Source organism: Oncorhynchus nerka, linkage group LG28, assembly GCF_034236695.1.
Source record: "Oncorhynchus nerka isolate Pitt River linkage group LG28, Oner_Uvic_2.0, whole genome shotgun sequence".
NCBI lineage: Eukaryota > Metazoa > Chordata > Actinopteri > Salmoniformes > Salmonidae > Oncorhynchus > Oncorhynchus nerka.
In genome coordinates, this window is record NC_088423.1 from 20169642 (window position 1) to 20241730 (window position 72089).

Consider the following 72089-nt stretch of genomic DNA (forward strand, 5'->3'; position numbering starts at 1 on the left):
CCCCTGCCACGTGTGTCGAGCGTCGGAGCAGGTATAATAGGATTCCGATATTGTCCTTTTGCCTGTTTGATGGCTAGGCGGAGGTCGTAGCGATACGTCACAATATTCATTTAAAGTGTATTATGATTTACATTAAATGAAACTTGGAAGTTCCCCATTTGAATGCACTCATATGCTGGCATAATCAATAAACAAAGACATAAGCTATATTTGTAATACATCACTCTAAAATATTGGAAACACAGAAAATGCCCTGGAAGAACTTCGCTTTATTGGATGGTACCACAAGCAACATGAGAATAATAAAAGCTCCTCAAACTTTGTATGATTTTTTAAAATTTCTAAGATAACTAATATTTACTATTATTAATAAAAATAAGTGACAATTAATCTAATCTAAAAATGTTTTTGATAAACTTAGTGTTATTTATTATACAAACTGGCTATATGGATTCAATCCATTTCACTATCAATTTCTAGTACTTTGGTTTGTAGGCCTTGGTATGCTACATGAGAAACAGAATGGCTATAAGCACCTGGACAGGGTGACCATGTCAGATGTGATGAATGGCAAAGACCCCTTGGAGGTAAATGCCTGGCATATAATATCACCAAGAGAAATATTATTTAAAACATAGCTAAGTTTGAAAGACATATTGATCTTGAATAAATACTGTTCAAAATGTTTCTAAAAGCTATCAAACAGATATCGTCTACTATCCATGTATCCCATACACTGCAGACATGATGGGGTGGGTTGGTTCTCCCTTGACATTGCGTATTATGCGATATGAGTGTGGTGCTTTAAGAGGGCAGTGCTTGGCTTACATGGTGTCCACCATACCACTGCATGTACGGAGAGGGATTTCTCCCAAAGTGTGCACTCATGCACTCCTCCACATGCATGAAGGGAAGTGAACAAGTGACCTGAAGGGAAGTGAACAAGTGACCTGAAGGGAAGTGAACAAGTGACCTGAAGGGAAGTGAACAAGTGACCTGAAGGGAAGTGAACAAGTGCACACTCAGAGCAGAAGGATAGAGAATTGGGACGCATAGAAAGAGTGGAGGTGGTCATTTCTTTGTAGCTATGAGGGTCTGGTAGAGCGGCTTCACCACGATGTGTAGATGGAGGGAACCATCGACCAGGTACTCAGATGTCTTACGGTGCAGATCGGCTTCCACCAGGAAATCACCAGTCTCCTCGGTGCTCTGGTGGAAATTATAAACATGTCTCACCACCATCTTTCCCTGCTTCCTCGTCATCACCACCACCGTCTTCTGGAAGCTCACCCCGGCAAACTCTGCACTCGACGTAGCGGGAGTAATAATGATGCGCAGGCGGCCTCCGTCAACACGTGTCGGCTGTGTGGAACCCTGTTCGGAGTACATTGGCCTCATGCTGAGGGGCAACCAACGGGGCGAGAACAGGGAGTTCCAGGTCACCCTCTTGTTGGCATCATGGCCGCTGGGGCCCAGCTGCGTCTGGAAGCTGGTGCTGCGGTCGTCCCTCATGGGGTTGTTAATGACCCAAGGACTCCCCCAGGCAGGGGAGAGGTAGTTCCTGGGCATGAAGAGACTGCAGTTCACATCAAAGTACTTGGCCATGTGGAGGGGGGAGGAGGAGTGGAACTGGTAGGACTGGTAGAGGAGGTCCCGGACCGACTCTTGGTAGCGGGCCAGAACAGGAGACTGGGTCTGCAGGCGAAAGAGCTCCAGAGGGGGCATCATGGCATAACGGACGGCTCTCAGAGCGTTCTCGGCCGTTAGAGCATCCGGTTTGTTCTGGTTGATCCAGGCCTCCAGTGCCGTGAAGAGCTCCATTTCACTCTGCAATTAAAAGTCACATTTTTAAAACATTATTGTTCCCACAGGCCGGGGAAATTAATTTTGCAGACAGTATTACATTAGACACAAATATAATCGGAAAGTATTCAGACCCTTTGCTATGAGACTCAAAATTGAGCTCAGGTGCATCCTGTTTCCATTGTTCATCCTTGATATGTTTCTACAACTAGATTGGAGTCCACCTGTGGTAAAATCAATTGATTGGACACGATTTGGAAAGTCACACACCTCTCTATATAAGGTCACACAGTTTACAGTGCATGTTAGAGCAAAAATCAAGCCATAAGGTCGAAGGAATTGTCCGTAGAGCTCCGAGACAGGATTGTCTCGAGGAACAGATCTGAGGAAGAGTACCAAAAAATGTCTGAAGCATTGAAGGTCCCCAAGAACACAGTGGCCTCCATCATTCTTAAATGGAAGAAGTTTGGAACCTCCTAGAGCTGGCCACCCGGCCAAACTGAGTAATCAGGGGAGAAGGGCCTTGGTCAGGGAGGTGACCAAGAACCTGATTGTCACTCTGACAGAGCTCCAGAGTTCCTCTGTGGAGATGGGAGAATCTTCCAGAAGGACAACCATCTCTGCAGCACTCCACCAATCAGGCCTTTATGGTAGAGTGGCCAGACGGAAACCACTCCTCAGTAAAAGGCACATGACAGCCCACTTGGACCTAAAGACTCTCAGACCATGAGAAACAAGATGAAACAAAGATTGACCTATTTGGCCTGAATGCCAAGCGTCACATCTGGAGGAAACCTTCCACCATCCCTACGGTGAAGCATGGTGGGGGCAGCATCATGCTGTGGGGATGTTTTTCAGCAGCAGGGACTAGGAGTCTAGTCAGGATTAAGAGAAAGTTGAACGGAGCAAAGAACAGGACAAGAACCCTAAGCACATAGCCAAGACAACGCAGGAGTTTCTTTGGGACAAGTCTCTGAATGTCCTTGAGTGTCCCAGCCAGAGCCCAGACTTGAACCCAATTGAACATCTCTGGAGAGACTTGAAAATAGCTGCACTCCCCATCCAACCTGACAGTGCTTCAGAGGATCTGCAGAGAAGAATGGGAGAAACTGCCCAAATACAGGTGTGCCAAGCTTGTAGCATCATACTCAAGAAGACTTGAGCCTGTAATCACTGCCAAAGGTGCTTCAACAAAGTACTGAATACTTATTTATCTCAGATTTGTTTTATATAAATTTGCCATCATTTCTAAAAACCTTTTTTTTCTTGTAATTATTGGGTAGATTAATGAGGAAAACACCAATTTAATACATTTTAGAATAAGGCTGTAACGTAACAAAATGCGGAAAAAGTCAAGGGGTCTGAATACATTCTGAATGGGCTATACTCAGCCTTGTCTCAGGATGGTAAGTTGGTGGTTGAAGATATCCCTCTAGTGGTGTGGGGGCTGTGCTTTGGCAAAGTGGGTGGGGTTATATCCTTCCTGTTTGGCCCTGTCCGGGGGTGTCCTCGGATGGGGCCACAGTGTCTCCTGACCCCTCCTGTCTCAGCCTCCAGTATTTATGCTGCAGTAGTTTATGTGTCGGGGGGCTGGGGTCAGTTTGTTATATCTGGAGTACTTCTCCTGTCCTATTCGGTGTCCTGTGTGAATCTAAGAGTGCGTTCTCTAATTCTCTCCTTCTCTCTTTCTTTCTTTCTCTCTCTCGGAGGACCTGAGCCCTAGGACCATGCCCCAGGACTACCTGACATGATGACTCCTTGCTGTCCCCAGTCCACCTGGCCATGCTGCTGTTCCAGTTTCAACTGACCTGAGCCCTAGGACCATGCCCCAGGACTACCTGACATGATGACTCCTTGCTGTCCCCAGTCCACCTGGCCATGCTGCTGCTCCAGTTTCAACTGTTCTGCCTTATTATTATTCGACCATGCTGGTCATTTATGAACATTTGAACATCTTGGCCATGTTCTGTTATAATCTCCACCCGGCACAGCCAGAAGAGGACTGGCCACCCCACATAGCCTGGTTCCTCTCTAGGTTTCTTCCTAGGTTTTGGCCTTTCTAGGGAGTTTTTCCTAGCCACCGTGCTTCTACACCTGCATTGCTTGCTGTTTGGGGTTTTAGGCTGGGTTTCTGTACAGCACTTTGAGATATCAGCTGATGTACGAAGGGCTATATAAATAAATTTGATTTGATTTGATTTGAATGTACTGTAGACCATTCTCAAGACCAATTCTTTGCCTCAACTCATTGCCTAAAGCTTGCAGATATATTTTCATTATTTTTTATGGAGTCAGATAAACATTTTAATAGGTTAATTGCTTATTCTTATTACGAGTCGTGTGATGTGAGATATTTATAATATAATATAAACTTTATATGCACATGTAAAAAATGACTGCCCACTACATAAGCTAATTTAGCTTTGCACTTATGTTGTCATTTGATGAAAATGAAGCTATTTTCTGCCGAATGTGTTGCACTAATGTATTTTGTGTGAAGGGAAACTATAGTTGCACATCCCTGATCACTCTATTGAAGAAAAATAACACTGTTGACTCAATGGTTAAAACACAGATTTTTTCTTGGCCTGCATTTTGAAAATGCGACCCCGTTTTGCTATTACGGCCCCTGGTCATAACAGAGCAAGCAGTAAAGATTCATATGACAGTAATTTTTGCTTTGTATCATCTACAGATGAAAGGCCAAAATGTCATAAATATGCAGATTTTCATTAATTATTTTTCAAGTATGCGTTAAGAAAGGACTATTCAATGGATTACATTTCGTGAAAATCGCCCAAATGATGGTATTTGTTCTTGTCTGAGTTTTGTGAGGAATGACTCTCAAACAGATCTGAGATCAAGGCGTACCTGCAGGATGAGGTCTGAGCGCTGCAGCAGGGTCATGAGCAGGTCGTTGCTGACATGCGTCCACTCCCCACTCTGCAGCACAGAGGACAGGTTCCAGGACAGATACTGCAGACAGCTGTCCCGCAGGGCCACGTCTCCAGTCTGCAGGGCGTACTGGTACCTGCAATGTTGTCAACAAAAAGTCCAGACCATGTTTCCATGATATCAACCGATGCACTTAGGTAATAGTACCTGCAATGGTGTCAACAAATAGTCCAGTCCATGCTTTCATGTTACCAACTGATGCATTTACGTACTTGTACCTGGAATAGTGAAAACAATTATTTAAGTCAAGTATATGTTTTACAAGTTGAACTAGTTGTTAATAAATGCAATCTTTATTGTAAAGACTAATGTATGGATGTCATAATGAAAATACAGGTCTCCCTTGTGAAAGACGTCTTCTGACCCCAATGGGACTTGGTTAAATAATGGGACCTGGTTAAATAAACATTAAATAAATAAACGGTACAGTACCATTCCACCACGTGTCCAGAAGGGGAGTTGCTGGCCAGGTTCTGGGTCATGTACTGGGTGACCCCCTGCTGAAGGCCCTGGACGCGGTACTTAGTGGCCAGCTTGTGTAGAGAGGTGGCCTGCTCCAGACACAGGGAGATCTCTCCACAATACAGGTACCTGGATAGAGAGAGTGAGAAGGGGGAGATTAATAGATATTCAACAACTCTTAGTTGGACAATGGAACAACAAATATACTGTATACTGAACAAAAATGTAAACACAACATGTAAAGTGTTGGTCTCATGTTTCATGAGTTGAAATAAAAGATCCCAGAAATGTTCCATACGCACAAAAAGCTTATTTCTCTCAAATGCTCTGCACCCATTTGTTTACATCCCTGTTAGTGAGCATTTCTCCTTTGCCAAGATAACCCATCCACCTGACAGGTGTGGCATATCAAGAAGCTGATTAAACAGCATTATCATTACACAGCTGCACTTTATTCTGGGGACAATAAAAGGCTACTCTAAAATGTGCCGTTTTGTCACACAACACAATGTCACAGATGTCTCAAGTTTTTAGGGAGCGTGCATTTGGCATGTTGATTGTAGCAATGTCCACCAGAGCTGTTGCCAAAGAATGCAATGTTAATTTCTCTACCATAAGCCGTCTGCAACGTCGTTGTAGAGAATTTGGCAGTATGTCCAACTGGCCTCAGAACAGCAAATCACGTTTAACCACACGAGCCCAGGACCTCCACATCCGGAGACCAGCCACCCGGACAGCTAATGAAACTGATGAGTATTTCTGTCTCTAATAAAGCCCTTTTGTGAGGAAAAACAAATTCTGAGTGAGTGGGCCTATACCCTCCCAGGCCCATCCATGGCTGCGACCCTGCCCAGTCATTTGAAATGAACAGATTAGGGCCTAATGAATGTATTTCAATTGACTGATTTCCTTTATATATGAAGTGTAACTTAGTAAATCTGTTGAAATTATTGCATGTTGCGTTTTTTATTTTTTTATTTAACCTTTATTTAACCAGGAAGGGCTCATTTAGATTTAAAATCTCTTTTTCAAGAGCGTCCTGGCCAAAATAGGCAGCACCAAGTCATTACAAAAATTACAGACAAACAACCTGAAAAACTACAAGTAATCTAGTAAAAACCATAAAATTCACAAGAGTATAACAAAATCAAAAACAGCAAATTAAAAACATTGACAGGTCAGGGAATCAGTCTCAATCATTCATCAATGATTTAAAAATACCAATCGGGACAAGTTCTTCCAGTTGAAATTTTTGTTCAGTATATTATGTTAAAACCAAGGAGAGGAAAACAACGATAGGGATACACAGGAAAATCCTTCCATAATACTAGCAGAGAAGGATAGAGAGCAAGAAGAGCAGGGGGTCAGAGGTCAGTCTCTCAGAAGAAACTTGGTTAGGGATAAATACTGTTTACGATTGCACTTGATGCTGTCTATATCATAACTGAACTGACAACTGAAACAGTACCTGTAACACACACACACAGGTAACATACACAGTCTTTGATCATCTAACATTCATGTAAAGTTTTACTTGTGTTTGAAGCCAGCACTTTCAGCCAGAGGATTTTGAAAAGGAACTGAAGTCTCAACTCATTGTCACGTCATAGCTAGCGAACTACATTTGTTTATTTATCTAAACTAAAATCTATCTAGCTAGCTTTCATAATACGCTGGCTAGACATTCCGAAGCATATCAATGTAATTAGCAAGCTGCTATCTGGCGATGTGAATTGTAACTTTGCAAGCTAACATTAGCTTCGTTAGGTTACGTTAACTAAGCGCTAGCTTGTTAAATAACTACTGTAGAGGCTAATGTGAGTATATGTGTTATATTTAGAGTCTGATCCCATCAATATCTGCAGCGGCCTCAACATCAAGCTCAGCACCAGGAAATAGTGTGTCACCTTATAAAATCTTACTAAAATCTACTAAATCTTTCAATGACTCCATGATGAGCAAATAAATATACTGGAGCTAGACGTAAACATGGTCCGTGTCTTGTTGTCATAGTTGCTGTGTTTACAAGTAGGCTACAACTTCTACTGTAGTTTTCTCTGTATTATGGAGGCTTAGTTGATTGTTCAGGCGAAGTCTACATTTGAGAAAATTAGGTATTAGTAAGGAGGGGATGGTGTGGGCGACTGAATGGTGTCTGTTGGGTGGTGGGTATTGTGTGTGAAGGTTAATATGCATGATCTATTGACACAAAGAAGAAAAAAATCACCAATACACTAAACTCTCTACCAGACAAGTATTTCTCAACCTTTTCACACCTTTGCAGTCAGTTCGTTGGCATGGGGGAGAGGGGTTGTTAGTATACTCTTCTAGCCTTTTCACTATATTGTTGGCAGTGCTTGTCTACTCAACAGCACAACTGTAGGTGCTCATATACAATAATACACAACTAGACTCTACAAGTCAGGCCCCCCTCAAACTTTTCACATCTTTGCTAAAAGCCGATCTCAATGCTCCATCATTGACTCATTGAGTGTAACAAAACGCATACCAGTCTACTGTGCCCTTTTTTGTTTACAGACTAACATGGTTTATTGTATCCTCATGATCAGTCTTCATGACTTTCCAGGAGACTTGCAGTACAAACAAATATTTTGCAAGTGGTTGAAGCAGAAGATGGTGAAGAATGTGGACAACAGGCTTGTCCACCTGGCTGTGGAGTGCAGAAAGGACCAGGCGGTTGTCTACAAGGAGCCAGAGTCACAGCCCCCGAAACGCAACATCCCTGCCAACATCGCCACAGCGCCAAAGCCGGCTAAACCAGCTGCAATTACCGAACACAAGAAGAGGTTCACCAGTTGAAGAACATTCTGGAACCTGCCTGGAACATTCAACCAACATAACATCCATATTCGGTTAGACTGACGTTATAGTATAATATCCACTGAACAAAAATATAAATGAAACATGCAACAATTTCTAAGATTTCAGTCAATTGAAATAAATTCATAATCTATGGATTTCACATGACTGGGAATACAGATATGCATTTGTTGGTCACGGATACTGTAAAAAGAGGTAGGGGTGTGGATCAGAAAACCAGTCAGTATCTGGTGTGATCACCATTTGCCTCATGCAGCGCAAACATCTCCTTTGCATAGAGTTGATCAGGCTGTTGATTGTGGCCTGTTGCATGTTGTCCCAGTCCTCTACAATGTCGGTGCGAAGTTGTTGGATATTGGCAGAACCTGGAACACGCTGTTGATCCACAGCATCCTAAACATGCTCAATGAGTGACATGTCTGTTGAGTATGCAGGCATGGAAGAACTGGGGCATTTTCAGCTTCAAGGAATTGTGTACAGATCCTTGGGACATGGGGCTGTGCATTATCATGCTGAAACATGAGGTGATGGCGGTGGATGAATGGCATGACAATGGGCCTCAGGTTCTCTTCACGGTATCTCTGTGCATTCAAATTGCAATCGATAAGAAGCATTTGTGTTAATTGTCCGTAGCTTATGCCTACCAATACCATAACCCCTCTGCCTCCATTGGGCACTGTTTACAACGTTGACATCAGCAAACCTCTTGCCCCCATGACGCTATACACGCTGTCAGTCATCTACCTGGTACAGATGAGCACGTTTCTCCAACGTGCCAGTGGCAATCGAAGGTGAGCATTTGCCACTGAAGTCGGTTATGACACTGAACTGCAGTCAGGTCAAGACCCTATTGAGGACGACGAGCACACAGATGAGCTTCCCTGAGACGGTTTCTGACCGTTTGTGCAGAAATTCTTCGTTGTGCAAACCCACAGTTTCATCAGCTGTCTGGGTGGCTGTTCTCAGATGATCCCTTAGGTGAAGAAGTTGGATGTGGAGGTACTGGGCTGGCGTGGTTGGAGGCAGGTTATGGTAGAGAAATTAACATTAAATTCAGCTCTGCAGCTCTGCTGGAGAATGCCTAGTATGCTCAAAACTGCGTTGTGGTATAGATATTGCTAGCTGTTGTACATATCTACAGTGCATTTGGAAAGTATTCAAATCCTGTGACTTTTATCCACATTTTGTTAGGTTACAGTCTTATAAATGTATTAAATCGTTCCCCCCCCCCCTCTCTCATCAATCTACACACAATACCCCATTATGACAAAGCAAAAACAGTTTTTTAGAAATTTGGGGAAATTATTATATTTTTTATACGGAAATATTACATTTACATAAGTATTCAGACCATTTACTCAGTACTTTGTTGAAGCACCTTTGGCAGCGTTTATAGCCTCAAGTCTTCTTCGTTATGATGCTACAAGCTTGGCATACCTGTATTTGGGGAGTTTCTCCATTCTTCTTTGCAGATCCTCTCAAGCTCTGTCAGGATGGATGGGGAGCGTTGCTGCACAGCTATTTTCAGGTCTCTCCAGAGATGTTCGATCGGGTTCACTCAAAGACATTCAGAGACTTGTTCCAAAGCCACTCCTGCATTGTCTTAGCTGTGTGTTTAGGGTCATTGTCCTGTTGGAAGATGACCCCCCCCTTCTAAGGTCCTGTGCACTCTGGAGTAGGTTTTCACCAATTATCTTTCTGTACTCTGCTTCGTTCATCTTTCCCTCGATCCTGACTAGTCTCGCAGTCCCTGCCTCTGAGAAACATCCCCACAGCATGATGCTGCCACCACCATGCTTCACCGTAGGGATGGTGCCAGGTTTCCTCCAGACGTGACGCTTGGCATTCAGGCCAAAGGGTTCAACTTTAGTTTAATCAGACCAGAGAATCTTGTTTCTCAGGGTCTGAAAGTCCTTTGGGTGACTTTTGGAAATCTCCAAGTGGGCTGTCATGTGCCTTTTACTAAAGAGTGGCTTCCGTCTGGCCACTCCACCATAAAGGCCTGATTGATTGAGTGCTGCAGAGAAGGTTGTCCTTCTGGAAGGTTCTTCCATCCCCCCATTTTCCACCTAAGTTTGTGGGATCTTGTTTTTGCACAGTAGCTGTATAGCCCTGCAGAACTTTATGTTCGTTTATCTTTTGTTGTTTTTTAGTGTTTATTTTAAATAAAGAAGATGTACACTTTCCACACTGCGCTTTGGTCTCATTCCGACGATGGACGTAACAGCCACTATGTTCTTGGGGACCTTCAATGCTGCAGAAATGTTTTAAGGTGGACTCCAATCAAGTTGTCGAACCTTTTCAAGGATGATCAATGGGAACAGGAGGCACCTGAGCTCAATTTCGAGTCTCATAGCAAAGGGTCTGAATACTTATGTAAACAAGGTATTTTAGTTTTTATTACTTAGAAATTTGCAAACATTTCTAGAAACCTGTTTTCGATTTGTCATTATGGTGTAGAGTGTGTAGATTGATGAGTAAAATGTTTTAATTTTAACGTAATAAAATGTGGAAAAAGTATACTTTTCGAATGCACTGTATATAATGGTGTTTTCTATTATTTATTTTTTTACAAGTGTACTGACAAGTAGCTAAATATAGTCAACATGTTTTAATAAAACAGTCCATTTGTGTGTCACTATAGGAAATAAGTAAACATTGCTTGTATTCAAGACAGTTAATTTGCTCTGACCAGGTAATCAAATGGATATCCGGACTATTTGCACTGAGCCTGAGTAACCGGTTCCCCAGCACATTGACTCTGTACCATTACCACCTGTATATAGCCTCGCTACTGTTATTTTCACTGTAATTTTACAGTTTTTTTTATTTCTTTACTTATCTATTGTTTACCTAATACCTATTTTCTCTTAAAAATTGCACAGTTGGTTAGGGCTTGTAAGTAAGCATTTCACTGTAACGTCTACACTTGTTGTATTCGGCACACGTGACAAATAAACTTTGATTTGATTAGAAATAAATAGGGCTGTATCTTCCTATTTAAAAAGAACATTTAACTGTCACGTTCTGACCTTAGTTCCTTTGTTTTGTCTTTGTTTTAGTATGGTCAGGATAGGGCGTGAGTTGGGGTGGGCAGTCTATGTTTGTTTTTCTAGGTTGGTTTTTGAGTTTGGCCTGGTATGGTTCTCAATCAGAGGTAGGTGTTGTTAGTTGTCTCTGATTGAGAATCATACTTAGGTAGCCTTTTTACACCTGTGTTTCGTGGGTGTTTATTTTCTGTTTTTATGTGTCATCACTAGACAGGACTGTTTTGTTTGTTCGTTCTTCCTAGTTGTTATTTTGTTTAGTGTTCAGTTTTGATTATATTAAAAATCATGAACACTTACCACGCTGCACCTTGGTCCTCACCTTCTTCCACCGACGACGGCCGTTACAGAAACACCCACCAACTAAGGACCAAGCAGCGTGGTATCAGTCAGCAGCGAGATCTGGACTATATCACAACTTGGGACGAGATAGACAGGTGGTCGGTCGATCCAGGGAGAGTGCCGGAGCCCGCCTGGGATTCTCTGGAACAGTGTGAGGAGGGATACCGGCGAATGGAGTTAGCACGGCAGCGCGGCTGGAAGCCCGAGAGGCAGCCCCAAAAATGTATTGGGGGGTGGCACACGGGGAGTGTGGCGAAGTCAGGTAGGAGACCTGCGCTAACTCACCGTGCTTACCGTGGAGAGAGAGGGAGCTGGCAGGCACCTTGTTATGCCGTGAGGCGCACGGTGTCCCCGGTACGCAGGCATAGCCCGGTGCGTTATCACCGCAGTACCTCATATCGGACGGGCTAGGTTGGGCATCGAGCCAGGTGCCATGAAGCCGGCTCTTCGCATCTGGTCTCCAGATACATAAAGCTGGTACATGGCACCAGCTTTATGCATGGTGTCCCCGGTTCGCCAGCACAGCCCAGTGCGGGCTATTCCACCTTGCCGCATTGGCCTGGCTACGGGGAGCATTCAACCAGGTAAGGTTAGGCAGGCTCGGTGCTCGAGACCTCCAGTGTGCCTTCACGGTCCGGTCTATCCGGTGCCACCTCCACGCACCAGCCCTCCGGTGGCAGCCCCCGCTCCAGGCTGTCTCTCCGTCTCCTCCCTACAGGTGCTCCCACCTGTACAGCACTGCCAGAGCCTTCATCCTGCCCAGCGCTGCCAGAGCCACCAGTCTGTCCTGAGCTGGCAGAGTCTCCCGTCTGTCCTGAGCTGCCAGAGCCGCCAGTTTGTCCTGAGCTGCCAGAGCCGCCAGTCTATCCTGAGCTGCCAGAGCCGCCAGTCTGTCCTGAGCTGCCAGAGCCGCCAGTCAGCCAGGAGCTGCCAGAGCCGTCAGTCAGCCAGGAGCTGCCAGAGCCGTCAGTCAGCCAGGAGCTGCCAGAGCCGTCAGTAAGCCAGGAGCTGCCGGAGTCTCCCGCCTGTCCGGTGCTGCCGGAATCTCCCGCCTGTCCGGTGCTGCCGGAATCTCCCATCCGTCTGGTGCTGCCGGAATCTCCCGTCCGTCTGGTGCTGCCGGAATCTCCCATCCGTCCGGTGCTGCCGGAATCTCTCGTCCATTCGGGACCCGTGGCTTGGGTCTCCAGTCCGAGGTCGGCGGCGAGGGGCGCAGTGTTAAAGAGGCCACGGAGGCGGGTAGAGAGGCGGAGAAGGACTATGGTGGAGTGGGGTCCACGTCCTGCGCAAGAGCCGCCACCGCGGACAGACACCCACCCAGACCCTCCCCGATAGGTTTAGGTTTTGCGGCCGGAGTCCGCACCTTTGGGGGGTGGGTACTGTCACGTTCTGACCTTAGTTCCTTTGTTTTGTCTTTGTTTTAGTATGGTCAGGGCGTGAGTTGGGGTGGGCAGTCTATGTTTGTTTTCTAGGTTGGTTTTTGAGTTTGGCCTGGTATGGTTCTCAATCAGAGGCAGGTGTCGTTAGTTGTCTCTGATTGAGAATCATACTTAGGTAGCCTTTTTCCACCTGTGTTTCGTGGGTGTTTATTTTCAGTTTTGTGTGTCCTCACTAGACAGGACTGTTTAGTTTGTTCGTTCTTCCTAGTTGTTATTTTGTTTAGTGTTCAGTTTTGATTATATTAAAAATCATGAACACTTACCACGCTGCACCTTGGTCCTCACCTTCTTCCACCGACGATGGCCATTACATTAACATTTCGACGTCCAGCTCTTCTTGGTAGGAGGAATCATCAGATTCATAATAATTCTTTAGCAATCTTTGAGGATAGTCAGTGACATCGTGACATCACAGTAACATTGCACCTGTAAACTAGTTCCGTCCCAAAAGACTGCCTTCGAGGGTGGGAACAAGGAAGTTTGGCTCCTGTCAGGTTGTAGTCTTTACAAAGCCGGGGAAAATGAGTCAACCAAGATATCCTGCAATGGCCTGGCAGCAGTGGCGACCGGTCATTCAAGGAAGGTTTTGAGCCTAAACTGTTTAGCTAAAAACCTATCAAAAGATTGGACACACCTACTAATTAATGGGTTTTTCTTTCTTTTTTCAAATGTTCTACATTGTTGAATAATAACGTGAACATCACAACTATGAAATAACACATGGAATCATGTAGTAACCAAAAAAGTGTAAAACAAATCAAAATATATTTTATACAGTTGAAGTCGGAAGTTTGCATACACTTAGGTTGGAGTCATTAAAACTAGTTTTTCAACCACTCCACAAATTTCTTGTTAGCAAACTATAGTTTTGGAAAGTTGGTTAGAACATCTACTTTGTGCATGACACAAGTCATTTTTCCAACACTTGTTTACAGACAGATTATTTCACTGTATCACAATTCCAGTGGGTCAGAAGTTTACATACACTAAGTTGACTGTGCCTTTACAGCTTGCAGTAAATGATGTCATGGCTTTAGAAGCTTCTGGCTAATTGACATCATTTGAGTTAATTGGAGGTGTACCTGTGGATGTACTTCAAGGCCTGCCTTAAAACTCAGTGCCTCTTTGCTTGACAAAAATGGGAAAATCTAAAGAAATCAGCCAAGACCTCAGAAGAAATTGTAGATCTCCACAAGTCTGGTTCATCCTTGGGAGCAATTTCCAAATGTCTGAAGGTACCACGTTCATCTGTACAAACAATAGTAGCAAGTATAAACACCATGGCACCACACAGCCATCATATCTCTCAGGAAGGAGATGCGTTCTGTCTCCTAGAGATTAACGTACTTTGGTGCGAAAAGTGCAAATCAATCCCAGAACAACAGCAAAGGACCTTGTGAAGATGCTGGAGGAAACAGGTACAAAAGTATCTATATCCACAGTAAAACGAGTCCTATATCAACTTAACTTCAAAGGCTGCTCAGCAAGGAAGAAGCCACTGTTCCAAAACCACCATAAAAAAGCCAGACTACAGTTTGCAACTGCACATGGGGACAAAGATCATACTTTTTGGAGAAATGTCCTCTGGTCTGATGAAACAAAAATAGAACATTCAAGCCGAGAACACCATCCCAACCGTGAAGCACGAGGCAGGCAGCATCATGTTGTGGGGGTGCTTTGCTGCAGGAGGGACTGGTGCAATTCACAAAATAGATGGCATCATGAGGCAGGAAAATTATGTGGATATATTGAAGCAACATATCAGGAAGTTAAATATTGGTCGCAAATGGCTCTTCCAAATGGACAATGACCCCAAGCATACTTCTGGAGTCTGGAATTGAACCAGGGTCTGTAGAGACGCCTCTAGCACTGATATGCAGTGCCTTAGACCGCCGTGCCACTCAGTTAACACTTCAAGAAGTAGTCACATGGAAAGAATTTCAATTAACAGGCGAGCCTTTTAAAAGTTAATTTGTGGAATTTCTTTCCTCTTAATGCGTTTGAGCCAATCAGTTGTGTTGTGACATGGTAGGGGTGGTATACAGAAGATTGCCATATTTTCTAAAACGACCAAGTCCATATTATGGCAAGAACAGCTCAAATAAGCAAAGAGACATGACAGTCCATCATTACTTTAAGACATGAAGATCAGTCAATCCAGATAATTTGAAGAACTTTGAAAGTTTCTTCAAGTGCAGTTGCAAAAACCATCAAGCGCTATGATGGAACTGGCTCTCATGAGGACTGCCACAGGAAAGGAAGACCCAATATAACCTCTGCTGCAGAGGATAAGTTCATTAGTTACCAGCCTCAGAAATGGCAGCCTAAATAAATGCTTCACATTGTTCAAGTAACAAACATATCTCAACATCAACTGTTCAGAGGAGATTGTGTGAATCAGGCCTTCAAGGTCTAATTGCTGCAAAGAAATCCCTACTAAAGGACACCAATAATAAGAATAGACTTGCTTGGGCCAAGAAACACGAGCAATGGACATTGGACCAGTGGAAATCTGTCCTTTGGTCTGATGAGTCCAAATTTGAGATTTTTGGTTTCAAACGCTGTGTCTTTGTGAAACGCAGAGTAGGTGAACGGATTATCTCCGCATTATTTAGAATTCAAGGTACACTCAACCAGAATGGCAACCACAGCATTCTGCAGCGATACGCCATCAAATCTGGTTTGCACTTAGTGGGACTATCATTTGTTTTTCAACAAGACAATGACGCAACACATCTCCAGGCTGTGTAAGGGATATTTGACCAAGAAGGAGAGTGATGGAAAGCTGCATCAGATAACCTGGCCTTCACAATCACCCGACCTCAACCCAATTGAGATGGTTTGGGATGAGTTGGACCGCAGAGTGAAGCATCCAACAAGCACTCAGCATATGTGGGAACTCCTTCAAGACTGTTGGAAAAGCATTCCAGGTGAAGCTGGTTGAGAGAATGCCAAGTGTGTGCAAAGCTGTCATCAAGGCAAAGGGTGTTTACTTTGAAGAATCCCAAATATAAAATGTATTTTGATTCATTTAACACTTTTTTTGCTTACTACATGATTCCATGTGTTATTTCATAGTTGTGATGTCTTCACTATTATTCTACAATGTAGAAAATAGTAAAAATAGACAAAAACACTTGAACGACTATGTGTGCCCAAACTTTTGACTTGTACTGTTTATTATTTAAATATATAATTTTTCCTTGTTTTGCATGTTATTTTGGTATTATTAATACGTGTCACATATCAGTTTGAGAATGTAAAAATATAAATAATCATTGAGTTAATAATGCCATGTACAAATTTGGTCTCTTTTTTGCATTCTTGAGTATGGCAGCTCCAAAATGCAGGTGTGATTGATGTGCTGACTCCTCCATAGACCATTAGGTTTTACTACTCATTGATATACTGTATTCTCACACCAACCAACCATGCTGAATTAGTCAAGAGGCTGCAGTTACTTAGTACACCCACAAGATGTCACACAAGCTATATGAAAATACAGAACTGTTGTACACTTTCATAAATACTGTATATAAAGCAGTTGTGACATATACAGTAAAACTCCCTCTCCTCCAATTTTTTTCAATCAACCCTAAACCTTGGTGTGTAATGCTTGTCAGGAGGGGAATTCCTCATTATATAATTCCCTCTGACTTATTACCTACTTCCTCTAGTGGGGAGGGCAGCGGTCCACATGGTTAACCAGGCTACTTCCTCTAGTCTCCCTCAACTGAAGAACCTGATATGGCAACACACACTGTGTGTATATATATATATATATATATATGTGTGTGTGTGTGTGTGTGTGCGCACATGCGAGTGTCTCCCTTTTCACCCAAACTTAGAAGGCAGCACACTCAATGCTCTCCCTCATTTTAGCGCCTTTGATGTGAGAAATGTGCTTTATAAATCAAATGAATCATTGTGGGGCTTGCAAAGCAAATCCCCAGCTTCAATCGCACTTGAGTTGCTTCTTTATAACTTTTGATCACTTTTATGCTTTTTAAAATATTACACTTTTTGTCCTTTTTTGTCCTCCATTTCCTTGTTTGGGATTTCCTCAAGATTCTAAAAAGCCCCATCGTGACATCATCACTTCCATCTTCCATTCACTGTAAATGCAATAATGCAACTTTTGACACAAATCAGCTACTTTGACCATGTTGCAACAACTTAGGGAAGAAGTTAAAGCGTTTACATCTTGATCTACTTCTCTGTTACTCAAATATGGGTTTTGAACCCCAAAAATGATTATACACGTACGTTACGGTCACAAGCCTCCTAATTGTCCCTAGAATTTCTAAGCAAACAGCTGGAGGCAGGGCTTTCTCCTATAGAGCTCCATTTTATGGAATGGTCTGCCTACCCATGCGAGAGACGCAAACTCGGTCTCAACCTTTAAGTCTTTACTGAAGACTCATCTCTTCAGTGGGTCATATGATTGAGTGTAGTCTGGCCCAGGAGTGTGAAGGTGTACGGAAAGGCTCTGGAGCAACGAACCGCCCTTGCTGTCTGCCTGGCCGGTTCCCCTCTTTCCACTGCGATTCTCTGCCTCTAACCCTATTACAGGGAGTCACTGGCTTACTAGGGCTCTTTCATACCGTCCCTAGGAGGGTGGTGTGGGGGCTGTGCTTTGGCAAAGTGGGTGGGGTTATATCCTTCCTGTTTGGCCCTGTCCGGGGGTGTCCTCGGATGGAGCCACAGTGTCTCCTGACCCCTCCTGTCTCAGCCTCCAGTATTTATGCTGCAGTAGTTTATGTGTCGGTGGGCTAGGGTCGGTTTGTTATATCTGGAGTACTTCTCCTGTCCTATCCGGTGTCCTGTGTGAATGTAAGTATGCTCTCTCTAATTCTCTTTCTTTCTCTCTCTCGGAGGACCTGAGCCTCAGGACTACCTGACATGATCCTGGGGACTCCTTGCTGTCCCCAGTCCACCTGGCCGTGCTGCTGCTCCAGTTTCAACTGTTCTGCCTGTGATTATTATTATTTGACCATGCTGGTCATTTATGAACATTTGAACATCTTGGCCATGTTCTGTTACAATCTCCACCCGGCACAGCCAGACTGGCCAGAGCCGGACTGGCCACCCCACATAGCCTGGTTCCTCTCTAGGTTTCTTCCTAGGTTTTGGCCTTTCTAGGGAGTTTTTCCTAGCCACCGTGCTTCTACACCTGCATTGCTTGCTGTTTGGGGTTTTAGGCTGGGTTTCTGTACAGCACTTTGAGAATCAGCTGATGTACGAAGGGTTATATAAATGAATTTGATTTGATAAAAAAATTACAGCTGATTTAGTAACCACATCAACAACATTTTCTGATTTTCTTTTGCAGATAGCTGCCACTTTGACCACTGCCCCAACAAGTTAGACAAAAAGTTAGAGGGTAGGACATATTCGTCTACTTCTCTGCTATTCATATCTGTTTACGGAACAAAAATATTCACTACGGAACTAACGGTACAGCTGTTTTAGTAACTGCATTTTACCACTCTTTTTCCAAACAACTGCCGCTATGACCACTCCCCCAGCAAGTCAGACAAAACATATAAAATATAAAATGTTCATCTACTTATCCGATTTTCAAAACAGAAGAAATATTAGGAATAGCTTGTATCAATCTGTAGATATAGCTTTTTTTACCCATCAACTGCTCTCTTTCTAGATGCAGCAAGTCATGTCAGAAGCTAACAGATGAATTATTTACCAATAACATCTCCAAATTCCAATAAACTACATCGCGTTGAAGTTCACTTTTCTTGCTTTGTCTATAAACACTGTCACGAATCTAGCAAATAAGTTTTGTGGGTCTATGTGCAGTATTTATTTAGTTTTAGCACAAACAAACTGCATTTTAGCATGGGCGGTAGGGTAGCCTAGTGGTTAGAGCGTTGGACTAGTAACCGGAAGGTACAAATCTGTCGTTCTGCCCCTGACCAGGCAGCTAACCAGTGGTTCCTAGGCCGTCATTGAAAATAAGAATTTGTTCTTAACTGACTTGCCTAGTTAAATAAAGGTAAAATAAAAATGTATTAGCTACAGTATAAGGGAGAAGTGTTGGCAAGGCTACTGTTGCCTAGCAACTGAACCATACAGACACTGACCGCAACTACTAACCATAACCACACAACTTCTGACTAGTCTACTGACCATAACTTCTGACCACAACAAATATACTGACTACAATCTTGCCCTTGTGACGAACAACTGTATATGTGTGTTTTTTTTTAAATGACGTTCAAACTTTATTATTTGTTTCAGCTCTATTAAATTAAGTGGTTTCCCAAGAGTTTCATGCGCTAATTACTGTATTGTATGTATCAAAATAGGCTCACGCGAAAAAAAACTTTTATGTCCACAACTAAGAATGGACGGACAAGCACTTTCATTTCCAAACTAAAGGAATGAAAGGACAGGCAATGAAAGACATTGAGGCCTTCGGGGAAATCCTATATTAATCATAAGGGGCAAAAAAAATGGGAAAACTTGTCCAAAGGAGGTATGTGGAATAACCATATATCAACCTTGCTAGCTGGCTAACGACGTTATTTAGTTCTGTTTAACTAGCTGCAGCGAAACATATCAGTTAATAGGCAATACATTAAGAAAGTGGTTGCTAGATTAGTCCGGAGAACGTATCATTTACATCTATCTATCCACCTGATGATTCATGGCTATCGGTAACATTACACTGATTCCTGCATAAGGGCGAGTGTGTGGCTATAATGTTACTTGCATAATTTATTGTGTAAAGTTGACGGAGGAGCGCAGGTTGCAGCTTTGCAGCGGATTCTACACAGTCCCATACGAGAAGCAGCAAGCTTGGATTCTCTCAGGCTTGGAGTGACTGAATATGTATATTATTGTACACTCAATGAACGTGAAGCAGATGATACACCAACAGAAGTTGCAATCCTGCAGCTGCTGGTCTAAAGAGAGAGTGTATGACCATTACTCAAGTAGTGTAAGCTAGACAAGGATATTCAAGCAGATTGTCTATCATCATTGTTACTGTTCGTTTTGGGTTAATGGACCTGTATAGACGCTACTTTGTTTTAGCTTATTTTTCGTTCATATTATTATAATATTATTTATGCTAGGCTTGTTAGGGACATGTAGAATTATACAGGCATCAGTTTATTTTTGTACCTTAATGAGATATTATTGCCTGACATGAACGCAGGTCTTTGTGACTGTCAAGAGTGGGATGGCGCCCTAATGAGACCATCATCAAAACTGTCAAGGCTCTTGGTGTAATGTGTTGATTGACAGACACAGGGACTGAGGTCCTGGTCAGTCAGTAATGATACAATGTTGCAAACCTGGAGAATGTGTGTGTTGTGTAACTAAAAAATACCAATACTAGTAGGAATAGTTAAGTGTGCTTCATATACATTTTAGCTGCAAAACTCCAGATGTGGTTGACAAACAAAAACAATTAGAAATGATTGATTATCTGAAAATGGGGAATGATGCACATATATGGTTCTTTGTCTGCAGGGCTAGATTAAGCTATAAAATCAACTTTAAAACATTCGGGCTATCCTAACTTCAAGTGTTTGAAAGATATTTATCAACTATAACTATATACAGTTGCATAAATAACCCACCAAGAGTAAACTCGAGACACTAAAACAACTTTTACATGTTCAGGCTATCCTAACTTCAAATTCTTAAATTGTTCATTGTCTAAAACAATGGAAATTAGCATAATACAACTCACCAACAGTAACTCTTGCACCTTTCAATCTAGATACAGCAAACCAACTTTTACATGTTCAGGAAATCCTAACTTCAAATTCTTTAATTGTTTATTGTCTAAAACTTCCGGGTTGGAGCGATCTGGTCGCATCCGCGCTTCGGTCTGCAGGTTGTATAACTTTTTCATTACATTTCAATACATTTCATTATAGTACAACGGTCTGATTTGTCTAATCTTAGCAATTTCCTCTTAGCTAGCTACATAGTCGTCGTTGTATCAAAGATAATTGCGTAATTATCGTATTTCGTCGTCTCCTATCTGTCGTCTCCTATCTGTCCAACACGTTCACCGTCTACCGTAGCACTGTAGTAACTATCACACTCAACTGAACGTCTTGATTAGTGTAGTGTTAGCTAGCTACATAGCTAGCTACATAGTTGTCTTTGCTGTCTTCGTATCCAAGATAATTGTGTAGCTTAGAGTGTGGAGTCTTAGAGTGATAATTGCGTTATTATCGTATTTCGTCGCCCTCCTATCTGCCTAGCAGCTAGCCAGCTAGCATACGTTCACCGGCTACCGTAGCACTGTAGTAACTATCACACTCAACTGAACGACTTGATTAGTGTAGTGTTAGCTAGCTACATAGCTAGCTACATAGTTGTCTTTGCTGTCTTCGTATCCAAGATAATTGTGTAGTTTAGAGTGTGGAGTCTTAGAGTGATAATTGCGTTATTATCGTATTTTCGTCGCCCTCCTATCTGCCTAGCAGCTAGCCAGCTAGCATACGTTCACCGGCTACCGTAGCACTGTAGTAACTATCACACTCAACCGAACGACTTGATTAGTGTAGTATTAGATAGCTACATAGTTGTCTTTGCTGTCTTCGTATCCAAGATAATTGTGTAGTTTAGAGTGTGTAGTCTTAGAGTGATTATCTTAATTCACCGAGGTCAGCTAGCCAGCTATTTTGTCGTCCTTAACGTAGGAGACACTCCTAGCTAGCCAATAGCCAGCCAACGTCTACTGAATAGAACTTTCGCATTCGGTCGCATTCGCGTCGCTCCACAGGTAGTATCACTTTTTTTCATTTCATTTCATTACAGTCCCAACGGTGTGATTTGTTTGATCGTAGCTAGCTACATAGCTAGCTACATAGCCGTCTTTGTTTCAAAGATAATTGTGTAGTCTAGAGCGATTTTCTAGGTTAGCTAGCCAGCTATTGTCGTTCTCCTAACGCAACGTAACGTAACCAACACTGCTAGCTAGCCAGCTGGCTCCCGATAAGCAGCACTGTAGAAACTTCACACTCAACGGTACGACTTGATTAGGGTAGTGTCAACAACGCAGCTAGCCTACCCCAGCAGTACTCTATCATTTTAATCATTTTAGTCAATTAGATTCTTGCTACGTAAACTTAACTTTCTGAACATTCGAGACGTGTAGTCCACTTGTCATTCAATCTCCTCTGCATTAGCGTAGCCTCTTCTCTAGCCTGTCAACTATGTGTCTGTCTATCCCTGTTCTCTCCTCTCTGCACAGACCATACAAACGCTCCACACCGCATGGCCGCAGCCACCCTAATCTGGTGGTCCCAGCGCGCGCACGACCCACGTGGAGTTCCAGGTCTCCGGTAGCCTCTGGAACTGCCGATCTGCGGCCAACAAGGCAGAGTTCATCTCAGCCTATGCCTCCCTCCAGTCCCTCGACTTCTTGGCTCTGACGGAAACATGGATCACCACAGACAACACCGCTACTCCTACTGCTCTCTCTTCGTCCGCCCACGTGCTCTCGCACACCCGAGAGCTTCTGGTCAGCGGGGTGGTGGCACCGGGATCCTCATCTCTCCCAAGTGGTCATTCTCTCTTTCTCCCCTTACCCATCTGTCTATCGCCTCCTTTGAATTCCATGCTGTCACAGTTACCAGCCCTTTCAAGCTTAACATCCTTATCATTTATCGCCCTCCAGGTTCCCTCGGAGAGTTCATCAATGAGCTTGATGCCTTGATAAGCTCCTTTCCTGAGGACGGCTCACCTCTCACAGTTCTGGGCGACTTTAACCTCCCCACGTCTACCTTTGACTCATTCCTCTCTGCCTCCTTCTTTCCACTCCTCTCCTCTTTTGACCTCACCCTCTCACCTTCCCCCCTACTCACAAGGCAGGCAATACGCTCGACCTCATCTTTACTAGATGCTGTTCCTCCACTAACCTCATTGCAACTCCCCTCCAAGTCTCCGACCACTACCTTGTATCCTTTTCCCTCTCGCTCTCATCCAACACTTCCCACACTGCCCCTACTCGGATGGTATCGCGCCGTCCCAACCTTCGCTCTCTCTCCCCCGCTACTCTCTCCTCTTCCATCCTATCATCTCTTCCCTCTGCTCAAACCTTCTCCAACCTATCTCCTGATTCTGCCTCCTCAACCCTCCTCTCCTCCCTTTCTGCATCCTTCGACTCTCTATGTCCCCTATCCTCCAGGCCGGCTCGGTCCTCCCCTCCCGCTCCGTGGCTCGACGACTCATTGCGAGCTCACAGAACAGGGCTCCGGGCAGCCGAGCGGAAATGGAGGAAAACTCGCCTCCCTGCGGACCTGGCATCCTTTCACTCCCCTCCTCTCTACATTTTCCTCCTCTGTCTCTGCTGCTAAAGCCACTTTCTACCACTCTAAATTCCAAGCATCTGCCTCTAACCCTAGGAAGCTCTTTGCCACCTTCTCCTCCCTCTTGAATCCTCCTCCCCCTCCCCCCCTCCTCCCTCTCTGCAGATGACTTCGTCAACCATTTTGAAAAGAAGGTCGACGACATCCGATCCTCGTTTGCTAAGTCAAACGACACCGCTGGTTCTGCTCACACTGCCCTACCCTGTGCTCTGACCTCTTTCTCCCCTCTCTCTCCAGATGACATCTCGCGTCTTGTGACGGCCGGCCGCCCAACAACCTGCCCGCTTGACCCTATCCCCTCCTCTCTTCTCCAGACCATCTCCGGTGACCTTCTCCCTTACCTCACCTCGCTCATCAACTCATCCCTGACCGCTGGCTACGTCCCTCCCGTCTTCAAGAGAGCGAGAGTTGCACCCCTTCTGAAAAAACCTACACTCGATCCCTCCGATGTCAACAACTACAGACCAGTATCCCTTCTTTCTTTTCTCTCCAAAACTCTTGAACGTGCCGTCCTTGGCCAGCTCTCCCGCTATCTCTCTCAGAATGACCTTCTTGATCCAAATCAGTCAGGTTTCAAGACTAGTCATTCAACTGAGACTGCTCTTCTCTGTATCACGGAGGCGCTCCCGCACTGCTAAAGCTAACTCTCTCTCCTCTGCTCTCATCCTTCTAGACCTATCGGCTGCCTTCGATACTGTGAACCATCAGATCCTCCTCTCCACCCTCTCCGAGTTGGGCATCTCGGCGCGGCCCACGCTTGGATTGCGTCCTACCTGACAGGTCGCTCCTACCAGGTGGCGTGGCGAGAATCCGTCTCCTCACCACGTGCTCTCACCACTGGTGTCCCCCAGGGCTCTGTTCTAGGCCCTCTCCTATTCTCGCTATACACCAAGTCACTTGGCTCTGTCATAACCTCACATGGTCTCTCCTATCATTGCTATGCAGACGACACACAATTAATCTTCTCCTTTCCCCTTCTGACGACCAGGTGGCGAATCGCATCTCTGCATGTCTGGCAGACATATCAGTGTGGATGACGGATCATCACCTCAAGCTGAACCTCGGCAAGACGGAGCTACTCTTCCTCCCGGGAAGGACTGCCCGTTCCATGATCTCGCCATCACGGTTGACAACTCCATTGTGTCCTCGTCCCAGAGCGCTAAGAACCTTGGCGTGATCCTGGACAACACCCTGTCGTTCTCAAATAACATCAAGGCGGTGGCCCGTTCCTGTAGGTTCATGCTCTACAACATCCGCAGAGTACGACCCTGCCTCACACAGGAAGCGGCGCAGGTCCTAATCCAGGCACTTGTCATCTCCCGTCTGGATTAATGCAACTCGCTGTTGGCTGGGCTCCCTGCCTGTGCCATTAAACCCCTACAACTCATCCAGAACGCCGCAGCCCGTCTGGTGTTCAACCTTCCCAAGTTCTCTCACGTCACCCCGCTCCTCCGCTCTCTCCACTGGCTTCCAGTTGAAGCTCGCATCCGCTACAAGACCATGGTGCTTGCCTACGGAGCTGTGAGGGGAACGGCACCTCACTACCTCCAGGCTCTGATCAGGCCCTACACCCAAACAAGGGCACTGCGTTCATCCACCTCTGGCCTGCTCGCCTCCCTACCACTAAGGAAGTACAGTTCCCGCTCAGCCCAGTCAAAACTGTTCGCTGCTCTGGCCCCCCAATGGTGGAACAAACTCCCTCACGACGCCAGGACAGCGGAGTCAATCACCACCTTCCGGAGACACCTGAAACCCCACCTCTTTAAGGAATACCTAGGATAGGATAAAGTAATCCTTCTCCCCCCCTTAAAAGACCTAGATGCACTATTGTAAAGTGGCTGTTCCACTGGATGTCATAAGGTGAAAGCACCAATTTGTAAGTCGCTCTGGATAAGAGCGTCTGCTAAATGACTTAAATGTAAATGTAAATGTAAATTATCACAATATAACTCACCAACAGTAACTCTTTTAAAAGTATAACTTTTTGTAACTCTCACCAAAAGTATAACTTTTTAAACTTCGACCACTACTACAAAAATATGTTTAAAGCGTTAAAGCAAGTCCTATCAATTGTACTTCATGTACAATTACCATCTAGTTGTTATTATTATTATTATTATTACCTGATGAATTTGTCGAAGACGGCAGCACACTCAGCGGTCTCCAGGAGGACCAGGGTGGTGCCGTTACGGCTGAGCAGCAGTTCTTCGAACACAGGGCTCTGCAGGGACAGCATCAGGGAGTGGGCCTGGATCACCTTTACCTGCTCTGCTCCCACTGTCTGGAAGAAGAGGAGGAGGAGGAAGTGAAGAAGATTACTTTTTTTAAAGTCACAAACACTGTGATTTGTCTCTTTCCTTTATCCTCCCAAGAGACATACATAAATACACAGAGGTTCAAGGACAGTGTCAACCACCAGATTTTTCCCAGTAAGACCTAGGATTTAAACCGGTAACCCTCCGGCCCGCCTCTTTAACTCTCTAGGCTAGTTTCCTACCTGCACCCTGAGGGCCACATCACTGCCATTCCCCTGAGCCAGCAGGGCCTCCAGATGCTGCACCAGGGCCAGGGAGTGGCTGATGGTGTCCCCGCCACCATTCTGGGTCTCATCAGCCTTCATTATGCCTAGAATAGGAAGTTTTAGGTTTTAAAGGGCAATGACATTCTATGGTTTAACTTTTTGTTTCTACAAAACCAAAACATTTACCGTATTCACATGCAGACACTGGTATGATGCTGGAGATAATTAATATGAGGTTGAAAAGTGGTGTATTTGCCCTTTAGCAAGGGCATAGACGCAGGAGATGGCCTGGGCACCCTCACCATGGATAGAGAAGGAGGGGGAAAGGATGGTCGTTAAATAAAGAAACGGGACAAAGCCCAATCTATGCCCCCTCAACCTTCACCATGACTATTGGGAGTAGGGGGTAGAGTCCCAATCCATGGGATCAATCATCACAGCTGTGCACACTGGGTGATCGTAGGTCAGTTTTAATTCAACTTTGATTAATGTGCTGCTAATGTAGGCTGTGATACATGCCCTGACCAGATTCAAATGGGACTCAGAGACTGTATATTATTTGAATTGAAGGTCTATTTTAGCTTTTATTAATTTGTCAGAGGCAGTTCCTCTTTTTCTGTTGGTCAAACTTCCTTTTCCGGAAGAAAGGGGAACAAGAAACATCAGTTACCTTTGTGTAAATTTACACTTTAACTTAATGTTTCCAGAAATCTCAACCAGTACTGATTCACACAGGCATGAGGATGACAGTGTAAATTACTATAAGACTGCACTAATTGTTGAAAATTAGTAGGCCTGCGGATCAATTTCCCAAAACTCAGTCGGGGTTTCAAATTATTGTTGATAGTTAGAATGGTACAATCCACAAGGTGCAATTTCGAAATTTTGTTGTGCATCAGCAGTTTTTCTCTTTTATGTCAGTCACTGACATTCAAGTTTTATTACTCATATGCACAGGATACACATGGTATACCCTGCCCACCGAAATGCTTACTTGCAGGTTCCTTCTGGACAATGCAACAACAATAAGAAATAAGAAAAGATAAGATAAGAATACGAACATAAAGTAAATGGCTCAGTAGAATAGATTAAACATTTTATAGTACAATATTTACACTTTCGGGGAAGGGGGAATTGGAAAATTGGGGGCAAGTGTTGAAATTGTGCATTATTTAGCAATCGTAATAAGAGCCTGGTAGCAGAAGTTGTGATGTGTGTGTAGCATGAATGTATGTGTGTGTGTGTGTGGATGAGTGTATATCTGTGTGTGCTTGAGTTAGTTCAGTTAGTGTTAGTGTGTGCTAAGGTGCAGAGAGTCAGTGCAGGTGGTCGGTCCAATTCAAGTGTTAAGCACGCTGATGGCTTGTAGATACCAACAGGCTCAGAGACAGTTTCAATCAGACCTCATGAAGTAGTTGTTTCCCTTGCTCTGCTTTTGTGGAGCGATAGGCAACGATGCTTCGTGGGAGGCAGTTGTTGATGTGTGCAGAGGGTCGCTGGTTTGAGCCCAGGTAGGGGCGAAGAGAGAGACGGAAGCAAAACTGTTACATTGATGCTGTTGACGTGGATTACTGGTTGCTGCAGAAAAGGAGGAGGTCAAAAGGGTGGTGAGTGTAACTGGTGGGAAATGGCTAGCTAGATAGCGGGGTGTGCGCTAATAGCCTTTCAATTGGTGACGTCACTCGCTCTGAGACCTTGAAGTAGTTGTGTCCCTTGCTCTGCAAGGGCTGCAGCTTTTGTGGAGCGATGGGTAACAATGCTTCGTGGGTGTCAGTTGTTGATGTGTGCAGAGGGCTCCTGTTTCAAGCCCAGGTAGGGGCGAGGAGAGGGATGGAAACAATACTGTTACACTGGCACCACAATGCCAGTTCACTTACCTCCTCCCTATAGGCTGACTATAGGTTATCAGGCCAACAACCATGGTGTCAGCAGCAAACGTGAAGATAGAGTTGGTGTCATGCAAACAACGCAGTCGTGGGTGAACAGGGAGTACAGCAGAGGGCTGAGGACACACCCCTGGGGTGTCCCTGTGTTAAGAGTCAGTGTGGACGAGGGGTTGTTGTGGTCTGCCCATCAGGAAGTCCAGAATCCGGTTGCAGAGGGTGGTCTCCAGAACCAGGGCTCTGAGCTTGGTGTCAAGCTTGGAGGGAACAATAGTATTGAATGCTGAATTGTATTCAATGAACAGCATTCTCACATAGATGTGTTACGGCTGTGTGAATAGTGATGGAAATGGCATCTTCTGTGGATCTGTTGGAGCGGTAGGATAACTGGAGTAGGTCAAGTGTGCATAGCATATGTTTCTTAGAACTTGGTGAGTGGTGGTCCTATGGTTATTTTGCATACAACTTTCCCATAACTTTCTGGGAATTGTGCAGGATACCCAGCTAGCGCCTAAGAAACAACGTTCTTCCGTGGGTATTTCAGTACTTCGGCATAACGTTTTCTGCAGGTTTCCTCATGGTTCTATTTAAAGTCATGTACTCAGAACTTCAAGAAGACGTTACATAAAAACCACAAGAAAACATTAGTAACGTTCAAAGAACGTTTTAAGAATATTATTCTGGTGGCACAGTGGACTAAATCCATGGATAGGGAACAGAAGATTATTGGTCTTTATCAATAAAACGTCACAATACGGTACGGAGTGTTTGATTTGGCTGCTGGGGGGCAGCTTCGCTAAAACATTGACAACTAGCTACATGCAGTTTTCAAGGGATTGTTAAATAAATGTTAGCTATACCTATTTGGTTTTAATATCATCACCTCATGAAGAGCATAGTCTACACATTTCCAATTATTCCACATTTAGCTCTATCATCAGAGTTATACAGCAAGTAACTGTTTAGCTCTATCATCCGAGTTATACAGCAAGTAACTGTTTATCTCTATCATCAGAGTTATACAGCAAGTAACTGTTTAGCTCTATCATCAGAGTTATACAGCAAGTAACTGTTTAGCTCTATCATCAGAGTTATACAGCAAGTAACTGTGTATCTCTATCATCAGAGTTATACAGCAAGTAACTGTGTATCTCTATCATCAGAGTTATACAGCAAGTAACTGTTTATCTCTATCATCAGAGTTATACAGCAAGTAACTGTTTATCTCTGTCATCAGAGTTATACAGCAAGTAACTGTTTATCTCTATCATCAGAGTTATACAGCAAGTAATTGTTTATCTCTATCATCAGAGTTATACAGCAAGTAACTGTTTAGCTCTATCATCAGAGTTATACAGAAAGTAACTGCATGCTTTTAATGACCAGTAAACGTCAGTTGATCATGTAATTTCATATACGTGAGGGTAATCAGAAATTAGGCTTTTGGAAAGAGCTTGACATTGGCAAGTCCTGGTAAAGTTGTCTGTCGGACTACTGTCATCATCACTATAGACGGCAAGCAAATCAGACAATATTTGTTAGCTAGCCAGTTTGACGTGGTCAATCAATCAATGTAGCCAATCATGTCTGTCAGCAGCAATCTTGAAAAACTCTTAAAAACAATGTTGAAAAAGGGATGTTAGCTAATTCCGCTAGGTAGGCCTAAATTGGTCAGTGAAAAAAGTACATTAGGTCTACTTAATATATGTTTAGCCAACTGTACAAAGTTTCTGCTGGTAGCTTGCAAAGTAAACATTATTGGCAAATGTGCCCTTCTGATGCTTGACAGGCAGAGCCCACAAAGGATGGAAAATGACCTAAACCACTCATTCTTGTCAGGTATAGTTAAACTTTATTTTATATCACTCAAATATCCAATTAATGGTGGCCAATATTGAGAGATATTGTGTGGCTACCCTCACGTATCTGAAATTACATGATCAATTGATGTTTACTGATCATTTAACACATGGAGTTACTTTCTGTATAACTCGGACGATGGAGCTACAATTGTTTTACATGGAATAGTCAGGCATTTGTAGTTCTGACTACGCTCTTTAAGATGTGACGATACTAAAGTAAATAGTTAACATGTATTTAACAATCCCTTGAAAACGGCACCATCAATGGTTTTAGCGGAGCTTAGGATTTCCCTGCCCCCCAGCAGGCAAATCGAACGCTCTGCACCTTATAGTGCCATTTTATTGATAACAACCTATAGGTTTGCATCTCACTGATGCTGTGTCACAATAAAAAAATACATCTGTTTTTTGATGAGTAATGCCCAAGGAAATTAATTTCCATGTGTCCTGTCTGTACTTGGAGTTCAAAAAAGTTAACCCAAAATAAGCCAGCAGTGGTATTAAAAGTCTTATTGAAACATTCAGTGAAAGTTTTAAGAAAGTAATAGCGCACTGGAAAACGTTCTCAAAATCAGAGTAAAACTTTCTCTGAACCGGCAACCTAAAAATACGTTCCCAAAACCTCCAAGGAACCAAATGTGCTAGCTTGGTACGGATCAAACACTCCCACTGTTACATTTACTATGCCCCCAAGGTTTATATGCACCTACAATGACCATCTACAATACATTGCTCTGAAATGTTTTGTTATCTCAATACAACCCTGTGTTGCTGTCATCCTACCCAGCAAGGTGAGTTGTCACTGGGGTCAGACAGACAGTGGTGGTGTTGGGTGGCCTTACCTCCAGTGACGGAGCCGGTGTGGAGACAGAGAGACAACAGCAGCATGCTGATCAGGTTGGTCTGGGCCAGGGCCACTCTGGGTCTGAGAAGGGCAGCAGGCATCTCTCCTTCTTTTCCTCTACTCTTACAGAAAGTACTTTTCTTCTGTCTCACTCGTCTCCCTTTCTCCTCTCAATCTTTCTCTACCTTCCTCTCTGTCTATTCTCCTCTATATCCCCTTCTCTGTCTCTCTCTTCTCCCCTTCTTAGCTGGGCATGTGGTATCCTATGGCTGTCCTGCTCCGTCGGTCGGTCTGGCCTGATGCTGAAAGTGGAAAGAGGGGTCTGTATGTGGGACACTGGCTCTTCTAGGTCTATAGACATTGGCACACATCCGCTAGTTCCAGACCGCAGGATTCTGCACATGCACAGATACAATAGAACCATCCATCGATTGGTGGAATGAATCTGTCTCCAGCCCGCCCGGGTAGGCCATTGTCATGACGACCGCTTTGATTTTTGTAGTACTTTCTCTTATTTGGGTGTATTGCTGCTCAGTGCATGTCATTGATCTGGATCTGTATAGCAGGCCTTGGGCAGACATAGCTGCGATGTGAAGGATATAGAGTATTAGGAAGATGCTAGGATAGAGCTTCTTCACTGGCAAAGGAACTACTACATCAATTGATGGTAACATGTCATGCTGTGGTGTACAAAACAAATCTATGTGCCTGAGTGTGTTAGTGCGTGTTTGTTCGTGTGTGTGTGTTAGTACATGTGTGTGTGTGCGTGTGGCCTGCTCTGAGCCAACCAAAATATCAACTTTTTCTAAATGTACAGTATATCTCATTCAATTATTTAATCATAGCTAGTATGCTGGCATTGTCAGGTTACTATACAAATGGGACAATTGAGGCCATTGAACGTATTGACTAGGTTTGGTAGTGTTAGTCTGCACATTACATCGTATATGTGTTTGTGTGTCAGTGTTACCAGCGAGCTCAGTCCCTATGCGTGACACAGTGACCCAAGCCAATAATGTATCTAAGGCTTCAGGCGAGATCACGTTTAATTAATTAGAGAGACAATAAATGAGGCAATCAATGGTCAATCGTTCCATCTGTTTGTGTAGAGCAAACATCTTTTGGAATGTGACCTATACACAGACAAAACACAGATCTTATGACCCCACTAAAGAATGATAATTTAAGTTTAGGCATAGGGGAGAGTGGGGTACATTAAGCCAAATGGGTAAGTTTGTTTCTAGAAATATATACACCAAATTAATAATTTGACAAAATATTTAAGAAGATGTTATCATTTCATGGAGTTTGTGAAGGAACCAACCAAATGGAAAAAGTGTTAGGTACAAGTTAGGTATAAAAAACAGATTTTTTGCAAGTCAAATTATTTTTTTGTGTTAGTGGTTTCATGATGCTTGTATCTAAACCAAAGTAGATCATTTAACAATTTTTCTATACATAAATTGGGGTCTCCATAAGCTTCAATATGAGGTCCTAAACATAGTATGAAAGTGCATCCTGAGATATATAGTTAAAATGTTGGCCATGAGGTAAGTTGAGCAATTAGATGTTTTTTGTTCCAAGGCACTATCACTGGAATATATATATATATTTTTACCTTTATTTAACTATGCAGGTCAGTTAAGAACAAATTCTTATTTTCAATGATGGCCTCGGAACAGTGGGTTAACTGCCTTGTTCAGGGAAAGAAAAACAGATTTTTACCTTGTCAGCTCAGGGATTCAATCTTGCAACCTTTTGGTTACAAGTCCAATGCTCTAACCACTAAGCTACCTGCCACCCCAATATGAGGTAACAACAGGGCCTGGCTTAAAAGTGTTTGTTAGGTGTTAAGCCTGTGTTAAAAGATGCTGAACATGATTACAAGACAAAATTATATTGTGAATGTGTTGAATTAAGTGTTTGGGAAGTAAAGATAGACATTGTAGTGGTAAGATTTAATTCTGTACAGAAATGTGTAGGCAGGCCGGTTAACTTAGCTTGTCTCGCGGCTCAACTTACCGCTTACAACTTAAGTTGTGCCACGAGACCACTTTTTATGGACAAGCTATGTTTTCAAAACGGTTATGTTTACATGAATGCTGATTATTTCCAGGGATACACAACATGCTGAATGTAGATATCTTTGTTAGAAAGAATACTATATTCTTTACTGAATTAAAAAAATGTCTCAACTTACCCCATTCTCCCCTAAGAAATCAAATGGATTAATTTTAGGTTAAGGAAAGAGTAAGGTTAAGGTAAGGGTTAGATAAGATAATGACTTTATTTTCCCCATTAACATTTTGGTTGTGGCTCTGTGCATAGATAACACATAATCGAAGATAGACAAAGGAAATATACAGACAATATATAGGGTTAGGGAAAGGCATAAAAATGTACATTGCCCCCATTCATTTTCTGCCGGTTAAACATGCACTGGCTTTAATTTACCCCAAGATCCCACAAAGACCCAAACTTTAACATGATAGTCCAGGCAGAATATAATCAATGGCTGGCTGCGGAAGCAGCAGCAGTAGCAGTCAGTGGTCCAGTATCATATCAATGTTGACCTTAGTCTATACTGGCTGTCCTGGGGTGATTATTGATTACGTATGATGAACCTGTCAAAGTCAATAACCATCCAAGCAGGAAGTCACATTGTCTTTTGGGTTTTTAATTAGGCTTTTAGGAGAGCAGAGAGGAGAGGGGGCAACATTGTCTGGCTGGGATCCCAAAGAACAAATTCCTGGTCAGCAGAGAGTGCATGGACTTTAACCATGTGGGCAAGAAGTACTCTGGGATGGGTCTCAGAGAAAGCTCTCCTCTTTTTTCCCTCTCTTTCCTAATGTGTGTTCAGATATACATTGTTGTGCCAGAACTCAGAAAATACACAATAAACCCATTGGTTTCGATTATACATTTTGCACAATCATCAATACTAGCCAATCATCAATACTAGCATCCTATTGCCACAAGAGGGTAGGCTCACTTCACGTCAAACACAAACCGTCTGCTTGTCTGTATGATCGAAAGGAGTCACAGCCTCATAGCCTCTGTGCTATCTAACTCTTGGCATCAACATTAGTCCTTGCATTCGTCATGGAAACAGTCTGAAGATAATGATGTCCATCTGTGACTCCTCACCAGATAAAGAGATCCCTTCCCTTCGCCCTGATGATAAAGTCATTCTCTGTATCTTGTTTTGACTGATTGAGTTTGTGGGTGTGTGTGTGTGTCTGATTGCTTGTTTTGTCATTTTTAAACCCCTGCTAACTAAATCTGTGTTAATGAACTAACTACTAAATTAATTCTGATTACTGTAAAATGTTGTTATGTAACCAATCACATTAGTGTATGTACACATTGTAGGTTAACAGATGAATTCATTCGCATAGCAAATCAGCTCATTCCACCTAATGGCTCCCTATCAGCCAGAGAAAGCACTTCTGTGACAATGAATTATTTACACAAAACACACCGAAGACAAGAAAGCCCTCCCAAAAGTAGGGTTTTGATAATACCAGTATCGCGATATTTGATTTTCCATGTAAAATATTATGTGATATAAGTAAAAATATATATAAAAAATAATAAAAGCCAACTAAAAATTATAATGATGTTTGTTTCCAACATTAGGGCAGTTTTCCTAAAGAATTTAAAACTACTTCATGTTTTGTTTCCTTGCCATTATACCACTGTGTATTGTGATACTGATGTCGTCACAACCCTGCCCAAAAGGAAACACATTTTAGAAGACACTCTTACCAGTGCAATTAGATTTAAGTGCCTTGCTCAAGGGAACATAGAAAGATTTTCCACTTAGTTGGCTCTGGGAATCAAACCAGTGACGTTTCAGTGACTTAACTACTAGGCTACCTTATCCCTATATAGAGCCCTGGTCAAAAGTAGTGCACTATATAGGGGATCGGGTGCCATTTGGGATGTCGCCTTACTGCATTATCACTCAGATAGGCCTTAACTAGGAACAAACAAAATAACTCAGGTATTTGGAGATCAAGCTCATCTTAAAGGGATAGTTCCCACAAATTACAAAAAATTGCACATTAGTTTACTTACCCTGTAAGCAGTCTATGGATAAGATATGACAGCAATCCATGCTCTGGTTAAGTTTCCCTGGCAGTGGTTGGCACTGTTCCCAAACACGTAAGCATTTGTAAATAGTGCCAGGGGAACTAAACCAAAGCATGTATTGCTGGCATACCTTGTCCATAGACTGCTTACAGGGTAAGGAAACTAATATGTAATTTTGTAATTTGGGTGAACTATCCATTTAACCTTTTCCAGGACATTTTCCAGCAGGACATCAAGTTTACATATTCATGTCCTCCCATACTGTCACGACTCCCGCCGATGTCGGCTCCTCTCCTTGTTCGGGTGGGGCTCGGCAGTCGACGTCAACGGTCTTCTATCCATCGCCGCTCCTTCTCATTGTAGCAAACAATCTCCACTTATATAGTTTGGCATAAATCCAGACCATAGACCGCTGGGAGAGACAGAGAGTCCCTCCAGCGCTTCCACCAGCACAACGGGGGTTACCACTACTCATCCCTCCTGTACCTGGTCCCAGTGGGATGCGTCTCGCCCTTCCCAGGGAATATGATGGGACGGCGGCACGCTGCCAAGGTTTCCTACTACAGCTGGACCTATATCTGACCACTGTTTACCCGGCTCCCTCGGGAAGGGAGAGGGTGTCCGCCCTCGTCTTGTGTCTCTCGGGGAGATGCGGCGTTGGACCACTTCAAGGAGTTCACCCTCAGGTGAACGCCTCTTCCACCTGAGGCAGGGGACAAGGAGCGCCCAGGAGTTCGCCCTGGAATTTCGGACCCTGGCCGCCGGAGAGGGATGGAACTACAGGGCCCTTATCAACCACTACCGCTGCAGCCTGCGCGAGGATGTCCATCGGGAGTTGGCCTGCAGGGATACCACCTTCACTTTCGACCAGCTGGTGGACCTGTCCATTCGGTTGGACAACCTGCTGGTCACCTGCGGACGTCCAGAAAGGGCTCTGTCAGTTCCCTCTCCCAGGTGCCTATGGAGCTGGGAGGTGCTGCGCTCAGGGAGGCCGGAGGAGGGGCCTTCACGTGCACCATCTGTGGCCGCAGAGGTCACACTGCCGGTCGGTGCCAGATTGGTTCATCTGGGGGTCGAGGCAGCAGGCTGGGCACTCTGGCGTCACCCCAGGTGAGCCTGCACCACTCTCATCCAGAGCCCTCTGTTGTACACCTGTTTGTGCATGTAAAATTTTCAGACTTTTCCCTGCATTCCCAGCATAAGGCGCTTGTCGATTCAGGCGTGGCTGGGAATTTTATTGACAGAGCATTCGCCCATAGTTTAGAGATCCCATTGTTCCAGTGGCTAGGCTTTTCCCAGTTCACGCTTTGGACAGTCGACCATAACGGTCCGGGTTGATTAGGGAGGCCACCACTCCCCTGGGCATGGTGACGCAGGGGGGTCACGAGGAGAGAATCAGTCTCTTCCTCATTGACTCTCCTGCATTTCCCCTGGTTAGCTCGTCATGGCCCCACCATTTCATGGCAACAGAGGGCTCTCCACCGTGCGCATTCCCCCTGAATATGCCAATTTGGCTCTCGCCTTCTCCAAAAAGAAGGTGACTCAATTACCACCCCATCGACAGGGGGATTGAGTGATATATCACCTGGTAGACGCCACACTTTTCAGGAGTCACGTGTATCCCCTGTCACAGGCGGAGACGGCGGCGATGGAAACATATGTCTCCGAATCCGTGAGTCAGGGATACATTTGGTCCTCCACTTTACCCGCCTCCTCGAGTTTATTTTTTGTGAAGAAGGAGGGAGGTCTGCGCCCGTGTATTGTCTTTTGAGGTCTAAACCAGATGACTGTGAGGTACAGTTACCCACTACCTATCATAGCCACAGCGATTGAGTCAATACAAGGGGCGCTCTTCTTCACCAAGCTAGATCTCAAGAGCGCTTACAACCTGGTGCGTATCCGGGAGGGAGACGAGTGGAAGACGGCTTTCAGTACTACCTCAGGCCGTTATGAGTACCTCTTCATTCCATACGGGTTGATGAATGCTCCATCAGTCTTCCAAGCCTTTGTAGACAATATTTTCAGGGACCTGCATGGGCAGGGTGTAGTGGTGTATATTGATGACATTCTGATATACTCCGCTACACGCGCAGAGCATGTGTCCCTGGTGTGCTGTGTGCTTGGTCATCTGTTGGAGCATGACCTGTACGTCAAGGCTGAGAAATGCCTGTTCTTCCAACAGTCCGTCTCCTTCCTAAGGTACCACATTTCCACCTCAGGGGTGGAGATGGAGAGTGACTGCATTTCAGCTGTGCGTAATTGGCCGACTCCCACCACGGTAAAGCAGGTGCAGCGGTTTCTAGCTTTTGCCAATTACTACTGGAGATTTATCAGGTAGTGGCTCCCATTACCTCACTGCTGAAGGGGGGACTGGTACATTTGCGGTGGTCGGGTGAGGCGGACAGGGCTATGGTCACCTAAGAGCTCTGTTTACCTCAGCTCCCGTGCTGGCCCATCCGGATCCCTCTTTGGCGTTCATAGTGGAGGTGGACGCATCCGAGGCTGTGACGCCACCGAGGCCAAAACTATGATGTGGGGGACCTGGAGCTGTTGGCTGTGGTCAAGGCTTTGAAGGCGTGGAGACATTGGCTTGAGGGGGCTAAACACTCTTTTCTCATCTGGACTGACCACCGCAACCTGGACTACATCCGGGCAACGAGGAGACTGAATCCATGTTTTTTTTACCCGTTTTGTTTTCACCCTGTCCTACAGACCAGGTTCCCAAAATGTGAAGGCAGACGCACTGTCCCGGCTGTATGACACTGAGGAGTGGCCCTTGGATCAGACTCCCATACTCTCGGCGTGGTAGCACCGGTGGTGTGGGAGCTGGACGCAGACATTGAGCAGGCGTTACGTGCAGAGCCCACTCCCCTCCAGTGTCCCGCTGGGCGTCTGTATGTTCCGTCTGCTGTCTGTGACCGGTTGATCTATTGGGCCCACACGTCACCCTCCTCTGGTCATCCTGGTATCAGTCGGCTGGTGCGCTGTTTGAGTGGGAAGTACTGGTGGCCTACCTTGGCCAAAGACGTGAGGGTTTATGTCTCCTCCTGCTCAGTGTGTGCCCAGTGTAAGGCTCCTCGGCACCTGCCCAGAGGGAAGCTACACCCCTTACCCGTTCCACAACAGCCTTGGTCACACCTGTCGGTGGATTTTCTAACCGATCTTCCTCCCTCACAGGGAAACACCACGATCCTGGTCGTTGTGGATTGGTTCTCTAAGTCCTGCCATCTCCTCCCTCTGCCCGGTCTCCCTATGGCCCTACAGACTGCGGAGACGTTGTTTACGCACGTCTTCCGGCACTACGGGGTACCTGTAGTTCACTTCAAGGGTCTGGAAGGCGTTCATGGAATGTCTGGGGGTCTCAATCAGCCTTACTTCAGGGTTTTATCCCGAGAGTAATGGGCAGGTGGAGAGAGTGAACCAGGATGTGGGCAGCTTTCTGCGACCGGCCGGGGGAGTGGGCGGCGTTCGTGCCCTGGGCCGAGATGGCTCAGAACTCACTCCGCAACTCCTCCACTAACCTCTCCCCCTTCCAGTATGTACTGGGGTACCAGCCGGTTCTGGCGCTTTGGCATCAGAGTCAGACCGAGGCTCCTGTGGTAGACGACTTGATCAGGCGCGGGGAGGAGTCATCGTACGCCGCCCATGTTCACCTCCAGCTGGCCGTACTGCGCCAGAAAACCAGCGCAGACCGCCACCGCAGTGAGGCCCCGGTGTTCGCACTGGGGGACCGGGTCTGGCTCTCGACCCGAAGCCTGCCCCTCCGCCTGCCCTGCTGGAAGCTGGGTCCGCGGTTTGTGGGGCCATTTAAAGTCCTAACCCCTGAACGGGGTTAATTACAGGTTACAGCTTCCCCCCGATTACCGTATTAACCCCTTGTTCCATGTGTCTCTCCTCAGGCCGGTGATGGCTGGCACACTCCAGGAGTCTGAGGTGCGGGAGGTTCCTCCGCCCCCTCTGGACATCGAGACGTCGGGCGAGGGGCCTTCAGTACCTCGTGGAGTGGGAAGGGTACGGTCCGGAGGAGAGGTGCTGGGTTCCGTTGGAGGACATGTTGGATCCTTCAATGCTGCGGGAGTTCCACCATCTCCGGGCCGGATCGCCCTGCGCCTCGCCCTCCGGGACGTCCCCGAGGCCGGTGTCGGCGCGCTGCTGGAGCCGCGCGTCAGGGAGGGGTACTATCGCGACTCCCGCCAAAGTCGGCTCCTCTTCTTGTTCGGGCGGTGCTCGGCGGTCGATGTCACCGGTCTTCTAGCCATCGCCGCTCCACCTTTCATATTCCATTTGTTTTGTCTTGTTTTTCCGCACACCTGTTTTGCATCCCCTCGTCACTCTACGTGTATATATTCCTCTGTTCCTCCCATGTCTGTGTGTGTAATTGTTCGTTACGTGTCATGTGTGACGCCTCATGCTGGTTTTTCGCCAGGTCTTGTTTGGAACCAGTGGTATTGTATGCTGTACATTATTTGTGTGACTAGTGCGCTATTCGCTTTTGCCTTTGGCGGGAGTGTCATTACGCAGTTGCGTCTGACTGTTTTGCTTCTGCCAAATAAAGTGTGCCTGTTCACTCATCTCTGCTTTCCTGCACCTGACTTCAGTTTACCAGTTGCGCACACTGTTGACCCATACTACTTATTCCCCTGTTTCTCTCGACAGATGTACACATCTCTACAACTAGCAGAGCTAAGTCTACTTATTCCCCAACTTCTACGATTATGTAATAACTTGTCACCAATCAACAAAGGCTCAACAAACAGGCCCTGATTTTTAAACACTTTTAACATTTATTTAACCTTTATTTATTTAGGCAAGTCAGTTAAGAACAAATTCTTATTCATTACTCTGATTATTAAGGCATCCTACACCGAAACCTATGCCTAGATGTATTGTGTCCGCTGTATTTGGCTTGGATTGACTAACCTAATACAGCAGACACAGAAATGCAGTTTCAGAGAAGATGTAATGTCACGTGTCAACCTCAAGGCCCGGCCCACGAAACGATTTAAAATAGCCCCTATGTTGTCTACAGTTGGTAAAAAATATATTTTAAAAACATTTTGGGGGGGGTTGAAAAAAATACTCCTTGGGTTATTAAAACCAGATATAAACTACATAGAAATGACAATGGTAACAACATTCATTAGCTTGCTAACAATCACTTAAATGAAAGCTAGACAATGAATGAACATACATAATTTAAAAAACAAAAACATTTGATGGCTAAACAAATGCTTCAGTATTAGAAACCATCAGTCATTGCAAAAATAATGGATAAATACTCCCCCCCCATGTTTTATATAATGTACTCTCTTATAGTTTTTACTTGCCATTTTCCTTAAAGCTACACTAAAGACACTTGTTTTGGTAAACATCTGATGGATGGGGCTGTAGAGACGTAACCATACACATTTATAGACTATGGACTGACTATCCATGAGATTGAAATAATAGTTTTAACCAGAGCCATATACAGTGCCTAGTGAAAGTCTACACAACCATTACACCCATTGTGTTCTCATTATGCTGCCTTAAATTATATCTAAAAAGGGATTAAATCAGATTTTTACCCCTGATCTACACAACCTACTCCACGTTTCAAAGTGAAAGAAAATTAAAACCAAGATGTCTATATATTGTATTTTCATGTATTAAATCTTATTCTAAATGATTCACCGCTGTAATAGCTGCCAAAGATGCTTCCACCGAGTGTTAAGTCTGGGATGTGAAAACATACAAATTCATTATTTTGTGTTAATTTGGAAAATGTCCTATAATTGTTTGTTCACTTTGAAAATGGGGAGCAGGTTGTGTAGATTTGTAGGGAGAAATTTCAAATGAATCCCTTTCTACATTTAATTTCAAGGCAGCAAAATGTGAAGACTGAGCAAGGTGTATGTAGACTATTTAGATGGCTCTGGTTTGAACCATGTTTTGAGTCTATTCATGGGTTGCACCTCCGTTACACGGTTGTGCCATTATTGTGAACGTTCTAAAAATGTCTCAACCATAGGGGTACGAGGTAGTTGAGCTAATATGTGCATGTAGGTAGAGGTAGACGTGACTAGGCAATCAGGATAGATAATTAACAGAGTCGCAGCAGCACACATGAAGAGTGTAAAAGTGTGTGTGTGTGTGTGTGTGTGTGTGTGTGTGTGTGTGTGTGTGTGTGTGTGTGTGTGTGTGTGTGTGTGTGTGTGTGTGTGTGTGTGTGTGTGTGTGTGTGTGTGTGTGTGTGTGTGTGTGTGAGTGTGTGGGTACAGTACAGAGAGTGTGCATATAGTCAGGGAAAGAGAGTAAGTGCAAATAAAGGGTCAATGCAAATAGTCCGGTTGGCGATTTGATGAACTGTTCAGCAGTCTTATGGCTTAGGGGTAGAAACTGTTCAGGAGCCTTTTGGTCCCAGATATTGCGCTCCAGTACCGCTTGCTGTGCAGTAACAGAGTGAAAGTCTATGGCGTGGGTGGCTGGGGTCTTTGATCATCTTCCCGGGCCTCCCTCAGACACTGGCTGGTATAGAGGTCACCAGTTCTCAAGAGAATCTTCATAACATTATGACGCAACCTGCAATCCATGAATACACTGTTTACAATTAAATTATTTGCAGACATTGGAGTAAAATAAGCTTATATATATATATTTTTTTTAAGTAAGCCTATCATAACCCCTCAATTCAGTCTTGGTTCAAACTTAACAGCCCTTCACTGACAGGAAGGTAGCCCTAAGAGTGCATGGTGGGTAGAGGAATTGACCGACAAGTCTATGGAGATAGCAGCAAATAGCCTAATTTCGTCTGTCAAACAGGTAGGTCTACCTCTTATTTCTAAACTAGGAAGAATGGGGCTCCAACACAAAGCCCTCTTGCTGTTAGTAAAGTCTAATTAAAGACGGTTGAAATTATGGCTACTCGAATTTGCCTACTTTCAGCACCATGAGTTGTCCATTTCCGATTGATTGTCCCGCAGCTGCTTCTTCAAGTTTCAGCATCACAATGTAAGTTACTTGAATCTGGCTTATTGTGAGGTCAATAACTGATAAATAGGCATACATCATGGGTAAGAAACATATTTTTATTAATAAATTAAATTATATTAGAAGCAAGATATCAAAGTTGACCTCGGTCTTCCTTCTCATCTTCGTGCTCTCCTTCTGAAACTGAACAGAACATAGGTTATAGGCTAGTCCGCACACAATAACGTTTTTTTGGACTAGGCCTAATCAAACAACAAATAAATCAGAAGAAGCCTTTGATTCCGTAGGCCTGCCAATGTAGGCCTAAACAGCACAGCCATTGGTTAGACAGCACACAAAACGTTATTGATCAGCAAGGGCAGAGCAGGCCGGTGCTCAGGGTTGGAATATCCATTGCAGTGTGTAATTCAGCCTAGTTTTCTTTACACCATCCCAGCAGCTACGTTAGAAATATAACTTTGCTCTGTGCTTCCCCCGAACATGAACTTTGTAGCCTATAGCCTATAGGCTATGGATCATTTGATTGAAGCCACACAAAGTAACCTATAGGCGCACTTGATATTGTGCGCCCAGTGGAGAATCAGAGATGAGGAGCTGCATTGGGTATACATCGATATATAACCTAATAAGTCCCTAATTCTAAAACTGAGAAATATAGAATGGCATCAGCTACAAATGACATGAGCCTCCCCTGGACTAGGTTTAAAAAATACTAAACCATCCCCTTGACTGAAATTGAAAAAGTGTGACCCTTCTCCATTTTCCTCCAGGTACCCATTATGTACATTTTGATCCATCCCTATGTTCTTTTGCGATGATGTGCTATTTGGCCGTTTCACCTTCCTTGGTTGAATGCACTTATTGTTGCTTTCTCATCCCTCCTCCCTCATGTAGACTGCAAAGCCAGTCGAACATGAACAAGAAACATGTACAGTGCCTTGCGAAAGTATTCGGCCCCCTTGAACTTTGCGACCTTTTGCCACATTTCAGGCTTCAAACATAAAGATATAAAACTGTATTTTTGTGTGAAGAATCAACAACAAGTGGGACACAATCATGAAGTGGAATGACATTTATTGGATATTTCAAACTTTTTTAACAAATCAAAAACTGAAAAATTGGGCGTGCAAAATTATTCAGCCCCCTTAATAATACTTTGTAGCGCCACCTTTTGCTGCGATTACAGCTGTAAGTCGCTTGGGGTATGTCTCTATCAGTTTTGCACATCGAGAGACTGACATTTTTTCCCATTCCTCCTTGCAAAACAGCTCGAGCTCAGTGAGGTTGGATGGAGAGCATTTGTGAACAGCAGTTTTCAGTTCTTTCCACAGATTCTCGATTGGATTCAGGTCTGGACTTTGACTTGGCCATTCTAACACCTGGATATGTTTATTTTTGAACCATTCCATTGTAGATTTTGCTTTATGTTTTGGATCATTGTCTTGTTGGAAGACAAATCTCCGTCCCAGTCTCAGGTCTTTTGCAGACTCCATCAGGTTTTCTTCCAGAATGGTCCTGTATTTGGCTCCATCCATCTTCCCATCAATTTTAACCATCTTCCCTGTCCCTGCTGAAGAAAAGCAGGCCCAAACCATGATGCTGCCACCACCATGTTTGACAGTGTTCAGGGTGATGAGCTGTGTTGCTTTTACGCCAAACATAACGTTTTGCGTTGTTACCAAAAAGTTCCATTTTGGTTTCATCTGACCAGAGCACCTTCTTCCACATGTTTGGTGTGTCTCCCAGGTGGCTTGTGGCAAACTTTAAAGGACACTTTTTATGGATATCTTTAAGAAATGGCTTTCTTCTTGCCACTCTTCCATAAAGGCCAGATTTGTGCAATATACGACTGATTGTTGTCCTATGGACAGAGTCTCCCACCTCAGCTGTAGATCTCTGCAGTTCATCCAGAGTGATCATGGGCCTCTTGGCTGCATCTCTGATCAGTCTTCTCCTTGTATGAGCTGAAAGTTTAGAGGGACGGCCAGGTCTTGGTAGATTTGCAGTGGTCTGATTTTATTTTTTATTTTTTTATTTCACCTTTATTTAACCAGGTAGGCTAGTTGAGAACAAGTTCTCATTTGCAACTGCGACCTGGCCAAGATAAAGCATAGCAGTGTGAACAGACAACACAGAGTTACACATGGAGTAAACAATTAACAAGTCAATAACACAGTAGAAAAAAAAATGGGCAGTCTATATACAATGTGTGCAAAAGGCATGAGGAGGTAGGCGAATAATACAATTTTGCAGATTAACACTGGGGTGATAAATGATCAGATGGTCATGTACAGGTAGAGATATTGGTGTGCAAAAGAGCAGAAAAGTAAATAAATAAATAAAAAAAACAGTATAAAAACAGTATGGGAATGAGGTAGGTGAAAATGGGTGGGCTATTTACCAATAGACTATGTACAGCTGCAGCGATCGGTTAGCTGCTCGGATAGCTGATGTTTGAAGTTGGTGAGGGAGATAAAAGTCTCCGACTTCAGCGATTTTTGCAGTTCGTTCCAGTCACAGGCAGCAGAGTACTGGAACGAAAGGCGGCCAAATGAGGTGTTGGCTTTAGGGATGATCAGTGAGATACACCTGCTGGAGCGTGTGCTACGGATGGGTGTTGCCATCGTGACCAGTGAACTGAGATAAGGCGGAGCTTTACCTAGCATGGACTTGTAGATGACCTGGAGCCAGTGGGTCTGGCGACGAATATGTAGCGAGGGCCAGCCGACTAGAGCATACAAGTCGCAGTGGTGGGTGGTATAAGGTGCTTTGGTGACAAAACGGATGGCACTATGATAGACTGCATCCAGTTTGCTGAGTAGAGTGTTGGAAGCCATTTTGTAGATGACATCGCCGAAATCGAGGATCGGTAGGATAGTCAGTTTTACTAGGGTAAGCTTGGCGGCGTGAGTGAAGGAGGCTTTGTTGCGGAATAGAAAGCCGACTCTTGATTTGATTTTCGATTGGAGATGTTTGATGTGAGTCTGGAAGGAGAGTTTGCAGTCTAGCCAGACACCTAGGTACTTATAGATGTCCACATATTCAAGGTCGGAACCATCCAGGGTGGTGATACTCCTTCCATTTCAATATTATCGCTTGCACAGTGCTCCTTGGGATGTTTAAAGCTTGGGAAATCTTTTTGTATCCAAATCCGGCTTTAAACTTCTTCACAACAGTATCTCGGACCTGCCTGGTGTGTTCCTTGTTCTTCATGATGCTCTCTGCGCTTTTAACGGACCTCTGAGACTATCACAGTGCAGGTGCATTTATACGGAGACTTGATTACACACAGGTGGATTGTATTTATCATCATTAGTCATTTAGGTCAACATTGGATCATTCAGATATCCTCACTGAACTTCTGGAGAGAGTTTGCTGCACTGAAAGTAAAGGGGCTGAATAATTTTGCACGCCCAATTTTTCAGTTTTTGATTTGTTAAAAAAGTTTGAAATATACAATAAATGTTGTTCCACTTCATAATTGTGTCCCACTTGTTGTTGATTCTTCACAAAAAATACAGTTTGAAGCCTGAAATGTGGCAAAAGGTCGCAAAGTTCAAGGGGGCCGAATACTTTCGCAAGGCACTGTACATACATACAGTATGTATGACAGCCTGTAGTGGGCTAGTAGTAGTCTTGGTCTTGCACAGAGCATCTGCTCTTTTTTTACCCATTTCTTCTGGCTTGATTGGTCGCCGTTACGGAGGGTGGGAGAAAAGGGAAGTGGGCTGGGCATTTGAAGAGGTGAGGAAAGCTCATTGGTAGTTAATAGTAACAAAATATAGTAAGAGAGATGCAACATCCCAAGACAGACTGGAAGTTAAAGCTTGGTCTCAAATGGGTCTTCCAAAGGGACAATGACCCCAAGCATACTTCCAAAGGTGGCAAAATAGCTTAAGGACAACAAAGTCAAGGTACTGGAGTGGCCATCACAAAGTCGGTTTACATACACCTGAGCCAAATACATTTAAACTCAGTTTTTCACAATTCCTGACATTTAATCCTAGTATAGATTCCCTGTCTTAGGTCAGTTAGGATCACCACTTTATTATAAGAATGTGAAATGTCAGAATAATAGTAGAGAGAATGATTAATTTCAGCTTTTATTTATTTCATCACATTCCCAGTGGGTCAGAAGTTTACATACACTCAATTAGTATTTGGTAGCATTGCCTTTAAATTGTTTAACTTGGGTCAAACGTTTCAGGTAGCCTTCCACAAGCTTCCCACAATAAGTTGGGTGAATTTTGGCCTATTCCTCCTGGAAGAGCTGGTGTAACGGAGTCAGGTTTGTAGGCCTCCTTGTTCACACACTTTTTCAGTTCTGCCCACAAATTTTCTATAGGATTGAGGTCAGGGCTTTGTGATGGCCACTCCAATACCTTGACTTTGTTGTCCTTAAGCCATTTTGCCACATTTGGAAGTATGCTTGGGGTCATTGTCCATTTGGAAGACCCATTTGTGACCAAGCTTTAACTTCCTGACTATCTTGAGATGTATCATCAATATATCCACATAATTTTCCTGCCTGATGATGACATTTGTTTTGTGAAGCGCACTCCAGCAGGTATATTGCACTAGTCATCGCCAAAGCCAACACTTCCGTTGGCCGCCTTTCCTTCCAGTTCTCTGCTGCCAATGACTGGAACGAATTGCAAAACATCTCTGAAGCTGGAGTCGTATATCTCTTATACCTCTCTAATTTTAAGCATCAGCTCTCAGAGCAGCTTACCGATCGCTGTACCTGTACACAGCCAATCTGTAAATAGCACACCCAACTACCTCATCCCCATATTATTACTACTCTCTTGCTCTTTTGTACCCCAGTATCTCTACTTGCACATCATCATCTGCACATCTATCACTACAGTATTAATGATAAATTGTAATTATTTCGCCTCTATGGCCTGTTTATTTCCTTACCTCCCTACTCTTCTACATTTGCACACAGTGTACATAGATTTGTATATTGTGTTATTGACTGTACGTTTGTTTATGTGTAACTCTGTGTTGTTGTTTTTGCTTTATCTTGGCCATGTCGCAGTTGTAAATGAGAACTTGTTCTCAACTGGCCAAACTGGTTAAATAAAGGTGAAATAAAATATATATATAAAAACAAAACTTATCTGAAGTTGGAACCACATTTCAAAATGGCAAAACATATTTCATGCTGAGTCAATTCGATCACATGATGAAAGGGACAGGGTTCAGTGATAAAGGTAGACACTGTTCAGACGACACTGCTGCTGCAGAAACAAGAAAACAAATGGGTGCTCTAAAGTATATAGGGACCGGTTAGATTATTTTGTACGCTACATATTTGCCCTAGAGAAGGAAGGCATCTCATCCTGATTGTAGTATCTGGTGAACACTGGTAAAAGAAAGAACAGTAAAACATTCAAAGCGTACATTTCCTCACAGTGAATGTTGTAGAACAAAAATGGTTGTGGCCCACTCAAGTTTGACAAACTGTCTAATAATTACTGCGAGAAGCCTTACCACCACTGACCAGCAGCAGGTACAACTCAAATATGCAGACTGACATTTACTCTAAAGGAAAGTGAGGTAATTTGCCCGTGTGTCACACTGCACTCATTATTGGGGAAGGGATTATGGGATGCAAGTCTGAGGGGCGAGCAACAATCTGCACAGCATCCTGCTCAAATGGATGGATCGTTAAAGATGCCACGACCAGTGTGACTTTTAATTGCACAGAGCAGCCTTTTAAGTAATCTACTCTACCCAGCCGTAGTGACGGATGCACACAAGTCACATTGTTTGCGGAGTGTGTAGCAAGGGTGAATGCAAGGATGGTTGCAGTTTTCTTTCCTGTGGAGGCAATGCCAAATGCACCACCACCAATCACGTCTGCTTGGATTGGGGACCGTGGAAATGGCTGGGGTTGCCAGGATAAGACTCTAACGTTGAGAGAGCTCTTCAGGAGTACCATACCGATGTATGTGTGTAGGTGAGTACTTGCTCCCATCCTTTAATATAGTATACCATGTTACAGATACATGTACAGTGCCTTCATTTAGTTGTGTTACAGTGTATTTAATATATATATATATATATATAAATATATATATATATTCTCACCTATATACACACAATACCCCATAATTGTGTGTATATGGGCAAGAACATATATTTTTTAATCCATTTTAAATTCAGGCAGTAACACAACATGCTGACCACACCAGTCACATCACGTGCACGAGCATTGCAAAATAAATGTACACATGCATTTTATTCAGGCCTTGGACCCACATTGCTCGCACGCGCTGCAAGTCCTGCCTCTCCCATCTCAGCATTGGCTTTTAGAAGCATATACCCACGTGCCATCACCCACATGGGTGATTGAAAGATGAATTGAGGTCGGTTATGGTAATACACCTTATTATGAAAGTTAGTTGCCAATCGCCATAAAATGTTCAAAGAAGAAAAAGTCTGTAAGGAGGAGAGATGACTAGAAATGATTCGGTTGACCGTTTTATGTGTGGATTAAATGTCGGAGAAGAGGACCTTGTGCATTTCAGGTAAAATAACAGCTCAATGTGTATATCCCTGTATCCCAGTACAAGTTAGCTAGTAACAGCAAGCTATCTATCTAAAGAGGACAAATTAGCTAGCAACAGCAAGCTAGCTCAATTGCCATAAATGTTGAATGCTTTTCGACCTGTCCCCAAATTAATATAATTGATTCAGAGTTTGTTTAGATATTTCAACCTGCGTGTCACTTTTGGTGTAGGAGAACAAAATCAATTTGCGCACGATGGCGCAAGCGGATGCACGCACGCATCCGGTTTGGGCATAGTGTAAGAGCTTTCTACACATGGTTTGTGCAATATTTGCACATTATTCTTTCCAAAAATGTTCAAGCTCTGTCAAATTGGTTGTTGATCATTGCTATACAACCATTTTTAGGTCTTGCCATAGATTTTCAAGTAGATTTAAGTCAAAACTGGAACTCGGCCAATGATTTTACCTGTGCTTAGCTCCATTCTGTTTCTTTTTTATCCTGAAAAACCTCCCAATCCTGAACATTTACAAGTATTCCCGTAACATGATGCAGCCACAACTATGCATGAAAATATGTAGAGTTGTGCTCTGTAATGTGTTGGATTGGATTTGCCACAGACATAACACTTCAGGACAAAATGTTATTTGCTTTGCCACATTTTTTGCAGTATTGCTTTAGTGCTTTGTTGCAAACAGGACACATGTTTTGGAATAATTTTATTCTATACAGGCTTCCTTCATTTCACTCTGTCAATTAGGTTAATATTGTGGAGTAACTACAGTGTTGTTGATCCATTCTCAGTTTTCTCCTATCACAGCTATTCAACTCTGTAACTGTTTTAAAGTCACCATTGGCCTCATGGTGAAATCTCTGAGTGGTTTCCTTTCTCTCCGGCAACTGAGTTAGGAAGGATGCCTGTTTCTTTGTAGTGACTGGGTGTATTGATACACCATACAAAGTGTGATAAAAATGTCACCAGGCTCAAAGGGATATTCAATGTCTGCTTTTTAAATTTTGTTTACCCCATTTACCAATAGGGGCCCTTCTTTGCAAAGCATTGGAAAACCTCCCTGGTCCTTGTGGTTGAATATGTGTTTGAAATTCACTGCTCGACTGCGGGACCTTACAGATATTTGTATGTGTGGGGTACAGAGATTAGATTGTTTTTTATGACTATGTTAAACACTAATACTACACACAGAGTGAGTCCATGCAACATATTACGTGATTTGTTAAGCACATTTCTACTCCGGAACATATTTAGGCTTTCCATAACAAAGGGGCTGAATACTTATTGACTCAAGACGTTTCAGCTTTTCATTTTTTATTCATTTGTAAACATTTCCACTTGGACATTATGGGGTGTTGTGTGTAGGCCAATGACAAAAAAAAATCTATCTAATCCATTTTAAATTCAGGCTAAAGCAAATGTGGAAAAAGTCATTGGGTGTGAATAACTTCTGAAGGCACTGTATATCATCAATCAATATCAATCAAGTAGTAAACCCACTAGGTTTTGTGTAGATCTTGTGTAGTGGTGATGAGTAGTGATTTAAGGAGTACTTTTTCATGCGGGAAGGAGGACATTCTAGCATCATCCACTTGAGTGAGAAATAAAAAGCTGCTTGTCCCTCAGGGCAACATCAAATAAATCTAAAGATGACATTAATTGATTGGTTTTCTATCTGACATTGGAAGTCAGAGATAACGCTGACCTACATGTATATGGGAAACAACTTAAAAGAGATAGCCAAGTAGCAAAGTGTTATTTATGGAAAATATCCTTCATAGCCTTACATATTAAATAAATTAAACTGAGCATTCTAAATTATTCAATCCATGACATAGTAAGTCCCTTTTTATACATGCCTTTTTTTAGTGGAGCATTCATCCAGAAAAAAATCATATCCATGCTTATAGAGCCCCATAATGGACTACGGCTGTTATAATGTGGACACAAGGGATCATCAACAATTCAACCACATCATTTCCGTGTGCATACAGTTCAACTGAGCTCTCAATCTTGTCTTTACTTCATGCATGTTTGACATTTAGCCAGTTATATAATGGGTCAGAGACAGGAAAGGGGGCAATTGCAGTTTGACTGTTTGTCAGCAGCAGAACACCTGATTTCTACATTGGGGATGATCAGCTGATAGCCCACCCCAGAAGTCATTCTAGCTTGCTTGGAATGTGTGATCAGGGAGTGTGTTTTTGCAGAACATGTTGCCGATGCTAAAAAAGGAATAATGGGGACTAAACTATTGCACACTATTACTCTTAAAGGAGTGCTGACAAATGGCTGTAGCAGTGATTGAGGCTGTCAGAAACTACACGCAGCATTGTTAGATATTTTTTTGGGTGTTCCGCCAAGATATCAAATGCAATAATTGCTTAATTAACCATGGGAAAAAAACAAAAAAGTGGGGGTTAGAGCGTATGTGTGTGGGTGTGTGTGAGAGAGTGTATGTGTGCGTGTGTGTGACCGACTGTGCAAGATATCAGCAGGGCTTCGGATCCAGGATAACCGAGAGATGGAAAAATACAGAGTACAGGCCAGGTTCCTCTCAGGTTTACATCTGACCATTAGAGGCAGAGAGAGAGAGAGAGAGACAGGTTGTGTCCCAAATAACACTCTATTACCTATAAAACCCACTACTTTTGACTAGGGCCCATTGGGCTCTGGTCAATAGCAGTGCACTATGTAGGGAATAGGGTGCCATTTGGGACATAAACTGCTTGCTGTGAGTGTGAGGAGATGGTATCATAAAACAGCTTGTTAAATGTGACCTCCTGGAAAAATATAAAATATTATGACTTTGAAAGGACAGAACTCTGATTCATTTCTGTCTGATTCATTCTTTCTTGAAAACACATACACACACACAAACCATTCCTTCTTAACGAATGACATCAACCCCTGAAGTGAGACCTCTGTAGCTGTTGGAGGTAGCAGGCAGTGACTGAGTAGATTGAAACTAGACTGTGATGGGGCATATTTGCAGAGAGATTAGTAGGTATAAAACTGTACGTTCAGAATAAGCAGATCTCGCATCACCCCCCTAGCGCATATTCTTCCACCCACGCACCACCCAGCCCCTGGCCATCGGCTCTGCCTGATTGAAAGCGACCTATGCCTGTGCACGATCAATGGCTCTGGGGTTCATTATCCACTTGACTGAGCCTGTGGTACAAGAAGCGGGGCGGTAGGATGGTAAACATATAGTACATACAGTGAGGAGACCCCCGCTCCGCTCTGACGATCCCCATCTATCTCCGACCCCCCACCTAGCCCTCCTTGCTGTGTTCTCTGATCTGAAGTCCTACCTGAAACCACAGGAGAGACATAATGGGACAAATCACCAGTAAAATACATTGGTCTGGTGATCCCCACATCTCTGAACCCTCGAAGTCCCTCTCACTCCCATCTCACCGCCACATCTCATATCTGCAATGTAACACCGCAGGACAGCCATAATGGAACAAATTGTAACGATTGTCCTCTTCTTCTGACGAGGAGTAAGAGAGGTCGGACCAATGTGCAGCATGGTAAGTGTCTATTTTAATATATAAAACTGAACGCTACAAAATACAAAATAACAACGTGAATGAACAAACGAAAATCGAAACAATCCCGTATGGTACAAACACAGACACAGAAAACAATCACCCACCACTCAAAAGTGAAACCAGGCTACCTAAGTATGGTTCTCAATCAGGGACAACGATTGACAGCAGCCTCTGATTGAGAACCATACCAGGCCAAACACAGAAATCCCAAAACATAGAAAAAGGAACATAGACATCCCACCCAACTCACGCCCTGACCATACTAAAACAAAAACATAACAGAACTAAGGTCAGAACGTGACAGTACCCCCCCCCCCCCCAAAAGGTGCGGACTCCGGCCACAAAACCTGAACCTATAGAGGAGGGTCTGGGTGGGTGTCTGTCCGTGGTGGCGGCTTTGGCACGGGACATGGACCCCACTCCACCATAGTGGACTGGGGACCCAAGCCACGGATCCCGAATGGACGGGAGATTCCGGCAGCACCGGACAGGCGGGAGACTCCGGAAGCTCCGGAGTGAAGGGCGATTCCGGCAGCTCCTGACGGGCGAGCGGCTCTAGCAGCTCCTGACTGACGGGCGGCTCTGGCAGCCCCTGACAGACGGGCGGCTCTGGCAGCTCAGGACAGACAGGCGGATCCGGCAGCTCCTGGCTGGCTGACGGCTCCGGCAGCTCCTGGCTGACTGACGGCTCTGGCAGCTCCTGGCTGACGGTGGCTCCGGCAGCTCCTGGCTGACGGGCGGCTCCGGCAGCTCCTGACTGACGGGCTGCTCCGGCAGCTCCTGACAGACGGGCGGCTCCGGCAGCTCCTGACAGACGGGCGGCTCCGGCAGCTCCTGACAGACGGGCGGCACCGGCAGCTCCTGACAGACGGGCGGCTCCGGCAGCTCCTGACAGACGGGCGGCTCCGGCAGCTCAGGACAGACGGGCGGCTCTGGCAGCTCAGGACAGACGGCGTAGGGCTGGTGCCATGTACCCCGGCCAGAGGAGACACACTGGAGACCAGATGCGCTGAGCCGGCTTCATGGCACCTGGCTCAATGCCCACTCTAGCCCGGCCGATACTAGGTGCTGCTATGTACCGCACCGGGCTATGCCTGCACACCGGGGACACCGTGCGCTTCACGGCATAACACGGTGCCTGCCCGGTCCCTTTCTCACCATGGTAAGCACGGGGAGTTGGCGCAGGTCTCCTACCTGACTTCGCCACACTCCCCGTGTGTCCCCTCCCAATACATTTTTGGGGCTGCCTCTCGGGCTTGCAACCGCACTGCTGTGCTGCCTCCACTTACCACTGCCTCTCTGGTTTCGCTGCCTCCAGCTCTGCCTTGGGGTGGCGATACTCTCCCGGCTGTACCCAGGGTCCCTTGCCATCCAGGATCTCCTTCCATGTCCAGGAGTCTGGAGATCGCTGTTGCTGCCCGTTACCACGCTGCTTGGTCCTTTGGTGGTGGGTGATTCTGTAACGATTGTCCTCTTCTTCTGACGAGGAGTAAGAGAGGTCGGACCAATGTGCAGCATGGTAAGTGTCTATTTTAATATATAAAACTGAATGCTACAAAATACAAAATAACAACGTGAATGAACAAACGAAAATCGAAACAATCCCGTATGGTACAAACACAGACACAGAAAACAATCACCCACCACTCAAAAGTGAAACCAGGCTACCTAAGTATGGTTCTCAATCAGGGACAACGATTGACAGCAGCCTCTGATTGAGAACCATACCAGGCCAAACACAGAAATCCCAAAACATAGAAAAAGGAACATAGACATCCCACCCAACTCACACCCTGACCATACTAAAACTAAAACATAACAACAGAACTAAGGTCAGAACGTGACACAAATGTACAGTTGAGCACATTGGTGACCTCTTCTGCAAAGAAAGTGTTGGTGACCTCTTCTGCAACCTCTAATGCTTGAAAACATAAACTATTTTCATAACTATTTGTAATATTCCATACTTGGCTCCAGCTAGAAGATCTAATTATTCAAACTGTTGCTTTATTGCTTACTCAAGCTCCCAATGCCAAAAGACTACAGATCAATGAGGAACAGATAATTATTGTTATAATTGTTTTATTAAAATGTCTTGTATTAGTGCTAATGTAATGCAATGCAAATGTGATTCACACGCACATTCACTTAGTTTGTCTATACGCCACTCACTATTATGATAATTACCTAATGCTAATTGTATTAGCAGGTAATTGCTAATGGCCTAATTTGCATATTGTATGTAAGATTCTAATTGTAAGATGCTAATATATCTGGAGGCTTACAATGTATTATGTATGCTTAGCTACTGTAATTCTATATTTACAGTCCAGTACTGTAAAGAGAAATGCATTAAGAGGGCCCAATGGCATTCCGCTACACTGCTATAAAATTACAGCAATTGTAAAGGACTGTTACACCTGTATTGCTGTATATTGACATCAGCAGACTGTGAATTATGGTGCATTGTGGGGAAATTCTTTGGGCGGCAAAAGAATCTCTGCCTCATTAACATATTTTGGGGCTTGCCTTGTAAAAGGGTATATTAGTGAGAATTCTGAAATCTAAAAACTTTTTTCTGTAAATCTACAGTAATATACTGGCTAATGTCCTGCCAGTAATTTACTGTAATTTAGTACAGTAGCATAACATATTTTTGGTATTGTTGTTTATGGTTCATTAACATACACTACATGACCAAAAGTATGTGGACACCTGCTTGTTGAACATCTCATTCCAAAATCATGGGCATTAATATGTAGTTGGTCCCCTCTTTGCTGCTATAACAGCCTCCATTCTAATGGGAAGGCTTTCCACTAGATGTTGGAACATTGTTGGAATGTTGGAACATTGCTTCCACAAGCGCATTAGTGAGGTTGAACACTTACGTTGGGGGATTAGGCCTGGTTCACAGTCAGCGTTCCAATTCATCCCAAAGGTGTTCGATGGGGTTTGAGGTCAGGGCTCTGTGCAGATCGGAATAATGTTCTAGAGCTCCTTTTCATGGTTCGGGGTAGTTCATGGTTCGGGATTGATGAGGAATTAAAAAAGGTTATGGTTGAGAGAGATTAAGCAAAAGGTGTGGCTAATAAGTCTGGCTGCATAGCTAATTGGCAAATGTACTGTAAATTGAGAAATTATGTGAGTAAACTAAAGAAAAAAAAGAAGAAACTGTGTTAAGACCCTACGATAAATTATATCAAGTATGATGTAAAAACACTTTGGAATACTTTAAATTCAATTATGGGCAGAAAGACTAATTCAACTCCATCTTTCTGTCACGAATCCCGTTTCCTGAGTCTGTTTTTTGCCTGTGTTCTGTCCTGGAGTGTTTTTTCCGGCGTCCTGGAACGCACCCTGTCTGGTTGCCGGGCAATGTAGCCAGTTGGGAGTTCTGATTACCCACACCTGTATCCCATCAGCTATCTGCACACCTGGTCCTGATCATCATCTCTCCTCTTCATAAGCCCGGACCTGACATCCATTCCCTGCCGGATCGTTAGCCATGAACAGTATGTTGTGCCATAGTATCAACATCAAGTTGGATAGAATTTGTTTTGTTGTTTTTTACGTATTGCTTGCCTTAAACTTACCTCCGTTTGTTCTGTCTTCAGTTACTCACCCGGATCATTTACCCCATTCCCGCCTGGTTGTCGGAGGATTCCGCTACCCCATTGGATCCACCTATTTACTCCCATCAACTCACCACCGCTGCCCGCTACGCCACCTGGATATATCTACCCATTCACATTCACTTGTAAATAAATACTCACCTTCTTCCTACTCTCCTTGTCCTGGTCTGCTTCTGGGTTCGATTTTGAAAAAACGTGACACTTTCATTGAATCAGAAGGCTCATTTATCAGAAAACCTTTTGATATTGCCAAATCTTTTAATGACTCAGACATAAAATGCCAACGTCAAACTGTGAGCCATCATATTCATGCATAGAAGTCCAAATAATTTAAGAAAACATTGACATTTTGAATTCTGTAAAGTTAGTGTGGGAGAGGTGAGAAAATTATTGTTTTCCATAATAATGAGAAAACACCTGGTATTGACAACTTAGATGGAAAGCTACTGAGGATGGTAGAGGACTACATTGTGACTCCTGTTTTTCATATCTTTAATCTGAGCCTTGAGAAAAAGTTTTGTCATCAGACCTGGAGGGAAGCTAAAGTATTTTGGCTACCCAAGAATGGCAAAGCATCCTTTACTGGTACTAACAGTCGGCCAATCAGCTTGCTTTTGGCTCTCAGCAAACGTTTTGAAAATATTGTGTTTGACCAGATTCGATGCTATTTCTCTGTGAACAAATTAACGGACTTTCTGCATGTTTATGGAGAAGGACACTCAACATGTACTGCACTGACACAAATGACTGATGATTGGCTTAAAGAAATTGATAATAAGATGGTGGGAGCTGTATTGTTAGACTTTAGTACAGCCTTTGATATTATTGACCCTAATCTGTTATTGGAAAAATATATGTGATACTGTATGGCTTTACATCCTCTACCATATAATCGGTTTAAGTTCTATCTATCCAATATAACACAGAGGGTCTTATTTAATAGAAGCTTGTGTGGTATCCTGCAAGGCAGCTGTCTTATTTCTTAACTGTTCTCTATTTTGACTAATTATCTACCACTAGCCTTAAACAAAGCCTGTGTGTCTATATACGCTGATGATTCAACATTATAGAAGTCGGCAACCACAGCTAGTGAAATCACTGCAACCCTTAACAAAGAGTTGCAGTCAGTTTTGGAATGGGTGGCTAGTAGTAAATTAGTCCTGAACATATAACAAATGAAAGCATTGTATTTGGTACAAATCATTCCCTAAGTTTCAGACTTCAACTGAATCTGGTAATGAATGGTGTGGCGGTTAAGCAAGTTAAGGAAACAAAACTTCTTGGTGTTATATTAGATTGTAAATTGTCATGGTCAAGGCATATTGATTCAATTGTTGTAAAAATGTGGAGAAGTCTGTCTTTGATAAAGAGAAGCTCTGCTTTTTTAACCCCACATTCGACCTAACAAGTCCTGCAGGCTCTGGTTCTGACACATCTTAACGATTACCTGGTTATATGGTCAAGTCCTGCAGGCTCTGGTTCTGACACATCTTAACGATTACCTGGTTATATGGTCAAGTCCTGCAGGCTCTGGTTCTGACACATCTTAACGATTACCTGGTTATATGGTCAAGTCCTGCAGGCTCTGGTTCTGACACATCTTAACGATTACCTGGTTATATGGTCAAGTCCTGCAGGCTCTGGTTCTGACACATCTTAACGATTACCTGGTTATATGGTCAAGTCCTGCAGGCTCTGGTTCTGACACATCTTAACGATTACCTGGTTATATGGTCAAGTCCTGCAGGCTCTGGTTCTGACACATCTTAACGATTACCTGGTTCTATGGTCAAGTGCTGTAAAAAAGGACCTAGGAAAGCTGCAGCTGGCCCAGAACAGAGCAGCACGTCTTCCCCTTCACTGTAGGAGGGCAAATATCAACAAGATGCATTTGTTTTTGTATTTGTATTTATTAAGGATCCCCATTAGCTGCTGCCAAGGCAACATTAAGGCAGTTATATACAATTTAAAATATTACATGACATTACATTTCGTAACACTTTACCCAATACATTTAGTGTGTTCCCTTGGGCTACTACTCCATTACCACACATTTACAATACAAAATCCGTGTGTACGTGTGTGTAGAATGCGTGTCTTATCATGTGTATGTGTCTGTGCCTGTCTCTCATGCCAGTCTCACTTGGCTTAAAGTAGTAGAAGAAAGATTGACTCCATCACTTCTTGTTTTTATGAGAAATATCAATGATGAAAATTCCAAATAGTTTGTATAATCAAATAACATACTTCTGAGAGACACACATACGTACATACCCAACCAGACATCCCACCAGGGGTCTCTTCACAGTCCCCTGATGTCCAAAACAAATTAAGGCAACGCACAGTATTGTATACACTAGAGCCATTGTTACACGGAATGCCCTTCCATCTCAAATTAACAGACAGCAAAATCAGCTTTAAAAAAAGAATAAAATAACACCTCTCTTTTTTTTTTCTTTTTTTTTCACCTTTATTTAACCAGGTAGGCAAGTTGAGAACAAGTTCTCATTTACAATTGTGACCTGGCCAAGATAAAGCAAAGCAGTTCGACAGATACAACGACACAGAGTTACACATGGAGTAAAACAAACATACAGTCAATAATACAGTATAAACAAGTCTATGTACAATGTGAGCAAATGAGGTGAGAAGGGAGGTAAAGGCAAAAAAGGCCATGGTGGCAAAGTAAATACAATATAGCAAGTAAAACACTGGAATGGTAGTTTTTCAATGGAAGAATGTGCAAAGTAGAAATAAAAATAATGGGGTGCAAAGGAGCAAAATAAATTAATTAATTAAATACAGTTGGGAAAGAGGTATTTGTTTGGGCTAAATTATAGGTGGGCTATGTACAGGTGCAGTAATCTGTGAGCTGCTCTGACAGTTGGTGCTTAAAGCTATTGAGGGAGATAAGTGTTTCCAGTTTCAGAGATTTTTGTAGTTCGTTCCAGTCATTGGCAGCAGAGAACTGGAAGGAGAGGCGGCCAAAGAAAGAATTGGTTTTGGAAGTGACTAGAGAGATATACCTGCTGGAGCGTGTGCTACAGGTGGGAGATGCTATGGTGACCAGTGAGCTGAAATAAGGGGGGACTTTACCTAGCAGGGTCTTGTAGATGACATGGAGCCAGTGGGTTTGGCGACGAGTATGAAGCGAGGGCCAGCCAACGAGAGCGTACAGGTCGCAATGGTGGGTAGTATATGGTGCTTTGGTGACAAAATGGATTGCACTGTGATAGACTGCATCCAATTTGTTGAGTAGGGTATTGGAGGCTATTTTGTAAATGACAACGCCTCCCCCCAACTGCCCTAAATAACTTGTATAAAGTAATATGTTTTTCCTAAATGTATTTGTATTTTGATCAAATTGGAGCTCATTAGTGTTCATTTTTACATGAACATTTTGGTTATTTAGAAGACACTCTTATTCAGAGGGACTTCCAGTCAGTGCATTGAACTAAGGTAGATAAACAAGAACATATCACATTCATGCAAGTAAAGATATTATGTTACCGTTACCGAGAATGTTGTTATAGTTAAGCGGGCTACTTGCATGTTCTTTTTTTATTAAAAAACAAAAACAAAATACATGTGTTCTAATTAAATTGTTACAAAATTAATGAATTGTAGTTTAGGCCAGTGAAATATAAATTACATAATAGGTATTGAAAGTATTGTAATACACGACATAGACAAAAGTAGGTGGATACCCCTTCAAATTAGTGGATTTGGCTATTCCAGCCACACTTGTTGCTGACAGGTGTAAAAAATCAAGAGCACAGCCATGCAATCTCCATAGCCCGTACTGAAGAGCTCAGTGACTTTCTACGTGACATACAATACACACACACAAACACACAGACACACACACAGACTGATTATATGCTTTCTGAGAACAAATATCTCCCTCCTCCATAGAATATCTACCGTAATGCTGCCATGAGCCAAGTACACTATATATGCAAAAGTATGTGGACACCCCTTCAAACAGATGTATAAAATTGAGCACACCGCCATGCAATCTCCATAGACAAAAATTGGCAGTAGAATGTCCTTACTGTAGAGCTCAGTGACTTTAAACGTGGCACCGTCATAGAATGCCACCTTTCCAACAACTGAGTTTGTCAAATTTCTGCCCTGCTAAAGCAGGCCAGTCAAATGTAAGTGCTCCCAAGTGGCACAGTGGTCTAAGGCACTGCATCTCAGTGCTAGAGGCATCATTACAGACCCTGGTTTGATTCCAGGCTGTATCACGTGATTGGGAGTGTCATAGGGCGGTGCACAATTTGCCCAGCGTCGTTAGGGTTTGGCCGGGGGTATGCCGTCAATGTAAATAAGAATTTGTTCTTAACTGACTTGCCTAGTTAAATAAAGGTACAAAATACAAAATATATTGTGAAGTGGAAACGTCTTGGAGTAACAACCGCTCAGCCGGGATGTGGTAGGCCACACAAGCTCACAGAACGGGACTGCCAATTGTTAAAGTGGGTAGCACATAAAACTCATCTGTCCTTGGTTGTAACACTCACTACCGAGTTCCAAACTGCCTCTGGAAGCAACATCAGCACAATAACTGTTCGTTGGGATTTTCACGAAATGGGTTTCCGTGGCTAAGCAGCCATACACAAGACTAAGTTATTTCCAGTGAAGGGAAATCCTAACGCTACAGTATACATACCCTCGTAAAACTGACCATCCTACCAATCCTTGACTTTGGCGATGTCAATTACAAAATAGGCTGCATCCAATTTGCTGAGTAGTGTTGGAAACTATCACAGTGCCATCCATTTTGTCACCAAAGCCCCATATACTACCCACCACTGCGACCTGTACGCTCTCGTTGGCTGGCCCTTGCTTCATGCTCATTGCCAGACCCACTGTCTCCAGGTCACCTATAAGTCTATGCTAGGTTAAGCCCCACCTTATCTCAGCTCACTGGTCACCATAGCAGCACCCACCCGTAGCACGCGCTCCAGCAGGTAAATTTTACTGGTCACCCCCAAAGCCAATTCCTCTTTCGGCCGCCTTTCCTTCCAGTTCTCTGCTGCCAATGATTGGAACGAACTGCAAAAATCACTGAAGCTGGAGATTCATATCTCCCTCACTAGCTTTAAGCACCAGCTGTCAGAGCTGCTCACAGATCACTGCACCTGTACATAGCCCATCTGTAAATATCCCATCCATCTACCTCATCCCCATACTGTTATTTTTATTTTTTATTTTGCTCCTTTGCACCCCAGTATCTCTACTTGCACACTCATCTTCTGCACATCTATCACTCCAGTGCTTAATTGCTATATTGTAATTATTTAGCCACCACGGCATATTCATTGCCATACCTCCCTTATCCTACCTCATTTGCACACACTGTATATAGACTTTTTCTATGGTATTATTGACTGTAAGTTTGTTTATTCCATGTGTAACTCTGTGTTGTTGTTTGTGTCGCACTGCTTTGCTTTATTTTGGCCAGGTCGCAGTGGCAAATGAGAACATGTTCTCAACTAGCCTACCTGGTTAAATAAAGGTGAAATATATTTATATTTTTTAAATCCCTGACGTCAACCGCATCGAACACCTTTGGGATGAATTGGAACGCTGACTGCGAACCAGACCTAATCACCCAACATCAGTGCCCGACCTCACTAATGCGGTTGCGGCTGAATGGAAGCAAGTCCTCGCAGAAATGTTCTGACATCTAGTGGAAAGCCTTGCCAGAAGAGTGAAGGCAGTTATAGCAGCAAAGGGGAGACCAAATTAATTTTATTGGCCATGATTTTGGAATGAGATGTACGACGAGCAGGTGTCCACATATTTCTGGTATTGTATTATACGGTACAGTGCATTCGGAAAGTATTCAGCCCCTTCCCCTTCCCATTTTCCACATTTTGTTACGTTACAGCCTTATTGTAAAATGTATTTAAAAAATGGTTTCAGTACACACAATATCCCATAATTACAAAGTTAAAATAGTATTTTTGAAAGGTTTGTAAATTTATTACAAATAAAAACAGAAATACCTTATTTACATAAGTGTTCAGGTCCTTGGCTATTGAGACTCGAAATTGAGCTCAGGTCCATCCTGTTTCCATTGATCATCCTTGAACTGTTTTTACAACTTGATGTGTTTGTTTCTCAAACTAGACACTAATGTAGTTGTCGTCTTGCTCAGTTGTGCACTGGGGCCTCCCACTTTTATTCTGGTTAGGGCCAGTTTGCGCTGTTCTGTGAAGGGAGTAGTACACAGCGTTGTACGAGATCTTCAGTTTCTTGGCAATTTCTTAACGTGCCATTGGAACACCGGAGTGATGGTTGCTGATAATGGACCCCTGTACGCCTATGTAGATATTCCATTAAAAAATCTGCTGATTCCAGTTACAATAGTCATTTACAACATTAACAATGTCTACTCTGTATTTCTGATCAATTTTTGTTATTTTAATGGACACAAAATTAGCTTTTCTTTCAAAAACAAGGACATTTCTATGTAACCCCAAACTTTTGAACGGAAGTGTATATATAAATACTTATTTTCCACCATAATTTGCAAATAAATCCATTAAAGATCCTACAATGTGATTTTCTGGATTTTTTTTTCTCATTTTGTCTGTCATAGTTGAAGTGTACCTATGATGAAAATTACAGCCCTCTCTCATCTTTTTAAGTTGGAGAACATGCACAATTGGTGGCTGACTAAATACTTTTTTGCCCCACTGTATATGTGAACTGTAGGGTTATTGAATAAAAGCTTTCCACAAACAGTTTCCCTCCTTTACCTGTTTCTATCCATCCTAAGATCAATATCCCTTTTCTTGATCCCCACCCCTCCCTCTCTCTCTTTCTCTCTCTCTCTCCTCGGTCTCACCTCTCCTCTCCTCCTCTCCTCATTCACTTACTCTTGCACTCACCGCAGTGATGAGCCTGCTGCAGGGAGCTCAGTTCTGTTCTTCTTCCTCTCCTCTTCCTCTTCTCCAGTGGCTGTGTGGGTCGTTAGTGTCACCGGCAGCTGCAGCGGTAGGGAATCGGCTACAGATGGAGGTCAACAGACACTGGGACCCATGAGACAGATGGAAAGATACTGTGAAGAACGGTTGTAAAGGTAAGAGTCTTACTTCTCATTTTACCTGATGACACATGATGACTAGTTTAGTCTGGCATCACAGGTACAACAGATGCTGACCGTTAAGAGTACAAGGGAAAGGCTGCTATCTCTTCAAATGTTTATATACTGGATTCGTACTGTATGTTTTACTGTTCTTTGAGGTACACAGTTGTGTCAGTTCTATATTTTCTGACATTATATTTTACATTCCTTTTACTTTTATTGTTAATCCTTATAGTGCACAGGATTGTAAAAGTTTACACCATGGAGGAAAAACTCCCTAGTAGAAGGTAGAAGGGCGGCAGGTAGCCTAGCTTTGGGCCACAAACCGAAAGTTGCTCTTTTGAATCCCTGTGCTGTCTATGTGAAATGTCTGTCCATATGCCCTTGAGCAAGGTACTTAACCCTAATTGCTCATGTAAATCTGTCTGGATAAGAGTGTCTGCTAAATGACATGAATATAAAATGAACCAGAGAGAGAGTCTAACTAAAAAGTACTTTCTGGCAGCGTAGCCTAGTGGTTAGAGCATTGGACTAGTAACCGGAAGGTTGCGAGTTCAAACCCCCGAGCTGACAAGGTACAAATCTGTCGTTCTGCCCCTGAACAGGCAGTTAACCCACTGTTCCCAGGCCGTCATTGAAAATAAGAATGTGTTCTTAACTGACTTGCCTGGTTAAATAAAGGTTAAAAAAAATAAAAAAATAAAAAAATAAAAAAAATCTGCACATCTAGGATATGTTATTTTCAACAACCTCAAGTTTAATATGGAAGAGCTACTCCAGAAGGATTTGTGGAGTAAAAATGGCAGCCAATTACTTCTGATGCCAACGTGTATTTCTGGATTATGTCATGTTAATATCTGTGGCCGCCTGCCCTGGAAATACAGGTCAGTTTCAGAGTTGTAAAATGTGAACAGCAGTGCTCCGTCCAGTGTGTGTGTGTGTGTGTGTGTGTGTGTGTGAGTGTGTGAGTGTGTGAGTGAGTGAGTGAGTGTGAGTGAGTGAGTGAGTGAGTGAGTGAGTGAGTGAGTGAGAGTGTCTAACTATGAACTGAAAGGAGTGAATTGAAGGCTTCTTTAACTGGCACATTATGGTGTCTAGTCAGCTTTTCCCTTTGTCCTCCTGTCACAACCAGCACTGTACTGTACGCACAGCCTTAGCTGCCAAAATGAAACCTGAACTCTCACCCCACTTTCCTCTCAAAAGGTGAAATATATTCTTCTCCTCTCCTTTCTATGATCTTCATCTGAAATGGTGAGATCACCGAAATGCACAATATCACTATGTTGACCGCACCAGCCGGCGTTCTGTCCTTGAGCCCTGCCCTAGCTATCTCTATCTCCCAGTCCCAGGCCGCGAGAAGAGCGCCCAGCAGGTGAACTGAAACTGCCCCTTTGCATGAATAATTGAGAAGACTGAGTGGAGCAGAGGGGCTAATCTAAAGATAGAGGTTATTTCAGCTCAAGCGTGGACACAAGATACCAAACCCCGCTCAGATCTAGCCTTGTCCCAGGACTGTTCATGCACAGCAAATCGGCCAGTGTTACCTAGTGTTGATTTTTCAGTGTGTAAAGGAACCCGTGTTGGTGTTAATAACCAATGTTGAGCAGACCTGGGCCAAAAATAGTTATATTTTGTAGTTTATTTGAAGATACCAACTTTTCAAATTCTCAAGGTAGTCGAATATAGTTTATAAAGAGTTTCAACTAAAAGGCAACTATTTTATTTGCTATTCAAATACAGGGTTCAGAAAAACAAATCATATTTGAAAGTATTTTGAATACTTCTCAGAAAACCAAATCATTTTTGAAGCTATTTGAATATATACAAATTATTTGACGCCCCAAAAATATTTACTCGATGGCTGCCAAATATTAAATGAAGAACTAAAGACTACAACACTTATTTTAATTAGTCTAAATCTATGATCAAAAGCACATGGTTTGGAGGGCACTTAGATATGAATCTTAAAGGTATAATTAAATACATGAGGAACATGGCATCACCTCAACAAGAGAGTAGACCACCTTTGCAGCTTCAAAATGATGTAACACATATTTTTTTCTTAATAAGTGAGACATAAGGTAATACTACACATATAGAAGAACTTGGTGTCAAGTGTTACCGTAACTTTGTGATTATTACAATAGAAACATTGTTCCATTGGACTTTGGCAATTGCTTTATAATTGCAACATAATGGAGTTATTACATACGTTTTGTGGATTATAATTACCTAAGGCAATTCAACTCAAACATTTCAGTAACAGGGTGTAAAAAAATCGAACTGGCTGATTAGTTTATAAAAATGTATGTTTATTTATGTTTGTGTAGCACAAGATTAATCGATGTACAGTACATGCACAAACAAAGATATTGAAACAAACCAACATTGTGCTACTGCAGCCTGCAATTCATGTGGACATTCCTGCATTTGTGAAATGAATTATGCGAGAAATGGTGGTGGAATAGCCTACACGTGCCAAGACCAGAGTAGGAACATTTGCTATTTAAAGCCTTTAACAAAACTATCGGTAGAATTAAAAATGCAATGGAAACACATTGAACTTTAGATTTTTATTCAGTGTATGAAAACTTAAGTGAAACATTTGTTTTTGTGTACTCTGTCATCACACACTGACTTTTATCCGCAACAACTCCGTCTGTTGGAAACACACAACTGGTGTGAAAATGCACATACTTTCTTCAGGCAGATTTTAGAATATTCGCATGAAAATCTGTCGCCAATTGGATGGAAACCTAGCCAATGTTACCATTCACAACCCTCCTTTTACTTGTATCTTTGCACATCCTGCAAATCACCAGCAGAGGGCGACCATTTTTAATGCATTTTCACATTCACTGTTGGTAATGCCTATAAATTGGATCACAACTCCGATATTGTAACAGCTGTTGGAAGGAGTGGAGGACCAAGGTGCAGCGTGGTACGTGTTCATCTTTATTATTGGAACTGAACACTGATTAACCAAAATAACAAAGAGAATGAACGAAAACCGAAACAGTCCTGTCAGTTGCAGGAAGACACAAAACAGAAAACAACTACCCACAAAACCCAACAATATATTTTAACATTTGCGAAATCAACATGTTTATTTTCAATATTAATTTTTAATAAATGAATGTAAAAAAAATAAGTGATTGAAATCCAAGTAGTACTCATTCTGTATTATAGAGCAAGCTAGTTCTTCTGAATGCAGGTTGTGAGTGAATAAAAAGTCCACTGTTGGATCTACCTGGATTCAATAAAAATCACTTTGAAAGACAGCATACTGTAACTTTCAGGCCTGATGTGGCCTGTAAACCAGAGGTTCCTAACACCCCTGTGTTAAGGTAAAAGTTGGCCATCAAAGTAAGGACTTATGATATATGTATTGTCATAACAATTAATTTTAATGATAACATTTACCTACAGTAGGATCTCTTTTGGTGAAGTCCACAGGACTGAACATGAACAAATTCAAAAAACATATCTCTGTCACTAACAACTACAGTCATGGGTGGTCACTCGAAAAGGCATACTGGGAAATTATATTGAAACAGTGGCGATTTAACATTTAAATCTTGGTGAGGCATAAAAATGCATGCCAGCAAAGCCACAACACAACACTAAAGAATATATTAATTGCACTGTAACGGTGACAAACAGTGCCCAAAAACAGCCTATATAATCCTGTCCCAACAGCAGTCCCAACATCTTACAACTGCTAAACCTGGCTGTCAGCGGAGCCTTGTCTGGCAGCAAAACAGTTCATTCAACCTCATTTACTGCTGTAAACATAGCTGATATGGTTGACTTGCTTAATTAAACAAATGTGGTTTCTACTGACAATTGAGATGTACAAACTATGGCATAAGGGGACGAAAAGCGGATAAGAGGCAATCTGTCATTTTGATTAAGACATTAATGAGCGAGCTAGGACGGACATAGTCAATATAACTATTTGTTTAGCACTTTTGAAATGTACAGCGACATAATTCTGAACATGGGCCATTCTTACAATATTCTCCCTGTGCATCAAGTCAGAACCGTAGGATAAATAAAGGGGGCTTATAAGCAGACAATGAAAGCTCTTACAATATTCGATGATTACATTTCTCTAAAACAAGTTATAGGCTACATGTACACCCAGTCAGAACAGTAGTCGAAATTAAAATGGGTAAATAGACCAAATTATTAGGGTGAGGCACATGGGCTACGAAGATCTTACTACACAACATACACTAAGTATTGCTTTCTTAGCTACAGTATACATATCTCCCTGGCATATTACACCATTTATGCAGCAGCAAACAATACATTATTGAACAAGAAGGTGGCACGGCAGTCTTTCATGAGCAAATTTTGTTGTCAAAGTCTGGCATTCTCTGGATTTATGGTGCAAAACAACTGGGAACTTGGAAAAAACAAGGTCGAATCATGATGACGTCATTGATATTCAGGTCGTCGCTCTAGAAAAAGGCCGGATTTACAATTCCGAGTTGGATGACCGTTCAAAATGTATTTTGCCAGTCAGAGCATGTTTATTCCCGACTTCACAGTTGTCTTGAACTCACCAAAGTCAAGTTTTCGCAGTTCCGAGTTAAGTTGTTTTGAGCATGGCACAAATCATGCTTCATTGACAGCATGGCCAATGTTGAATGTTTATAATTTTAGACCTGGAAAAGAGCCCCTTAATCCCAGATTTGGGACCACACAGCCACTCCACTGAATAGCATGCTAGTGATTGCTTCGCAATGCTTGCAGTTAGCCACTGTCAGTGATTGCTTCCAAACCACTCATTGTTGAAATTGCGATTTCCAACTTGTTGTGTAATGTTTAGGTCCAATTGCCAATGAGCACCAATATGTTTTATCTAGAATTTCGCTTCATTATTTCTCTTCATATGACAAGGATTAAAAAGTATTTGCCAGTAGATTGTCAACATGATTCATGACTGCTAGCTACTGTACATATAACGTGATTTGGCGTCATTTTATCTGTGCCCAATGACCTTGAGCCTTTTTGGATGGGCACTTCTAATGTTACTCTATGGCAGCACCCAAGGGGCTAGAATTTTCTAGCTCTACCCTTGGACTTGGCAATGACGTAATGTCCGCATGAGTGACAGATCATTGAGCCAATCACGGCGCAACGCTCCATTTTTTCTGCTGGCTTGCCCCACCACCACAGAAAGCATTGAGCTAGGCTGAAACACCTGCATTTTGGAGCTGCCTTACTCAAGAAAACAAGAAAGAGACCATGTTTGTATGCAGCTTTATTAACTCAATGATATATATATATATATATATTACAATGTTTGTAAACTGATATGTGACACGTATTAATGCCAAAATAACATGCAAAACAGGCTCTGCCCCACCTGCCCTGAATGACGGGTTGTCACTGTATTGGAGGCATGGCTTGTTGGGGGTGTGGCTTTCAATATGTTATTTTTGGCACCCTGTGAATGGAAGTGTTGTACCAATTTAAGTGATATACTTACATACGGCATGTGGCAATAAAGACTTTTATTGTATTGTCCTTAACCCAACACTGAGTGAGTGACCTTGTCAAGAGATATGTATCTTTTGGTGTCATGGTTAAAAATACTAAATGAAGTGTTATTGCATAACACCATTGGTGTTAACTATATACCCTTTCTAGTGTTAAAAATACTATATGAAGTGTTATTGCATAACACCATTGGTGTTAACTATATACCCTTTCTAGTGTTAAAAATACTATATGAAGTGTTATTGCATAACACCATTGGTGTTAACTATATACCCTTTCTAGTGTTAAAAATACTATATGAAGTGTTATTGCATAACACCATTGGTGTTAACTATATACCCTTTCTAGTGTTAAAAATACTATATGAAGTGTTATTGCATAACACCATTGGTGTTAACTATATACCCTTTCTAGTGTTAAAAATACTATATGAAGTGTTATTGCATAACACCATTGGTGTTAACTATATACCCTTTCTAGTGTTAAAAATACTATATGAAGTGTTATTGCATAACACCATTGGTGTTAACTATATACCCTTTCTAGTGTTAAAAATACTATATGAGGTTGTTGTGTCTTTACTATCATTAAATTGAAGACTTATAGTTTTATCAAAGATTCTCTGTAATTAGTATTACTCGATTAAACCGATTTAATCATGTAATTAATCAACTGTAATTAACTAGGAAGTCGGGGCACCAAGGAAAATATTCAGATTACAAAGTTATCATTTCCTAAAATAACTTTTCAGATATTTTCATATCTGATCAATAGTCTTCTGATTAATTTGTTATTTACTTTACCTCACGTTAGTCTCATTCCAAACGTCATAAATGGTTGGTTATCTGCATGAACCCAGTCTTCACTATGAGTCATCCATACATCAATTGTCTAAAAATAATTTATTTATTACTAACTAAGTAATTCACAGAAATGCATAAACAAACCAACAAGGTAAATATGGTTACAAGACATTATAGGAGAATGTGCCCTAGTGGGCTAAACCGGAATGGTGGCTTGTTAGACAAAATGAGGAGTGGGGGTTCAGCTGAGAAGTCAATACAGAGTTGATAATTATAACAATTGAAATGCTAATCTTTTGCACATGAACGCTCACTCATTCGGGAACAATTGCAATCAATATATATATTTACGCTCAGTGTGTCGTCTTGATCACTGTTGAAAAGTTTATTTTGTAGAATTGTCCGTCTCTCTCTCTCTGTTGTAGTGGATAGTTCAGAGTGACATTTGTTCATGTTGTTGTAGAATGGATGTTTCGGCTGTTGTCGTTCTTCGCGTTCAATGATACCGAATTCCTAGCTGCAGACTAGTAATTAATATCAAAGACTTGTTCTTATTCTGTCTGTATCGATAGTCTAAGAGTTTAACCACGTGTTGTGGTTAAAAGATTCATCAATGGTCTACAACCTTTGTACTCCCGTGATTGAGAGAAACATGTTCTAGTGATAATTTCTCAAAGTTGGGTTTTATTCGGAATTGCAGAAAAAGGCTGTCCCAGGATGCCTGACCCTAACTGGGCTCTGATTTAGTTAACTCCAATTCCCTTTTTGAGTTTTCCTTCATTAAACAGTCCAAACTCACATTGTAAAATGGTGTAAACAGTATCATACTCACTCATTCATCTTATACAACAATTAGATGTAAACCTCATATCTGAGGCTATTATGTAAACAGCGTTATCGTAATGTGGCCACACCGTCTCCCATGAGCTACCCCAAGTCGTAACAAACGGACCAGTTCGTAGCTGGACTCTTCACCGATCTTTTATACTTTCTCCGGAACATAACATTTGTTCGTACCTCATGTTCTGTGAGGTAGAAGAAATTCCTTTGTTCTCTAGGAAAATGTACTCTGCCTCTTATACTGTGTGACCATGTGGCAGGGTCTTCTCCTCAGGAATTTACGACCTCTCTCTGACCACAGCAGCCTAGATGAAGGAAGAGAGGGGGAGGCAGGGAGAGGGGGATGGGGCTTGCTATACCCAAAGAGGGCAACATCATGACAAGGTGTTATTCATAAAACATAAGTGTTAGTTCCGTAACTGACTAAGTGTAACAGCATCCGCACTAAGCACAGTGTTAATTTAACACTCAAAAGTGTGGACCCATATGGACACTGGAGAATTTGCTCTGTGTTGTCTTGCCAACTCCTACAGTGGGGCAAAACATTATTTAGTCAGCCACCAATTGTGCAAGTTCTCCCACTTAAAAAATATGAGAGAGGCCTGTAATTTTCGTCATAGGTACACTTCAACTATGGCATACAAAATGAGAAACAATATCCTGAAAGTCACATTGTAGGATTTTTAATTAATTTATTTGCAAATTATGGTGGAAAATAAGTATTTGGTCACCTACAAACAAGCAAAGATTTCTGGCTCTCACAGACCTGTAAATTCTTCTTTAAGAGGCTCCTCTATCCTCCACTTATTACCTGTATTAATGGCACCTGTTTGAACTTGTTATCAGTATAAAAGACACCTGTCCACAACCTCAAACAGTCACACTCCAAACTGCACTATGGCCAAGACCAAAGAGCTGTCAAAGGACACCAGAAACAAAATTGTAGACCTGCACCAGGCTGGGAAGACTGAATCTGCAATAGGTAAGCAGCTTGGTTTGAAGAAATCAACTGTGGGAGCAATTATTAGGAAATGGAAGACATACAAGACCACTGATAATCTCCCTCGATCTGGAGCTCCACGCAAGATCTCACCCCGTGGGGTCAAAATGATCACAAGAACGGTGAGCAAAAATCCCAGAACCACATGGGGGGACCTAGTGAATGACCTGCAGAGAGCTGGGACCAAAGTAACAAAGCCTACCATCAGTAACACACTACGCCGCCAGGGACTCAAATCCTGCAGTGCCAGACTTGTCCCCCTGCTTAAGCCAGTACATGTCCAGGCCCGTCTGAGGTTTGCTAGAGAGCATTTGGATGATCCAGAAGAAGATTGGGAGAATGTCATATGGTCAGATGAAACCAAAATATAACTTTTTGGTAAAAACTCAACTCGTCGTGTTTGGAGGACAAAGAATGCTGAGTTGCATCCAAAGAACACCATACCTACTGTGAAGCATGGGGGTGGAAAAAATCATACTTTGGGGATGATTTTTGCAAAGGGACCAGGACGACTGATCCGTGTAAAGGAAAGAATGAATGGGGCCATGTATCGTGAGATTTTGAATGAAAACCTCCATCCATCAGCAAGGGCATTGAAGATCAAACGTGGCTGGGCAACAAAGGAGTGGCTTCGTAAGACGCATTTCAAGGTCCTGGAGTGGCCTAGCCAGTCTCCAGATCTCAACCCCATAGAAAATCTTTGGAGGGAGTGGAAAGTCCATGTTGCCCAGCAACAACCCCAAAACATCACTGCTCTAGAGGAGATCTGCATGGAGGAATGGGCCAAAATACCAGCAACAGTGTGTGAAGACTTACAGAAAACGTTTGACCTCTGTCATTGCCAACAAAGGGTATATAACAAAGTATTGAGATAAACTTTTGTTATTGACCAAATACTTATTTTCCACCATAATTTGCAAATAAATTCATTAAAAATCCTACAATGTGATTTTCTGGATTTCTTTTCTCATTTTGTCTGTCATAGTTGAAGTGTACATATGATGTAAATTACAGGCCTCTCTCATCTTTTTAAGTGGGAGAACTTGCACAATTGGTGGCTGACTAAATACTTTTTTGCCCCACTGTATATAATCATCGATGGCATGGGTCGCTGGGACCAGGCTACCTCTGCTCCACTCACAGGCACTCCACTCCCCCACTGTTCATCTGGATGGAGCTGAACCCCAGGGCAGCCCTTTCCTTTATTATAATAGTGCCTGAATATAGTCCCATACACTACAGGCATTTGCATATGAGACGCTGCATGGGTTGGGTAGTGGCTATTAATTTGGTTGTCTTGAATGAGGTGTTTTCCTCATTTGCACATAGATTTCCACAGAGACCTTTGTCTCGGCTCAGGCTGATACTTTGCTGGCAAACCAGCCTGGTGGGAACGGAGATTGTCTATGAGTATATCAGATCTATACAATAGGACTATATTTCCCCTGGGTAGCAAGACTTTAATGGTGGTGTAGGCTTTACAGACTGCTGCTGAAGAGCAGTATGGTGTCGTTGCTCTAACACCAATTAAGGTGGTGACAGTCATTCTCAGTGGAGACAGAGCAGCAAGCCAGTAATCCACAGTCCAATCCCACCCTCAGCATGTGTAGCCTCTCTGGGACACATCATTTCTGCCAAGGATCCTGAATCCACTGGGGGAAACCTTACAGTTGGAGGACCATGACTTTGA

At 43.1% G+C, this 72089-nt stretch overlaps 1 protein-coding gene across 1 annotated transcript; it reads right to left on the bottom strand.

The window, feature by feature from the left end:
• Positions 1 to 251: 251 nt before the first annotated feature.
• btbd17a (BTB (POZ) domain containing 17a) lies at positions 252 to 30647 on the bottom strand. The gene is made up of 6 exons (XM_029640101.2): positions 30353 to 30647; positions 25742 to 25869; positions 25368 to 25525; positions 5191 to 5349; positions 4675 to 4834; positions 252 to 1827 (listed from the first exon to the last, which is right to left on the bottom strand). Exons 1-6 carry the CDS (start codon positions 30453 to 30455, stop codon positions 1072 to 1074), a joined length of 1464 nt encoding a protein of 487 aa, XP_029495961.1. The 5' UTR covers positions 30456 to 30647; the 3' UTR covers positions 252 to 1071.
• Between the last annotated feature and the right edge of the window lie 41442 nt (positions 30648 to 72089).

Bases quoted from the DNA above. Each gene is read 5' to 3' on its own strand.
- btbd17a (XM_029640101.2), bottom strand. From the start codon at position 30,455: ATGCCTGCTGCCCTTCTCAGACCCAGAGTGGCCCTGGCCCAGACCAAC. The intron at 25,870-30,352 runs GTAAGGCCACCC...TTCCTATTCTAG, and splicing joins CACCGGCTCCGTCACTGGAG to GCATAATGAAGGCTGATGAG. The intron at 4,835-5,190 runs GTACTGTACCGT...ACAACATTGCAG, and splicing joins TCTGGACACGTGGTGGAATG to GTACCAGTACGCCCTGCAGA.